This window comes from Ranitomeya variabilis, chromosome 2, assembly GCF_051348905.1.
Source record: "Ranitomeya variabilis isolate aRanVar5 chromosome 2, aRanVar5.hap1, whole genome shotgun sequence".
NCBI lineage: Eukaryota > Metazoa > Chordata > Amphibia > Anura > Dendrobatidae > Ranitomeya > Ranitomeya variabilis.
The window spans coordinates 278,156,221-278,228,309 of NC_135233.1; the positions used below are offsets into that span (position 1 = coordinate 278,156,221).

General features: G+C 45.6%; 1 protein-coding gene across 2 annotated transcripts; it reads left to right on the plus strand.

Moving 5' to 3' along the window:
- The first annotated feature begins 317 nt into the window (after positions 1 to 317).
- On the plus strand, positions 318 to 24,538 carry LOC143809348 (microtubule-associated serine/threonine-protein kinase 4-like). Of its 2 annotated transcripts, XM_077292437.1 has the most exons (22): positions 318 to 566; positions 785 to 886; positions 2,862 to 2,964; positions 3,480 to 3,547; positions 5,748 to 5,833; positions 6,923 to 7,131; positions 9,285 to 9,423; positions 9,509 to 9,641; positions 9,832 to 9,997; positions 10,114 to 10,212; positions 10,431 to 10,553; positions 10,705 to 10,805; positions 10,891 to 10,979; positions 11,378 to 11,451; positions 12,860 to 12,928; positions 13,197 to 13,289; positions 14,118 to 14,210; positions 15,041 to 15,133; positions 15,964 to 16,056; positions 22,552 to 22,644; positions 23,739 to 23,831; positions 24,060 to 24,538. In XM_077292437.1, the coding sequence occupies exons 1-22, from the start codon at positions 342 to 344 to the stop codon at positions 24,155 to 24,157; spliced, it is 2,442 nt and encodes an 813-aa protein (XP_077148552.1). In that variant the 5' UTR covers positions 318 to 341; the 3' UTR covers positions 24,158 to 24,538. The 2 variants fall into 2 exon arrangements, with proteins under 2 accessions (XP_077148552.1, XP_077148553.1); XM_077292438.1 differs by lacking the exons at positions 12,860 to 12,928; positions 13,197 to 13,289.
- The last annotated feature ends 47,551 nt before the right edge of the window (positions 24,539 to 72,089 follow it).

A 72,089-nucleotide genomic window follows, 5' to 3' on the forward strand; every position in this document is an offset into this window, starting at 1 on the left:
AAATGCTGCAAAAATGCATCGTGTGAACATACCCTTATCCTGGTTGTGTTCAAGCTGGAAATAAAATAGAACATCCATAATAACATGGTGACATAATTCATTCTATGGTTTTCCACTTTCAGAATTACTAGGCAGCATCTATTTGTACAGAGCCGTCCATGAAGATTCTATCGCAAGATTCCACGATGACATCACTCATGATGCTATTATGACATCACTCATGATGCCAGCTATTATGACATCACGGAACACAGACTCTACTTATAGAACTCACACGGTGTCACGGGTGTCATTCTTTGACTCTATAGCTGGTGGACTGTGCGCACTTGCACTTACTCGCTATGGCTGACTATCTTCTTGATAAACTTCAGGTAGAAGCACTATGGGAGATTGTTCTCAACAATTTCCCTGACTTTGAGCTTCTACCACCTGATGGCGTCCTCAGCTTCACTCACCGGCTGGTGGTGCGGCTAGTAAAGGACTTCCTGACCAAATACCACCGAGGTCAACTCACCTCAGAATATCTGAGCGATTTACCTCAGAACATCAGGACATTACTACAGCAGGTAAGTGGCGGACGCTCCGCACAAATCTTCTCCATAATAATAGATAATAATGGCGGGATACAAGTTTCTTCTTTCCTCCAATATAAAACACTACTAATCTCCAGATATGGCGTCATTGTATCTGCAGACAGAGGAGCAAATGTCACATAAAATGGCCGCCTTCATTGTGACCTTTCTCACCTCAGGATTTTAATTTTTATTTCTTTTCTTTTTTATAGGCTGAAACAAAATTTCAAAATGGCGATTTGTCTTCTATTAAGGAACTCGCCCAAAAAGTCCTGTCTGTACTGGAAGGTCCGGCCCACTCATCGGAACGCCTGGTAAGGAGCCGTCTTCTTCTCTATCACACGTCCTTGTTTTCTGATCTTCTCCAGATCACCAGTCAGATATAGATGGGGCCATCCTGGTATATATGTGTCCACCGTACTGCTGCTGCTTTGTAATGTACAAAGGAAAATAAACCATTATACTCATTAGGGACTTACATAGAAATCATGGGGATCCATATAAAAAGTATAATGCACCCCCATAGCCCTCTATATAATGTACTGCACAGTTCATAGTCATCCATTTAGTATAATACACTCCCCATAGTCCTCCATATAGTATAATACACTCCCCATAGTCCTTCATATAGTATTATACACTCCTAAGTCCTCCACATAGTATATTACACTCCTCATAGTCCTCCATATATTAAAATACACTCCTCATAGTGCTCCATATAGTATAATACACTGCTCAGTCCTCCATATAATATAATACACTCCTCAGTCCTCCATATAGTATAATACACTGCTCAGTCCTCTATATAGTATAATACACTGCTCAGTCCTCCATATATTAAAATACACTGCTCAGTTCTCCATATAGTATAATATACTCCTCATAGTGCTCCATATAGTATAATGCACCCCTCTTAGGCCTCCATATAGTATAATACACTCCTCAGTCCTCCATATAGTATTATACACTCCTCATAGTGCTCCATATAGTATAATGCACACCATCATCCATGTCATACAAATCACTTCCTATAGTATAATGCACCCCATAGTTCTTCATATAGTATAATGTATTCCGCATAGTACTCAATACAGTATAATGCAGCCACCCCAGAGTATAATGCAGCCACCCCTCAGAGTATAATGTAACCCCCCATAGAATATAATGCAGCCCCCTCATATAGTATAATGTAGCCCACTCAGAGTATGATGCAATCATCCCGCATAGAATATAAATAAAATACAGCCCCCCCATAGAATATAATGTAGCCCCGAATAGAATGTAATACAGCCTACCTCCCCATAGAATATACCTTAGCCCCATCATAGAGTATGATGCAATCCTCCCTCATAAAATCTAATATAGCCCCCCATAAAATATAATGTAGCCCCCTATAGAATATAATAGAGCCCACCTCCCCATAGTATTTAATGTAGCCCCCATAGAATATAATATAGCCCACCTCCCCATAGTATATAACATAGCCCCCAATAGTATATAACAGCCTCTCCCATAGAATATAATGCACACCATAGTATATAACACAGCTTCCCCCATAGAATTTAATGCATAATGTACCTCCATATTATATAACACAGCCACAGAGGATATAACACAGCCTCCCCCATAGAATATAATAAACCCCCCATAGTATATAACAGTCTCTCCCATACAGTATAATATACCCCCCGCAGTATATAGCACAGCCCACATAGTATATAGCACTGCCTGCGTAGTATATAGCCCAGCCCGCACAGTATATAGCCCACCAGTGGCGTAGTATATAGCCCATCCTGCGTAGTATATAGCACACCCCGCGTAGTAGATAGCCCACCCCGCGTAGTAAATAGCCCACCCCGCGTAGTATATAGCCCACCCCGGGTAGTATATAGCCCACCCCACATAGTATATAGCACAGCCCGCATAGCATATAGCACAGCCCGAGTAGTATATATCACAGCCCGCACAGTATAAAGCACAGCCCGCGTAGTATATAGCACAGCCCGCACAGTATATAGCACAGCCCACGTAGTATATAGCAGCAGGATATAACGAGCACAGGTAACACGGCTCTGGGGTCACGGTGCAGAGAAGTTTACACTGAACATTTGATTTTTCAATCTTAATTTCTCTTAATCCACCTAAATGAGAGAATGAGAAAACATGGCGCATTATCTGCACAGTTACAACTGCTGCATCTGTAGATGCAGGTTTAGTGCTCCCTGATTTATGGATTTGGTGATTTAGTGAAATCTTCCACATATTAAATCTATATATTCTAACTATTAGGAAACAGCAGAAGGCGACACCGAAGATGGGCAAAATCTACACCCGGAAATGATCCCTGACCCGAATACGAGTCAGCGGGATCTGAGCAGCGATCTGATCACAGGTAAGCCGATCATCCGACCTTCTAGAAGGGATCTCCAGATATTCTAGAGCACAGGGGACAATGGAGGATTTACTCTACTCTGTGTACAGGGAACCTGCCAGCACATGGTACATGGGAAGTGCTGCTCTGACTGGACAGCCCATTACCCTCTAATGACAGGAGCCATTTTGTTTGTAGAAATCCAATATCTCAGTCAGGAGAATCTAACGTAGAAGCCAAACACCAACCTGGATGGAAGTGCACTGGGGGCGTGGTAGAAACCGTCTGAGTGCAGTGACCCGCCCTTGTGCACTTCCAGGCTAATCTGCATATTGCTTCTCAGCTTGAGCTCTCTCTTCCCATCACTCAAATGTACAGTGAGGGCGATGTGCTCCTCATATTTACACCCCCCATATAATTAGCGATATCCCCATTTACAGACGGCCATTATTTCTCCTGTAGATTGCTGTATTGTGTGTGTAGGATTGATGTTGTCTAATACATTTTATTTCTTCATCATTTTATCGCTGTTTTAGATCCAACTGTGCTGGCGATTCCTGACAGTGGAATCTATGAGATCCCGGAGATCCAAGAACCTGCCGCTGTGAGTATCCTAGAGGGGATGTCTGTATATCACCAGATCATGGGGTGTGAATGACGCGTCCAGTATTAGCCCCATATAACCAGGGGACATGTCTATTCTAAATGTAGATGATCCCAGCGTGTTAGATAATAGCACTTATACTAAACCGAATCTGGCACCAGGTTACTGCTACCCATCTGAGAGCAGCATGATGTAGGGGCAGGGACCCTGATTCCAGCGATGTCACCTACTTTACTGGGTGGAGTAGTTGTGATAAAATCACACTTTTCTGCTGCAGATCTAGCAGAGCTCTAAATGCTGAGCCCTGTATAAGCTCGCCCACACCATTGACTGGCAGCTTTCTGTGAATAAGCAGAAATCCGCTAATCTGTGGTGGGGCAGGGTCACACAGAGCAATAGGATGACGTGGCACAAGATTAGACCTATAGTGATAATCTCTTACTGATTAAACACTAATTGTAATAAAACGACACACAGCCTAGCAAGTAACACATCGCTGGAATCAGGATTTCAGCCCTTACATCATGCTGCTCTTAGATTACATATAAAAAAAACCTGCTGACAGAATTCCCTTTAAGTTTTCATAAGTGATCTACCATATTATTCAGCACTGTGCGATGATTCCGGTGTATGGAGGCTCCCCTTATCCCCTTAAAGGGAACCTGTCACCTGAATTTGGCGGGACCAGTTTTGGGTGAGGTTTTCGGGTGTTTGATTCACCCTTTCCTTACCCGCTGGCAGCATGCTGGCCGCAATATTGCCTTGCGCTGGCGTGTACTCAGGAGGACAGAGAATGAACTTCAATCCAATATTGCAGCCAGCATGCAGCCAGCGGGTAAGGAAAGGGTGAATCAAACACCCGAAAACCCCGCCCATATGACCCAAAACTGGTCCCGCCAAATTCATGTGGCAGGTTCCCTTTAATGACCTATGCAGTGCTATGTCCATGACCTCCCCCATCTTATCCGGCATATGACAGCTGATCCAGTTATATGCCCCTAACAGCCGCGGGTGGAATCGCGATCCACCTGCAGCTTTTAATACGTTAAATGCGGCTGTCAAACTCCAACAGTGGCATGTAACATGGCTGCGCAGGAAGTGCGTCTTAGCTCTTGGCAGGAGACCCCTGGGGTTGTCATTGTCACACTGCTGTGAGCGCCCCCCGGTGGTCGGTGCACATAGCAGATGAGCATGTTTGCTGCACATAGCAGAGCTGAACCCCTGTTATGTGTAACACCAGTGATCGGATGATTGCAGCTTCTAGTCTCCCATGGAAACTATTGAAGCAAGTAAAAAGTAGAAAATAAATAAATAAATAAATAAATATATATATAATAAAAATATAAGTCCAAATTATCCCCCTTTTGCCCCATTCAAAATAAAACAATTAGACAAAAAAATAGACATATTTGATATCGCCGCATTCGGAAACGCCTGATATATCTAAATGTAAGAAGAATTAATATGATCAATAAATGGTGTAACAAGCAAAAAATCATAACGCCAGAATTACGCTTTTGGTCGCTGCAGCATTGAAATAAAATGCAATAACGGGCGATCAAAACATCGTATCTACCAAAAAATGGTATCAAACGTCAGATCAGCATGCAAAAAATAAGCCCTCACCCAGATAAGGAAAAATGGAGACGCTACGAGTCTCAGAAAATGGCGCCATTTTTTTCTATTGTTTTGACAAGCTTTGGATTTTTTTCACCACTTAAATAAAAAAGAACCTAGACATGTTTGGTGTCTGTGAACTTGTAATGACTTGGAGAATCATAATGGCAGGTCAGTTTTAGCATTTAGTGAATGTGATAAAAAAGAAGAAAAACAAATGTGGAATTGCACTTTTTTGCAATTTTACCACACTTAGAATTTTTATCCGGCTTTTCAGTGAAGGATATAGTAAAAGCAATGGTGTAATTCCAACATAAAACTCGTCCCACAAATAAACAAGCGCTCACTAGGCCAAATTGACCAAAAACTAAAGTTATGGCTCTGGGAAGAAGGGGAGGAGAAAACAGAAATAGCCCTGTTCCTTAAGGGGTTAAATGACATCGGTGCCTGCGGAGCGTTCTGCTTGTACATGCAATCACTGTGAATCAGCTGGGACACAATATTGGAGGAAGACGGTTTTGTGTCTGGAGCTTTTTTCTTGCAGCTTTCTTATCTGAATAATATCATTTCTTATTTTTTATAGGGAGCGATTGAATCATTGATCCCAGCGAGAATGCCGCATATAAGCGACTTTGAAATATCCAAAAAGATCGGCGCTGGAGCTTTTGGGTGAGATTTCTGTTGGTATAATCCACATTGCTCAGGGTTCCCTATGACAACACTTCTGCCTCTGTGCTCGGCCATTCAGCGTTATCATAGGGAAATGATCGGAGTCCACATCACTGTCCACATCCAATTCTCACTATTCAGCTCATTTCTATACAGTGGAGCGTATGGACCTAGAACAGGTCACACTGTAAGGACCTGTGCACACATCGCAGACTTCTCACATTTTTTGTGTTTTTTTATGCTCAGATTTGTTACAAAACCTGAGAGATTTCATGATGCCAGAAAAGTGAATGAAATTCCTGAAGTCTCGTGCACACGATGCTCATCTTTCCATTTAACTCTGCAGCAGGTCAATTCTTTCAGCGTTTTTTTCTGCAGATTTCACATAATGAGTGGGGGAAAATCTGCAACAAAAACGCAGGTAAAAAAATGTATCAAAAACGCAACAAAAATGCGACTATTTCACGCATCGTTTTTCCTGCTTAGAAATGCAGATATGGTATAAAAGGTTCTGCTGCAAATACTTAATGTGGGCACAAACCCTTAAGGGAAGGGATGAATATAATATATTGCAGTCACGTGTCCTAGACCCCATCGGTTCTTCTGCTGCCGCCTCCACCAGAGCTTCCTCCTCAGCAGACTTTGGTTTTTGGGTTCCATTATGGAGCTGATAAGAGTAATCGGCTACACACGGTCACGGGAGGACTGACACGATATTGACGTCAATGACATCTGCACCCTCCACCATGACCCCGTGAGTCCAATCACTGCCTCAGCACCAGAAGGGGGCGCCAGAGCAACCAAAGACTGGCCTGGAGGATGGAGAACTGCAGGGATGGACAGGTGGGAGCCTCGGACAGGTGGGTAGAATGGGCTCCATTATTATTTAACCACTTCCATCCCCTCCATTTATTATGCCTTAGGCCGGGGTCACACTTGTGACTGCAGTGCTATATTATTAATTTCTAGAAATGTATCTCCAGTGACGGACAAACTCCAAGAAATTAGTACAGAAGATCATATAATGACTTCTATAGATGGACTGTTAATAAGAATTGATTATTTACCATGGATTTTGCTTTTCTCCAGCTCCGTCTACTTAGTGCGCCATAAAGACTTACATCACACCTTTGCAATGAAGAAAATGACCATGGAGATCCTGGCAGCTATAGACGAGGTGGATGGCGCTTATCTGGAAAGGGACATCTTAACATTCTGTGATTGTCCCTTTGTGGCCTCCATGCTCTGCTCCTTTCCAACTACATCTCACCTCTGTATGGTCATGGAGTATGTGGAAGGTAGGACATGTGTATTTTATTATAGTCAGCCCACATCTGCTGACATCTTATCATATCATTAGGACTTGTCCAGGTGGTTGGTTACATCACCACAGAGCATTTACTATAGGTTATATATGACCTCCATGCCCGGAAATTAATTGTTCTGTGAGCAGCGGTACTATGAGGCCCATGAGTTCTAGGGGGCCCAGCATCACTTGGCATTGGGCCACATCACTCCTCCTGTCATCACAATTTCAGCATGGCCGTATCCTCAAAATGTGAATACAGCTGAACAGAATGGCGCATCAGGAAGCCGAAAGCTCCCAGTCCACCATTCAGCCCGTGGTCGTGAGACTGTGGTCTGAGACGCCGTACACCGCAGGGGCCAAGTAGTCACAGCACCGCGCCTGTAGTGTGGACTCTCAGCACTCACAACGGACTGACCAGAGCAGCATGCCGTGGCAATGGGGGCAGGGGAATAGTGCTTTATTGTCAGCATCTGTAGGGGCCATAATACTGATTGGGTGGTTGTGGGGGACATAGTACTGTGTGCGAAGCAATGGGAGCCTGCTAATACCCCCAGATTGACTTGTCGACTGTGAATACCCCTGCACAGAGTGGAGTCTTCATAATGAGTGGTGTGCTGTGGGGTCCTTATTCACTGTGGGGGTCCTTATTCACTGTGGGGGTCCTTATTCTGTGTGGGGGTCCTCATTCTGTGTTAGGGTCCGAATTATGTGTGAGGAGCTGTGGGGGCCATTATACTAAGTGAAGACATGTGGGGGCCATTATATTGCATGAGAGTCTGTTTGTGACATTAGGGCTCATACTCACTTGCAAGCAAAACGGACGAGTGCAATCCGATAAACCAATGCAAGTCAATCGGTGCGAGAAAAAAAACGGACGGAATACGGACCATCTGTTTTCCATCCATTTTTTACAGATATCTTACCATTCTGTGGCATAGAACACTGTAAATGGTCCTGTAAATGATTGTATAAAAATTGTTGCAGAGAAAAATATTGCATTGCATACGGATGTTATGCATATAAAATGGATGGTGCGATTAAAAATCGCATTGAACTCGCATGACAATCGCATAGTTTGCATCCAATTTTTTCGGGCCAGATTACGGACCGTTTTTTTTTCTAACAAGTGAGTATAAGGGTACGTCTCCACGGTCCGTTTCGCCGGCGGGATCGCCGCAGCGGCGAAGCCGCTCGGCGCTAAGCCCCGCCCCCTTAATGGGACGCGATGGTGCCGGATGTGTACAGTACACATCCGGGATCATCGCACCCCTCGCCATAGGGCCCTGTGATATGCCTTGCGGGGACGCTGCGTCCCCGCAAGGTGTACGGACATGCTGCGTTCTGAAAAGACGCGCAGCATGTCCGGAGTCGCAGGGCCTCCGCGTGCGGGTTTCCACGCATAGTGGAGACGGGATTTCATAAAATCCCCTCCACTATGCTGGAACATCTGGACGATGCTTGTTTGACGCTGCAGCGTCAAACAAGCAGCGTTTACGTACCGTGGAAACATACCCTTAGCCCTTATACTGAGTATAGGGACTGTGGGCGCCATCATACTGAGTAGGGGTATCATACTGACACCGTATATGTGGGGTGATACTGTAGGAAGGAGGATTCACTGGGGGGAACCAAACTCACTGTGTTTGGGTGGGGGCACGCTTGACGGCATCAAACTTTGAAATGGACATAAAAAGTATATTGCTGGTGAGAACACTAAAGAGCTTCGATGGATGGATAGATAGATAGACAATAGATAGATAGATGCATGGATGGATGGATAGATAAATAGATAGATAGATGCATGGATGGATGAATGGATGGATAGATAGGTAGATAGATAAATAGATAGATAGATAGACTATAGATAGATAGATGCATGGATGGATGGATAAATAGATGCAAGGATGGATGGATGGATAGATGGATCGATAGTATCTTCAGCTGTAGACAAAATGTGATATCACTTTATGTTATTAGTTCCATGGACCCAATTTCACCACTACTTTAGTCTAATATTATGTGCACTATTCATTATATCTGTATATATTCTCTCCTGCCAAATATCTCGGCTCACTTCCCATTATACATCATGGTGATCTGCTTTATAAACCCCTCACACGTCATATTTCTTTTTTTCTACAGGTGGAGACTGTCAGACCCTATTAGACACCAGGGGTCCTTTATCTGTCCCCTTGGCCCGCTTGTATTTTGCAGAAGCGGTTGTTGCTGTAGAATACTTGCACAGCTATGGTGTGGTCCACAGAGACCTGAAGCCAGGGAAGTAAGTGCCCCCTCTAGTTTGATAAAGGAAGCTATCATTTATTTCCATATAGTGTGCAAGGCTAAAATCATCTTTTCTTCCACAGCCTCCTGATAACATCTACTGGACACATTAAAGTTACTGATTTTGGTGCTTCAAAACTTGGTGTCATGATACCAAAAAAGAACAACTACAAGCAAGTAGCAGAGGAGATCAGCAGAGAGTTCCGGGACCATGAGGTGGGCATCACTTACAGAAACGCAGCTTGTTCTTTACTAATCTCATCACACTGTTGTTTCTTCTCTGCATTCTTCATTTCTAGAGATCTTTTCTGCTGATATTTTATCTTCTATCATTGGGTTTTTATGGTGAGAACTTGTCATAATAATGGAATGATCAATCTCATCTCTTTCTTCTGTTGGTTTCCAGGTCCGCGGTACCCTACATTTTACAGCCCCAGAGGTCATCCTGAGGAAAGGCTATGGAAGACCTGTTGACTGGTGGGCAATGGGGATCATACTACATCAATTCCTTGTGGGATCTGTACCATTTAATGGGAATAAACGAACTGAGATTGAAGAAAATATTGTCGGTGGTAAGTGGATTAATCCAATCATTGCTTTGGTTGGTTACATTTGTTCACCTATTTCTTTAACTTTATCTTACAGTCCAATAAAGATGTTTCATTTTCTGTAATTTTCTATATAACAGGACACCTATGTTGGGATTGTGAACCCATTCCTCCCTTTGATGCTCAGTGCCTCATCACTGACCTGCTGATAAAAAATCCTGAACAAAGACTTGGGACAGGTAACAATTTGCTTATTACACATAGGGCATATTGCTCATGTCTAGGAGAATGAGCACTTCTCTATCAGCTCATCCATTTCTAATTCTTCATAATATGACTTTCAGAAAATTTCTTTCATGTTTGCTTAGAAACGTCATTAGTTCAGATTAAGTTAAACAGTTCAGATATGGAACAGTCTCTGACAATATCTGCAACACTTTTGTTTTGTATTTTCCAGCAGGAACATTTGAGATCAAGAGTCATCCATTCCTGACTGGCTTAGACTTTGACAACCTTCTAAGTCAGAAGCCGGAGTATGTTCCTCAGGTTGCATCAAACGTGGACACAAGCTTCTCTATCAGTAAGTAGAAGAAGACGTCATCATCTAGATTAAGCAGCTGCTTGTCTCGTCTACCATAGTTTGAGACAATCGGTTCCCATTAATATTACGGATAAATGGTGACTGTTATATTGACAACGTCTAATAATACTTCATTACCTATGTCTTGTAGATCACTCTGATATAAACAAACATCTGGAATCAGATGATGAAGAGGACAATGGGAGCTGTATCTATGAAAATTTTACGTCTTCTTCTGAATGGCTTTCTAAAGTAAGTCTGAGAACAACAAATACAACAATAGTAAAAAAAATACATCTAAAAGAAAGTATTTCATATCTTCTTGTTGTCTATTTAGCTCTATACCACCGCTACCAGGATCAATAATGAGGATCCCAAGTCACCTGCAGAATTTACACAAGCATCCTGCACAAACATCTTAGAAATGTGAGTAGACTATATGGTCATTATTTGCAGCTCCAGGCTGATATATGTGTACAACTCCAAATATAGGACATAAATAGCATAATATCAATTACAGCATCCATCGCCCCTTGATTAGCAGTCATTAGGCTTCAGAAACTTCTGATGGTAACATCCTATAACTGTAGCCAGTCATGCTCGTTTAGTGCTGCCCACACTGTAGGAGATGTAGTAATACATGCCAGCCATTCTTTGTAGTAGTCTTTCGCTCTGCTCTATAAAAGGTAGATTTAATCAAGAAACCTTCCCCACTATAACTCTCATATGTCTTAATAGGCCTTATAGTTGGTGTTAAACTACTGAGGCAACCCCTTTTATACTGCATTTACTTTTGATTTATACGTTTTTCTTCTTCCAAACAGGCAGAAAGAATCTGTTCCTGCATCTATTAGAGATGATGATATTACCAGTTTGCCATGCTCGTCCCCATTGTCAGGTATGTACATGTCTACAGCACTACAAATGAGAATGTTGACTTCATCTCAAATATTTCCACATGATTTTTCTGTCATTGGTCTCCTATGCTGTCCATGTTTCATGGAGCCCAATTATGTTGTCCATAGACTCATACATTTCGCTAATTTTGTACGGTTTTCACAGATTACCAGATCATTCATCTGGAGCAGATGTTATCTGTCAGTGATGGGATTGTCGCATGTATGATGGCTGACAATGATAGCTGACTTCTGTATGATAACATTCCTCTGCCGTTCGTGCACAATAGTATCATGTAATAAGGTGTCCCTTTACTTACATTACGCTGGTAAACAGAGAGTTTGGTGCCAACAATGTCTTAATGGTTTTATATTAAGTTTATCATGCTGATTAAAAATATTGCTTTGGATTTGCCAGAATGGCTCTAGTTTTTTAAAATATTTAATAGTTAATTAAAATTCTGGCCTAGAAAAGTCGCTTTTATAGCATTGTAAGTCTACAAATTGAAATAGAAAATAATTGCATAGGATATTTCATTACCTAGGAAATCATTATTGTTATGGATGAACTATTGTCACGCTGTGATGGTTTTCGGTAATGAAAGGGGCCTCAAACTGTCCATGGAACTGGGACCTCAACTATTCGTGTCCCGGGGGTACTCTTGAAGGTAGAGAGGCCTGAGTCTAAAGCAGCCTAGAAATGGTCGTTAACTTCTTCAGCACCAAAGGAAATTAAATTAATTAAATATGGGACACAAACACATGGAAGATCTGCGATTTACAATAAGTAGTGATCTTCTAACCCCAGATCTCTTAGGAGGACGAGACACACTTAACAATTATCTCATATACTAGAACCATTTTAGCAAAAGTAATGGTGATCCCTGAACCTTCAAGAAAAAATACACATGGCATTACCCTATTTGTTGTATTTCCCCCTCCTGAAGGGGTTAAATGGTGGGAAAATATCTTTCTCTCTGTTTTTGCCATTGTACGTACTCACAAGTGCTTTGCAGGTAGTTGGCTAGCAAACCTGGCCAGTCAGGGGACCATAGCAGGGGACGGATAGGTTTCCTTCCCTGTGAACAGTCTGTGATTGGTGTATGTATTAGTAAATAAAGAGGGAGAGGGGGATAAAAGAGGGGACTCAGGGGAGCACCAGAGATCCGTGCCCGACCTTCAGTGTTTTCCTAGCAGAAGTGCTGCCCCACCCTTCATTGTGTCATGGCCTTAGGGTTAGTCATTCAGGGATCTGAATGAACAGAAAGTTGGGTTTAATTTGAGTGAGCCTATTAGCCAAGCTAAAACCCGAAATCCATAAGAAAAACCTTGACACCTGAAATTTTATTTATGTAGCAGATCCTAAAAGAGTATTCTGTTACTAAGAGTTTGTTTTTACTTTCTGATCAGAAAATGAAGCTCACGAGGAAATAGAGCAACAAAACTCCGACAATGAAGAAATGGGGGAAAAGAGAGAAGGTAAGTGTGAGAATCAGCTGTATGTTGTGTGATGTCAGTCAGTGAGAAGAATTCATGTGCAGCAGATGACATCTGTCAGTGATGGGATATGTATGATGGCTGACAGTGACCCCTGACCTCTGTATAAGATTTCTCTGCCGTTCGGCCACAGTGACCGCACAATAGTATCATGTAATAAGTCGTCGCTTTACTTACGTTATACAGTAGATACAAAGCAGATTCTATAAGAATACATTGTTACTAAGAGATTTGTTTACTTTCTGATCAGAAACTCCAGCTCCTGAGGAAAGAAAATCTTCAATTTATTTGAGGAAAGAGCAACAAAGCTCAGAAAATGAAGAAAAGGAGGAAACGAGACAAGGTAAGTGTGAGAATCAACTCAATGTTGTGTGATATCAGTGAGAATAATTAATGTGGAGCAGATGTTAGTAGAGATGGGTGGACGCGAGGATGTTCGGGTCCCTGGGTTTCAGCCAAACTTTGTAAAAAAAAGTTTGGATTAGTACCAGAATAGTACCCGAATGTGATCCTGAACCTGGATGGCTCGAAACCCATTCACGTGAATGGGAGGCCCAAACATCCCGCGGTTCCCATGCTGTCCTCTGTGTGACAGTATGGGAAACACTGGCTCTGACTGGCGGCAATTATACTGAAGTCACCGCCAGTCACAGCCCAGGGCATTGCTGACCGCTGTGGGTTCGATTTACAGTGGATCCCATTGGATTATTTTTTTTTAAAAGGTAAAAAATGGGTAAAAGAGGGTTGGCGAGTGCTTTTTACAATTAAAAGACTTTTCATCTAATGGATGCACCTTTTTTGGGGGGCGGCTGCAGGATGCTTTTTATAATCAGGGGAGGGCCAAATATCCATCGACTTTCCCAGCCTAAGACAAGACTACTAGCCCTCAGCTGTCTGCTTTACATTGGCTGGCTATCAAAAATAGGGGTGACCCCACGCCGTTTTTTTAAAGAAATTATTTATTTAAATAATTTAAAAAAAACTTCGGGGGGGAGGGGCGATGATCATAAATGATCCCTGATCTCTTTATGAATTAGATTTCTCTGCCGTTTGGCCACAGTGACTGCACAATAGTGACATGTAATAAGTCATCGCTTTACTTACGTTTAGATATAAAGCAGATACTATATGAATACATTGTTACTGATGTTTTTTTTTACATTCTGATCAGATATTCCAGTTCACGAGGACAGAATATCTTCAATGCCTTTGAGTAGAGCACAACAAAACTCAGAAAATGAAGAAAAGGAGGAAACGATACAAGGTAAATGTGAGAGTCAGCTCTATGTTGTGTGATGTCAATCAATGAAAAAAATTCATATAGATTAGATGTTAGTAGAGATGGGCGGATGCGTGGATGTTTGGGTCCCTGGGTTTCAGCCACACTTTATAAAAAAGTTTGGTTTAGTACCAGAATAGTACCCGAGCGTGATTCTGAACCCGGATGGTTCAAAACCCATTCATGTGAATGGGAGGCCCAAACATCCTGCGGTTCCCATGCCGTCCTCTGTGTGACAGTATGGGAAACACCGGCTCTGACTGGCGGCAATTATACTGAAGTCACCGCCAGTCACAGCCCAGGGCATTGCTGACCGCTGTGGGTTCGATTTACAGTGGATCCCATTGGATTATTTTTTTTTAAAAGGTAAAAAATGGGTAAAAGAGGGTTGGCGAGTGCTTTTTACAATTAAAAGACTTTTCATCTAATGGATGCACCTTTTTTGGGGGGCGGCTGCAGGATGCTTTTTATAATCAGGGGAGGGCCAAATATCCATCGACTTTCCCAGCCTAAGACAAGACTACTAGCCCTCAGCTGTCTGCTTTACATTGGCTGGCTATCAAAAATAGGGGTGACCCCACGCCGTTTTTTTAAAGAAATTATTTATTTAAATAATTTAAAAAAAACTTCGGGGGGGAGGGGCGATGATCATAAATGATCCCTGATCTCTTTATGAATTAGATTTCTCTGCCGTTTGGCCACAGTGACTGCACAATAGTGACATGTAATAAGTCATCGCTTTACTTACGTTTAGATATAAAGCAGATACTATATGAATACATTGTTACTGATGTTTTTTTTTACATTCTGATCAGATATTCCAGTTCACGAGGACAGAATATCTTCAATGCCTTTGAGTAGAGCACAACAAAACTCAGAAAATGAAGAAAAGGAGGAAACGATACAAGGTAAATGTGAGAGTCAGCTCTATGTTGTGTGATGTCAATCAATGAAAAAAATTCATATAGATTAGATGTTAGTAGAGATGGGCGGATGCGTGGATGTTTGGGTCCCTGGGTTTCAGCCACACTTTATAAAAAAGTTTGGTTTAGTACCAGAATAGTACCCGAGCGTGATTCTGAACCCGGATGGTTCAAAACCCATTCATGTGAATGGGAGGCCCAAACATCCTGCGGTTCCCATGCCGTCCTCTGTGTGACAGTATGGGAAACACCGGCTCTGACTGGCGGCAATTATACTGAAGTCACCGCCAGTCACAGCGCAGGGCATTGCTGACCGCTGTGGGTTCGATTTACAGTGGATCCCATTGGATTATTTTTTTTTGAAAGGTAAAAAATGGGTAAAAGAGGGTTGGCGAGTGCTTTTTACAATTAAAAGACTTTTCATCTAATGGATGCACCTTTTTTGGGGGGCGGCTGCAGGATGCTTTTTATAATCAGGGGAGGGCCAAATATCCATCGACTTTCCCAGCCTAAGACAAGACTACTAGCCCTCAGCTGTCTGCTTTACATTGGCTGGCTATCAAAAATAGGGGTGACCCCACGCCGTTTTTTTAAAGAAATTATTTATTTAAATAATTTAAAAAAAACTTCGGGGGGGAGGGGCGATGATCATAAATGATCCCTGATCTCTTTATGAATTAGATTTCTCTGCCGTTTGGCCACAGTGACTGCACAATAGTGACATGTAATAAGTCATCGCTTTACTTACGTTTAGATATAAAGCAGATACTATATGAATACATTGTTACTGATGTTTTTTTTTACATTCTGATCAGATATTCCAGTTCACGAGGACAGAATATCTTCAATGCCTTTGAGTAGAGCACAACAAAACTCAGAAAATGAAGAAAAGGAGGAAACGATACAAGGTAAATGTGAGAGTCAGCTCTATGTTGTGTGATGTCAATCAATGAAAAAAATTCATATAGATTAGATGTTAGTAGAGATGGGCGGATGCGTGGATGTTTGGGTCCCTGGGTTTCAGCCACACTTTATAAAAAAGTTTGGTTTAGTACCAGAATAGTACCCGAGCGTGATTCTGAACCCGGATGGTTCAAAACCCATTCATGTGAATGGGAGGCCTGTCATGATCTCTGCAGGCAGAGATCATAGCAAGCCTATAGAGGGACAAGCTCTCGGAAGATGGAACTATACTGACCATGAACTAAGCCTGCCGCGCAACTAGAAATAGCCAGGTAGCATTTCCTATTTATCGCTAGATGCCCAGCTCTGGCCTAAGACCTAAATAGCTAGCAGAGGGAAATATAAGACCTGGCTCACCTCTAGAGAAATATTCCAAAGAAGACAGTAGCCCCCCACATATAATGACGGTGAGTTCAGATGAAACAACAAACGCAGCAGGAAAATAGTCTTAGCAAATTTGAGGTCCGCTTACTAGATAGCAGAAGACAGATAGTAAACTTTCATGGTCAGCAGAAAAACACTAACAAAACACCATCCAGAGATTACCTTAAACTCTGGCATTAACTCATAACGCCAGAGTAGCAATCCCTGATCAACGAGAGCTTTCCAGACACAGTAACAAAACTTCAGCTGTGAACTGGAACAAATAGGCAAAACAAAACATGGACAAAAGTCCAACTTATCTAGTAGTTGTCTAGAAGCAGGAACAAGCACTGAGAGGCATCAGATAACATTGTTGACCGGCAAGAAACCACCAGAGAAATGAGCTTAAATAGCGACACCCACTACTGATGGAATCAGGTGAAACAGGAAAGAGGATGACAAGTCCAATTCCACAAGCGGCCACCGGGGGAGCCCAGAATCCAAATTCACAACAGTACCCCCCCCTCAAGGAGGGGGCACCGAACCCTCACCAGATCCACCAGGGCGACCAGGATGAGCCCTATGGAAGGCACGAACAAGATCAGAAGCATGAACATCAGATGCATTGACCCAAGAATTATCCTCCTGGCCGTAACCCTTCCAGTTGACCAGATACTGGAGTTTCCGTCTGGAAACACGAGAGTCCAAAATTTTCTCCACAACGTACTCCAACTCACCCTCAACCAACACCGGAGCAGGAGGCTCAACTGAAGGTACAACAGGTACCTCATACCTGCGCAATAACGACCGATGAAAAACGTTATGAATGGAAAAGGACGCAGGGAGGTCCAAACGGAAAGAAACAGGATTAAGAATCTCCAATATTCTATAAGGGCCGATGAACCGAGGTTTAAACTTAGGAGAAGAGACCCTCATAGGGACAAAACGAGAAGACAACCACACTAAATCTCCAACACAAAGCCGAGAACCAACACGACGATGACGGTTGGCAAAACGCTGAGTCTTCTCCTGGGACAACTTCAAATTGTCCATAACCTGCCCCCAGATGTGATGCAATCTCTCCACCACCGCATCCACTCCAGGACAATCCGAGGATTCCACCTGACCGGAGGAAAATCGAGGGTGAAACCCCGAATTACAGAAAAACGGGGACACCAAGGTGGAAGAACTGGCCCGATTATTGAGGGCGAACTCTGCCAATGGCAAAAAAGCAACCCAATCATCCTGGTCAGCAGAGACAAAACACCTCAGATATGTCTCAAGGGTCTGATTAGTCCGCTCGGTCTGGCCATTAGTCTGAGGGTGAAAAGCAGATGAAAAAGACAAATCTATGCCCATCCTAGCACAGAATGCCCGCCAAAATCTAGACACAAATTGGGTACCTCTGTCAGAAACAATATTCTCAGGAATACCGTGCAATCGGACAACATTCTGAAAAAACAGAGGAACCAACTCAGAAGAAGAAGGCAACTTGGGCAGAGGAACCAAATGGACCATTTTAGAGAAACGGTCACAGACCACCCAGATGACAGACATCTTCTGGGAAACAGGCAGATCTGAAATAAAATCCATCGAGATGTGTGTCCAAGGCCTCTTAGGAATAGGCAAGGGCAACAGCAGTCCGCTAGCCCGAGAACTACAAGACTTGGCCCGAGCACAAACGTCACATGACTGCACAAAGACTCGCACATCTCGTGACAGGGAAGGCCACCAGAAGGATCTTGCCACCAAATCCCTGGTACCAAAAATTCCGGGATGACCTGCCAATGCAGAAGAATGTACCTCAGAGATGACTCTGCTGGTCCAATCATCCGGAACAAACAGTCTATCAGGCGGACAACGATCCGGTCTATCCGCCTGAAACTCTTGCAAGGACCGCCGCAGATCAGGAGAAACGGCCGACAAAATTACTCCCTCCCTAAGGATACCTGTGGGTTCAGAATTACCAGGAGAGTCCGGGTCAAAACTCCTAGAAAGGGCATCTGCCTTAACATTCTTAGAACCCGGTAGGTATGACACCACAAAATTAAAGCGAGAAAAAAATAAAGACCAGCGCGCCTGTCTAGGATTCAGGCGTCTGGCAGTCTCAAGATAAATCAAATTTTTGTGGTCAGTCAATACCACCACCTGATGCCTAGCCCCCTCGAGCCAATGGCGCCACTCCTCAAACGCCCACTTCATGGCCAAAAGCTCCCGATTCCCAACATCATAATTCCGCTCTGCGGGCGAAAATTTGCGAGAAAAGAAGGCACAAGGCCTAATGACGGAGCAGTCGGAACCTTTCTGCGACAACACTGCCCCAGCTCCGATCTCCGAAGCGTCAACCTCAACCTGAAAAGGCAGATTCACATCAGGCTGACGCAACACAGGGGCAGAGGCAAAACGGCGCTTAAGCTCCTGAAAGGCCTCTACAGCATGAGGGGACCAATTAGCAACATCAGCGCCTTGTCTGGTCAAATCAGTCAGTGGTTTAACGATATCCGAAAAACCAGCAATAAATCGGCGGTAAAAGTTGGCAAAGCCCAAAAATCTCTGAAGACCCTTAAGAGAGGAGGGCTGAGTCCAGTCACAAATAGCTTGCACCTTGACGGGATCCATCTCAATGGAAGAGGGAGAAAAAATATACCCCAAAAAGGAAATTTTCTGGACCCCAAAAACGCACTTAGACCCCTTCCCACATAAAGAATTAGACCGCAGAACCTGAAAAACTCTCCTGACCTGCTGGACATGAGAGTCCCAGTCATCAGAAAAAATCAGAATATCATCCAGATATATTATCATAAATTTATCCAGAAAATCGCGGAAAATATCATGCATAAAAGACTGGAAAACTGAAGGGGCATTAGAAAGACCAAAAGGCATGACCAAATACTCAAAGTGGCCCTCGGGCGTATTAAATGCGGTCTTCCACTCATCCCCCTGCCTGATCCGCACCAAATTATACGCCCCACGAAGATCAATTTTAGAGAACCACTTAGCACCCTCTATACGAGCAAACAAATCAGTAAGCAATGGCAATGGGTATTGATACTTAACAGTGATCTTATTCAGAAGCCGATAATCAATACATGGTCTCAAAGAGCCGTCTTTTTTTGAGACAAAGAAAAACCCAGCTCCCAAGGGAGAAGAAGATGGACGAATATGTCCCTTTTCCAAAGACTCCTTTATATATTCCCGCATAGCAGCATGTTCCGGCACAGACAAATTAAACAAACGACCCTTTGGATATTTACAACCCGGTATCAAATCTATGGCACAATCGCACTCACGGTGCGGAGGTAACGACCCAAGCTTGGGTTCGTCAAAGACGTCTTGATAATCAGAGAGGAACTCAGGGACTTCAGAGGGAATGGACGACGAAATAGAAACCAAAGGTACGTCCCCATGAATACCCTTACATCCCCAGCTCAACACAGACATTGCTCTCCAGTCCAAGACTGGGTTGTGAGACTGCAACCATGGCAATCCCAGTACCAAATCGTCATGTAAATTATACAGCACCAGGAAACGAATAATCTCCTGGTGATCCGGATTGATACGCATGGTTACTTGTGTCCAGTATTGTGGTTTATTATTAGCCAATGGGGTGGAGTCAATCCCCTTCAGAGGAATAAGAGTCTCCAAAGGCTCTAAATCAAAACCACAACGATTGGCAAAGGACCAATCCATAAGACTCAGAGCGGCGCCAGAGTCAACATAGGCGTCCGTGGCAATGGATGACAAAGAGCAAATCAGGGTTACAGACAAAATAAACTTAGACTGAATGGTGCCAATGGAAACAGACTTATCAAGCTTCTTTGTACGCCTAGAGCATGCCGATATAACATGAGTAGAATCCCCACAATAGAAACACAATCCATTCTTCCGTCTAAAATTCTGTCGCTCGCTCCTGGACAGAATTCTATCACACTGCATACTTTCTGGCGTCTTTTCCATAGACACCGCCAGATGGTGCACCGGTTTGCGCTCCCGCAGACGCCTATCAATCTGAATAGCCATTGTCATGGACTCATTCAGACCTGCAGGCAAAGGGAACCCCACCATAACATCCTTAACGGCATCAGAGAGACCTTCTCTGAAAGTTGCCGCCAAGGCGCACTCATTCCACTGAGTAAGCACAGACCATTTACGGAATTTTTGGCAGAAAACTTCAGCTTCGTCTTGCCCCTGAGATAGTGCCATCAAAGTTTTTTCTGCCTGAAGTTCCAAATGAGGTTCCTCATAAAGCAAGCCCAAGGCCAGAAAAAACGCATCCACATCGCGTAACGCAGGATCCCCTGCTGGCAATGAGAAGGCCCAATCTTGAGGGTCACCCCTGAGCAAGGAAATCACAATCCTAACCTGCTGAGCAGGGTCTCCAGCTGAACGAGACTTCAGGGACAAATAAAGCTTACAATTATTTCGGAAATTCTGGAAGCTAGCTCTATTCCCTGTGAAGAACTCCGGCAAAGGAATTCTCGGCTCAGATACCGGAGCATGTACCACAAAATCTTGTAAATTTTGTACTTTCGTGATGAGATTATTCAAACCCGCAGTTACACTCTGGAGATCCATTAATGTCAGGTGCACACCGAGCATACAGAGATTAGGAGGAAAGAGAGAAAAAAGACTGCAGCAAGGCAGACTGGAGGAAAAAAAAAAAAAAAAATTCCAGCAGACTTCTTATAACTCTCCTTTCTCAACCTGGGTCTTTAACACTTTATTGGCCGGTCAAACTGTCATGATCTCTGCAGGCAGAGATCATAGCAAGCCTATAGAGGGACAAGCTCTCGGAAGATGGAACTATACTGACCATGAACTAAGCCTGCCGCGCAACTAGAAATAGCCAGGTAGCATTTCCTATTTATCGCTAGATGCCCAGCTCTGGCCTAAGACCTAAATAGCTAGCAGAGGGAAATATAAGACCTGGCTCACCTCTAGAGAAATATTCCAAAGAAGACAGTAGCCCCCCACATATAATGACGGTGAGTTCAGATGAAACAACAAACGCAGCAGGAAAATAGTCTTAGCAAATTTGAGGTCCGCTTACTAGATAGCAGAAGACAGATAGTAAACTTTCATGGTCAGCAGAAAAACACTAACAAAACACCATCCAGAGATTACCTTAAACTCTGGCATTAACTCATAACGCCAGAGTAGCAATCCCTGATCAACGAGAGCTTTCCAGACACAGTAACAAAACTTCAGCTGTGAACTGGAACAAATAGGCAAAACAAAACATGGACAAAAGTCCAACTTATCTAGTAGTTGTCTAGAAGCAGGAACAAGCACTGAGAGGCATCAGATAACATTGTTGACCGGCAAGAAACCACCAGAGAAATGAGCTTAAATAGCGACACCCACTACTGATGGAATCAGGTGAAACAGGAAAGAGGATGACAAGTCCAATTCCACAAGCGGCCACCGGGGGAGCCCAGAATCCAAATTCACAACAGAGGCCCAAACATCCTGCGGTTCCCATGCCGTCCTCTGTGTGACAGTATGGGAAACACCGGCTCTGACTGGCGGCAATTATACTGAAGTCACCGCCAGTCACAGCCCAGGGCATTGCTGACCGCTGTGGGTTCGATTTACAGTGGATCCCATTGGATTATTTTTTTTTAAAAGGTAAAAAATGGGTAAAAGAGGGTTGGCGAGTGCTTTTTACAATTAAAAGACTTTTCATCTAATGGATGCACCTTTTTTGGGGGGCGGCTGCAGGATGCTTTTTATAATCAGGGGAGGGCCAAATATCCATCGACTTTCCCAGCCTAAGACAAGACTACTAGCCCTCAGCTGTCTGCTTTACATTGGCTGGCTATCAAAAATAGGGGTGACCCCACGCCATTTTTTTAAAGAAATTATTTATTTAAATAATTTAAAAAAAACTTCGGGGGGGAGGGGCGATGATCATAAATGATCCCTGATCTCTTTATGAATTAGATTTCTCTGCCGTTTGGCCACAGTGACTGCACAATAGTGACATGTAATAAGTCATCGCTTTACTTACGTTTAGATATAAAGCAGATACTATATGAATACATTGTTACTGATGTTTTTTTTTACATTCTGATCAGATATTCCAGTTCACGAGGACAGAATATCTTCAATGCCTTTGAGTAGAGCACAACAAAACTCAGAAAATGAAGAAAAGGAGGAAACGATACAAGGTAAATGTGAGAGTCAGCTCTATGTTGTGTGATGTCAATCAATGAAAAAAATTCATATAGATTAGATGTTAGTAGAGATGGGCGGATGCGTGGATGTTTGGGTCCCTGGGTTTCAGCCACACTTTATAAAAAAGTTTGGTTTAGTACCAGAATAGTACCCGAGCGTGATTCTGAACCCGGATGGTTCAAAACCCATTCATGTGAATGGGAGGCCCAAACATCCTGCGGTTCCCATGCCGTCCTCTGTGTGACAGTATGGGAAACACCGGCTCTGACTGGCAGCAATCATACTGAAGTCACCGCCAGTCAGAGCCCAGGCCATTGCTGATCGATGTGGGTTCCCACGCTGTCACACAGGACAATATGTGAGTGTGCGTCTGTTACTGGCGGTGAAAAGATTACCGTCGGTCAGGTGTCAGTTGATAATTACTACTGTCATCAACGTTGCCTGATCTCGTTGATAGCAGCAATAGCAGGTATTGCTGATGGTAGTATTCACCAGCTGGTGCCTGTACCAGCCTGAACACAATGACAGTAGCGTGTGAATCCAGCTGCTGAGACGAGCGCTGACATTAGTAACCTTATCCCGGATCATTGTGGGACACGGGATCGATTTACGGTGGATCACTTTGGATTATTTTTTTTTAAAAGGTAAAGATGGGTAAAAGAGGGTTGGCGAGTACTTTTTACAATTAAAAGACTCTTCATCTAATGGATGCACCTTTTTGGGGGCGGCTGTGGGATGCTTTTTTTTAGGCTGGGAAGGGCCATATATCCATGGACTTTCCCAGCCTGAGAATACTAGCCCTCCGCTGTCTGCTTTACATTGGCTGGCTATCAAAAATAGGGGTGACCCCACACTGTTTTTTTTTTTTTTTTTTTTTTAGATTTATTTAATCTAAATAAATGTCGGGAGGGAGGGGCGACGATCATAAATGATCCCTGATCTCTTTATGAATAAGATTTCTCTGCTGTTTGGCCACAGTGACTGCACAATAGTGACATGTAATAAGTCGTCCCTTTACTTACGTTATAGATACAAAGCAGATACTATAAGAATACATTGTTACTGAGGTTTTTGTTTTTCTGATCAGATATTCCAGTTCACGAGGACAGAAAATCTTCGATACCTTTGAGTAAAGCGCAACAAAACTCAGAAAATGAAGAAAAGAAGGAAAAGAAACAACGTAAGTTTGAGAATCAGCTCATTGTTGTGTGATGTCAATCAATGAGAAAAACTCATGTGGAGAAGATATTATCTGTCAGTGATGGGATTGTCCCATGTATGATGGCTGACAGTGACCCCTGACCTCTATATAGTAAGGTTCCGCCGCCGTTCGGCGCAGTGACCGCACAGTAGTATCATGTAATATGGAGTCCCTTCACTTACATTATATTTACTTCTCTTCTCACAGGTTCCCGCCTCCGCCGGTTCTTATCATCCTGCCGGCGTAGATTATCCAGGGCTGCTCGCGCATTTACATGTTGTTGCTGTTGTCCCAGCACCATCTAAAAGACTGGAAACCTCCATATGTAGCGCCCTGAAGTCCAGCAGATCCACCATCACTGCTGGACCTGTATAGAAGGATCTTCACCATCTACCTGTGGCCTTCTGACGTTACATCTTTACCCGGACATTATTATTATTGTTATTATTATTTATTTCTATAGCAGCATTGATTCCATGGTGCTGTACATTTGTTGGACATGTTCTGCCTCTGTCACCAGGCGCCGCTTGTATTCATACTGCTCGCCAGAATTGGCTTTTACTGATCACCTGGTATCTGACCCCGGCTTTGTTCCTGACTATGATTTTGTCTACTGATAATGTTCATGGATTTGTTAATCCCTTAACCTTTTATTCTATTATTAATAAAAAAATAAAAATAACTAAAAGCCGTTACTGTTGCTCTGATTCCTTTTCATCTTGAATTCACAACTAATTGTAAGTCACTAATTGCTCTTCTTGTCATTAGACGCATTTGTCATTATCCTGAATGCAGCAGTCAGGCTCATATTTCTGTCCAGCAGCTACACCGATGCCGCCACCCAGTACCAGTCATTGCACTCTCCCACAAAGCTCTCCACAGTGCTGCACTGTCCTACAACTCCTCCCATTTATCACTCTACTACCATATCTACCCTCCAATGAGCTAAGACTAGCATCCTCAATAATCAGGTTCTCCCACTCCCACGTCCAAGACTTTTTCTGTGCTGCATCAGTTCTCAGGAAGGCTCTACTTCAGACAGTCAGGTTCATTCCCACGGTCTATGGATTTAAGTGTGCACTAAATACAGATAATTTTTGGCAGGACTATTAAGTGTTCTCAGTAATCTAAGTTTTGCCCACAGCACTCAGTAGCACTCAATATCTGCGCATATAAAGGGTGGGCAATTTATATGGATACACCTAACTAAAATGGGAATGGTTGGTGATATCAACTTCCTGTTTGTGGCACATTAGTATATGGGAGGGGGGAAACTTTTCAAGATTGGTGGTGACCATGGCGGCCATTTCGAAGTCAGCCATTTTGGATCCAACTTTATTTTTTCCATAGGAAGAGGGTCATGTGACACATCAGACTTATTGAGAATTTCACAAGAAAAACAATGATGTGCCTGGTTTTAACATAACTTTATGCTTTCATGAGTTATTTACAAGTTTATGACCACTTATAAAATGTGTTCAAAGTGCTGCCCATTGTGTTGGATTGTCAATGCATCCCTCTTCTCCCACTCTTGACACACTGATAGCAACACTGCAAAAGAAATGCTAGCACAGGCTTCCAGTATCCATTGTTTCAGATGCTGCACATCTGGTATCTTCACAGCATAGACAATTGCCTTCAGATGACCCCAAAGATAAAAGTCTAAAGGTACCTTCACACTCAACGAGAACGACAACGATCCAAGATGTTGCAGTGACGTTGCAGCGTCCTGGATAGCGATCTCGTTGAGTTTGACACGCAGCAGCGATCTGGATCCTGCTGTGATATCGGTGGTTGGAGCTAGAAGTCCAGACCTTTATTTCGTCGCTGATCACCCGCTGTCATCGCTGGATCGGCGTGTGTGACGCCGATCCAGCGACGATGTGTTCACTTGTAACCAGGGTAAATATCGGGTTACTAAGCGCAGGGCCGCGCTTAGTAACCCGATATTTACCCTGGTTACCATTGTAAAAGTAAAAAAAAAAAAGTACATACTCACCTTCTGATGTCTGTCATGTCCCCCGGAGCCCACACGCTGCTGCCGTCAGCTTCCCTGCACTGACTGTGTGAGCGCCGGCCGTAAAGCAGAGCACAGCGCTGACGTCACAGCGCTTACTCAGTGGAATGAGTGTGCCCTGGCTGCAAATTTCAGAGAAGGTCTTTCTGAAGCCATTAAGAATGTCATGGTGGGGTTCCCTACGCCTGCAGGTCTGAATGAGTCAATGACTCTGGCCATTCAGATTGATCGGCGGTTGCGGGAGCGCAAACCTGTGCAGACACCTGAATCTATGCAATGTGACAGAATTCTGACCAGAAGTGAACGGCAAAATTATAGACGGCAAAATGGGTTGTGCTTTTACTGTGGTGACTCAGCTCATGTTATCTCAGCATGCTCTAAGCACAAAAAAAAGGTTGATAAATCTGTCACCATTGGTACTTTACAGCCTAAGTTCATTTTGTCTGTTACCCTGATTTGTTCCCTGTCATCTTACCCGGTTAATGCCTTTGTAGATTCAGGTGCTGCCCTGAGTCTTATGGATTGGTCATTTGCCAGGCGCTGTGGTTTTGATTTGGAGCCTTTAAAATTCCCTATTCCACTAAGGGGAATTGACTCTACGCCATTGGCTACGAATAGACCTCAGTACTGGACACAAGTGACCATGTGCATGACTCCTGTTCATCAGGAGGTGATTCGCTTTCTTGTATTGCATAATTTGCATGATATTGTCGTGTTGGGTCTACCATGGTTGCAGACTCATAATCCAGTCCTGGATTGGAAAGCTATGTCTGTGTCAAGTTGGGGTTGTCAGGGAATTCATGGTGACGCTCCTGTGGTGTCAATTGCTTCGTCCACTCCTTCTGAAGTCCCTACATTTTTGTCATACTACCAGGATGTATTTGAGGAGCCCAAACTCAATTCTCTACCTCCTCATAGGGACTGTGATTGTGCTATAAATTTGATTCCTGGTAGTAAGTTTCCTAAGGGACGACTTTTCAATTTATCTGTGCCGGAGCATGCTGCCATGCGGAGTTATATAAAGGAGTCTTTGGAGAAGGGACATATTCGCCCGTCCTCTTCCCCTCTTGGTGCGGGATTCTTTTTTGTGGCTAAGAAGGATGGTTCCCTGAGACCTTGTATTGATTATCGCCTTTTGAATAAAATCACGGTCAAATTTCAGTATCCTTTGCCATTGTTAACTGATTTGTTTGCTCGCATTAGGGGGTCTAGTTGGTTTACCAAGATAGATCTTCGTGGTGCGTATAACCTTGTGCGTATAAAACAGGGTGATGAATGGAAAACTGCATTTAATACGCCTGAAGGCCATTTTGAGTACCTGGTGATGCCTTTTGGACTTTCTAATGCTCCTTCAGTCTTTCAGTCCTTTATGCACGACATCTTCCGTGAATATCTGGATAAGTTTATGATTGTGTATCTGGATGATATTCTGTTTTTTTTCGGATGATTGGGAGTCTCATGTTAAGCAGGTCAGGATGGTCTTTCAGGTCCTGCGTGACAATGCTTTATTTGTGAAGGGCTCAAAATGTCTTTTTGGAGTCCAGAAGATTTCTTTCTTGGGTTTCATTTTTTCTCCTTCTACTATTGAGATGGACCCAGTCAAGGTTGAGGCTATTCATGACTGGACGCAGCCTACATCGGTTAAGAGTCTTCAGAAGTTCTTGGGTTTTGCTAATTTTTACCGTCGCTTCATAGCTAATTTTTCTGGTGTTGTTAAGCCTTTGACGGATTTGACCAAGAAAGGTTCTGATGTGACTAATTGGTCCTCTGCGGCTGTGGAGGCCTTTCGGGAGCTGAAGCGCCGGTTTTCTTCGGCTCCGGTCTTATGTCAGCCAGATGTCTCACTTCCCTTCCAGGTGGAGGTTGATGCTTCCGAGATTGGAGCGGGGGCTGTTTTGTCGCAGAGAAGCTCCGATGACTCTGTGATGAAGCCATGTGCTTTCTTTTCAAGAAAGTTTTCGCCTGCCGAGCGGAATTATGATGTCGGTAATCAGGAGTTGTTGGCTATGAAGTGGGCATTTGAGGAGTGGCGACATTGGCTCGAGGGAGCTAAGCATCGTGTGGTGGTCTTGACTGATCACAAGAATTTGATTTATCTCGAGTCGGCCAAGCGGCTGAATCCCAGACAGGCTCGTTGGTCGTTGTTTTTCTCTCGTTTTGATTTCGTGGTTTCGTACCTGCCTGGTTCGAAGAATGTGAAGGCTGATGCTCTTTCTAGGAGTTTTGTGCCTGACTCTCCTGGAGATTCAGAGCCGGCTGGTATTCTTAGAGAAGGGGTGATTTTGTCTGCCATCTCCCCAGATTTGCGACGTGTGCTGCAAGAGTTTCAGGCGGATAGACCTGATCGCTGTCCACCGGAGAGACTGTTTGTCCCGGATAGATGGACCAACAGAGTCATCTCCGAGGTTCATTCTTCGGTGTTGGCGGGCCATCCTGGAATATTTGGTACCAGAGACTTGGTGGCCAGGTCTTTTTGGTGGCCTTCCTTGTCGCGGGATGTGCGTTCCTTTGTGCAGTCTTGTGGAATTTGTGCTCGGGCTAAGCCTTGCTGTTCTCAAGCCAGTGGTTTGCTGTTACCTTTGCCTGTCCCGAAGAGGCCTTGGACGCACATTTCCATGGATTTTATTTCAGATCTCCCTGTCTCTCAGAGAATGTCTGTCATCTGGGTGGTGTGTGATCGTTTGTCTAAGATGGTCCATTTGGTGCCCTTGCCTAAGTTGCCTTCCTCCTCCGAGTTGGTTCCACTGTTTTTTCAAAATGTGGTTCGTTTGCACGGGATTCCTGAGAACATTGTTTCTGACAGAGGATCCCAGTTTGTGTCTAGATTTTGGCGGACCTTTTGTGCTAAATTGGGCATTGATTTGTCTTTTTCGTCGGCCTTCCATCCTCAGACGAATGGCCAAACCGAGCGAACTAATCAGACCTTGGAGACTTATTTAAGATGTTTTGTTTCTGCTGATCAGGACGACTGGGTTACTTTTTTGCCGTTGGCCGAGTTTGCCCTTAATAATCGGGCTAGTTCTGCTACTTTGGTTTCTCCTTTCTTTTGTAATTCGGGGTTTCATCCTCGTTTTTCCTCGGGTCAGGTGGAGCCTTCTGACTGTCCTGGAGTGGATGTTGTGGTTGATAGGTTGTATCAGATTTGGAATCATGTGGTGGACAATTTGAAGCTGTCTCAAGAGAAGGCTCAGCTCTTTGCCAACCGCCGTCGCTGTGTGGGTCCCCGACTTTGCGTTGGGGACTTGGTGTGGTTGTCTTCTCGCTTCGTTCCTATGAAGGTCTCCTCTCCTAAGTTCAAGCCTTGGTTTATCGGTCCTTATAAGATTCTGGAAGTCCTTGGCCCTGTGTCATTTCGTCTGGACCTCCCAGCATCATTTGCTATTCATAATGTGTTCCATCGCTCGTTGTTGCGGAGGTATGTGGTGCCTGTGGTTCCTCCGGTTGAGCCTCCTGCCCCGGTGCTGGTTGAGGGAGAATTGGAATACGTGGTGAAGATCTTGGATTCTCGTATTTCTAGACGGAGGCTCCAGTATTTGGTTGAATGGAAGGGCTATGGTCAGGAGGATAATTCTTGGGTTGTCGCCTCTGATGTTCATGCAGCCGATTTGGTTCGTGCCTTCCATGTGGCTCATCCTGATCACCCTGGTGGTTTTCATGAGGGTTCGGTGACCCCTCCTCAAGGGGGGGTACTGTTGTGAACTCTGTGTTCAGGCTCCCTCTTGTGGTCACTGGTGGTATGGTGTGACTTTTGCTTTGGGCTCCCCCTGGTGGCTTTGCCTGTTTTACTGCTGGTCTCTGGCTATCAGCTGGTTCGTTATCCTCTGGGAGGTTCCTATATAGCTCTGTTTTACTTCCACTTGTTGCCGGCTGTCGATGTAATCAGTGCTACTCAGATTCCTTCTGACTACCTTGCTCCCAGTCCATCCAGGATAAGCTAAGTTTTGTTTGCTCATTTTTTGATCAGCAGTGTTTATCATGTTTTCTGTTCCAGCTTGCTAAAATGTAATTCCCTCGCTTGCTGGTTGCTCTAGTGGGTTGAGTTTCTCCCCACACACCGTTAGTTGGTGTGTGGGTTCTTGAAATCTCAGGATGGATATTTTCTAAGGGTTTTTTATTGATCGCATAGACCCCTGCTCTATTTTCTGCTTTCTAGTACTAGTGGGCCTCTTTTGCTAAATCTGATTTCATCCCTATGTATGTGCCTTCTTCTTACTTCACCGTTAATATTTGTTGGGGGTTTCTATATCTTTGGGGATTATTTCTCTGGAGGCAAGCGAGGTCTTTCTCTCTCTTTAGGGGTAGCTAGTTCCTCAGGCTGGCTCGAGACGTCTAGGAATTATTTAGGCACGTTCACCGGCTACCTCTAGTTGTTTTGGGTAGGTTCAGATTTGCGATCAGTCCAGTTACCATCTCCCTAGAGCTCGTCCTTAGTTTAATCACTTGCTGATCTATTTGTGATCCTCAGCCACTAGGGATCATAACAGCGGCCCTGCGCTTAGTAACCCGATGTTTACCCTGGTTACCCGGGTGCTGCAGGGAACTTCGGCATCGTTGAAGAAGGTTCAACGATGCTGAAGTCTTTCCCCTGATCGTTGGTCGCTGGAGAGAGCTGTCTGTGTGACAGCTCCCCAGCGACCACACAACGACTTACCAACGATCACGATCGCTGGTCGTGATCATTGGTAAGTCGTTTAGTGTAACGGTACCTTAAGGGCGTCAGATCGGGAGACCTTGGTGGCCATTCAACTGGCTCATGAAGACCAATCCACGTTCCAGGAAACTGTTCATGTAGGAATGCTCGGACCTGGCACCCATAATTGATGGTATGGTGTGGTATATAGGGTTCAAAGATAGTGGGGCCATTTTTCATCAAAGGAAACCTCTATGCCACTGGATATCTGAAATTGCTACATGATGATGTGTTACCCTCTTTATGCACTGAAGATGGCACGTTCCCTGAGTTTTTCCAGCAAGATGGTGCACCACCACATTATGGGTGTCAGGTCCGAGCATTCCTACAAGGAATCCGACCCCCTTAGACTAGCATTTCTTCTGTGGTGTTGATATCAGTGTGTCAAGAGTGGTAGAAGAGGGTTGTGCAGCGCCCCAGAGTCCTGGTCGTTGCAGTATTGGCGCTCCGCCGCTAAGGGGAGTGCTGGTACGTCCGATGGCATCTAAGGAGTTCACCTGACCAGGTATCACAGACACCAATACACTTCATAGTCTGGCCTCCAGGGGGAGCTAAGGGCACTATGCAGTAGGCCACTCCTCACAATCTGGTAAAACTGGGGGTTGGACCGAAAGTTAGTCAGAAGCTGACTGGGGATCGAACAGGCAACATACTGTGGCAGAGGGTGTTGCGGGGAGAGACTCAGGGGGGTCCCTGTCAGGGGAGGGATCCTGGCAGAGACCTAGCGAACTAGGAAGAACGTTACGGGACCGCGCCTGCACTTCATCGCGGCGGTATCCAAAGAAAGGAAAAGAAGCGAGGTTCATTGTGAAGAGTGAGAAACGAGATCAAAGCAACAAGGAGATAAAGCCAGTAGGAGTCGTGCTGTAAGACCGAAGCAACATCCTACTTAGGCGCGAAACCGGTGGCCGGAACGCCGAGGAAGTATTGGGCTCCAAGCATTACTTCAAACAGCGGCAGGACAGTCAGTTATAGGCGGGCTGTCTCACCTAAATCACCTAAGCAGACATAGTGGGCAACAGTGGGAGAGGGGCGACTCTAGGGTCCCGGAAGAACTCCAGGCCTACCCGTCATACGGGTGCGTCCTAGCCATATCATCTGGGGGACGGAGAAGAACATCAGAATCAGTTGTGAGGGAACATCAGAAACAGACACAACAGTTGTGAGGACTGTTGTGAATTTGCTTTTTGCTCCCTCTAGTGGTTACTAGTTTTTTGACTCTGGTTTTTCTGTCATTCCTTTTATCCGCACCTGGGTCGTTAGTTAGGGGTGTTGCTATATAAGCTCCCTGGACCTTCAGTTCTATGCCTGGCAACGTAGTTATCAGAGCTAGTCTGCTGTGCTCTTGTCTACTGATCCTGGTTCCAGTTTTATCAGCTAAGTCTGCCTTTTGCTTTTTGCTATTTGTTTTGGTTTTGTATTTTTGTCCAGCTTGTTCCAAATCTATATCCTGACCTTTGCTGGAAGCTCTAGGGGGGCTGGTGTTCTCCCCCCGGACCGTTAGACGGTTCGGGGGTTCTTGAATTTCCAGTGTGGATTTTGATAGGGTTTTTGTTGACCATATAAGTTACCTTTCTTTATTCTGCTATCAGTAAGCGGGCCTCTCTGTGCTAAACCTGATTCATTTCTGTGTTTGTCATTTCCTCTTACCTCACCGTCATTATTTGTGGGGGGCTTCTATCCAGCTTTGGGGTCCCCTTCTCTGGAGGCAAGAAAGGTCTTTGTTTTCCTCTACTAGGGGTAGCTAGATTCTCCGGCTGGCGCGTGTCATCTAGAATCAACGTAGGAATGATCCCCGGCTACTTCTAGTGTTGGCGTTAGGAGTAGATATATGGTCAACCCAGTTACCACTGCCCTATGAGCTGGATTTTTGTATTCTGCAGACTTCCACGTTCCTCTGAGACCCTCGCCATTGGGGTCATAACAGTTTGCCAGGCCAGTATTAAATGTTTAATGCATTGCAGAAGAGGGATTATAAGAAAGAAGATTCTGAGTTTTTTTTTTTTTTTTTTCTTCTTCCCCTTTACCTCAGAGTGGCTATGCTTGCTGCAGACATGAATGTCCAGACCTTGATTACAAGTGTGGACCAGCTGGCTACTCGTGTGCAGGGCATACAAGACTATGTTATCAGAAATCCTAGGTCAGAACCTAAAATACCGATTCCTGAACTGTTTTCCGGAGACAGGTTTAAGTTTAGGAATTTCGTGAATAATTGTAAATTGTTTTTGTCCCTGAGACCCTGTTCATCTGGAGATTCTGCTCAGCAAGTAAAAATTGTTATTTCGTTCTTACGGGGCGACCCTCAGGATTGGGCTTTTTCGCTGGCGCCAGGAGATCCGGCATTGGCTGATCTTGATGCGTTTTTTCTGGCGCTCGGTTTACTTTATGAGGAACCCAATCTTGAGATTCAGGCAGAAAAGGCCTTGCTGGCTATGTCTCAGGGGCAGGACGAGGCTGAAGTGTATTGCCAAAAATTTCGGAAATGGTCCGTGCTGACACATTGGAACGAGTGTGCACTGGCCGCTAATTTTAGAAATGGCCTTTCTGAAGCCATTAAGAATGTTATGGTGGGTTTTCCCATTCCCACAGGTCTGAATGATACTATGGCACTGGCTATTCAAATTGACCGGCGGTTGCGGGAGCGCAAAACCGCAAATTCCCTCATGGTGTTGTCTGAACAGACACCTAATTCGGTGCAATGTGATAGAAAAACCGCAAATTCCCTCATGGTGTTGTCTGAACAGACACCTGATTTAATGCAATGTGATAGAATCCTGACTAGAAATGAGCGGAAAATTCATAGACGCCGGAATGGCTTGTGCTACTACTGTGGTGATTCTACACATGTTATCTCAGCATGCTCTAAACGTATAGCTAAGGTTGTTAGTCCTGTCACCGTTGGTAATTTGCAACCTAAATTTATTCTTATTAAGTCTGTAACTTTGATTTGCTCACTGTCATCTTATCCTGTCATGGCGTTTGTAGATTCAGGTGCTGCCCTGAGTCTCATGGATCTCTCATTTGCTAAGCGCTGTGGTTTTACTCTTGAACCATTAGAAAATCCTATTCCTCTTAGGGGTATTGATGCTACACCATTGGCAGCAAATAAACCGCAGTATTGGACACAGGTTACCATGTGCATGACTCCTGAACACCGCGAGGTGATACGTTTCCTGGTTTTACATAAAATGCATGATTTGGTTGTTTTAGGGCTGCCATGGTTACAGACCCATAATCCAGTCCTGGACTGGAAGGCTATGTCAGTCTCAAGTTGGGGCTGTCGTGGTATTCATGGGGATTCCCTGCCTGTGTCTATTGCTTCTTCTACGCCTTCGGAAGTTCCGGAGTATTTGTCTGATTATCAGGATGTCTTCAGTGAGTCTGAGTCCAGTGCACTGCCTCCTCATAGGGACTGTGACTGTGCTATAGATTTGATCCCAGGCAGTAAGTTTCCTAAGGGAAGACTGTTTAATCTGTCGGTACCTGAACATACCGCTATGCGTTCATATATCAAGGAGTCTCTGGAGAAAGGACATATTCGTCCGTCTTCTTCCCCTCTTGGTGCGGGATTCTTTTTTTGTGGCAAAAAAGGACGGATCTTTGAGACCTTGTATTGATTATCGGCTTTTAAATAAGATCACTGTCAAATTTCAGTATCCTTTACCGCTGTTGTCTGACTTGTTTGCCCGGATTAAGGGTGCCAAGTGGTTCACCAAGATAGACCTTCGTGGTGCGTACAACCTTGTGCGCATTAAGCAAGGTGATGAATGGAAAACCGCATTCAATACACCCGAAGGTCATTTTGAGTACTTGGTGATGCCTTTTGGGCTCTCCAATGCGCCTTCAGTTTTTCAGTCCTTTATGCATGACATTTTCCGGAAGTATCTGGATAAATTTTTGATTGTTTATCTGGATGATATTTTGGTTTTTTCTGATAATTGGGATTCGCATGTGGAGCAGGTCAGGTTGGTCTTTAAAATTTTGCGTGAAAATTCTTTGTTTGTCAAGGGCTCAAAGTGTCTCTTTGGTGTACAGAAGGTTCCCTTTTTGGGGTTCATTTTTTCTCCTTCTGCTGTGGAGATGGACCCAGTCAAGGTCCGAGCTATTCTTGATTGGACTCAGCCCTCGTCAGTTAAGAGTCTTCAGAAGTTCTTGGGCTTCGCTAACTTCTACCGTCGTTTTATCGCTAATTTTTCTAGCATTGTGAAACCTTTGACGGATATGACCAAGAAGGGCTCCGATGTAGCTAACTGGGCTCCTGCTGCCGTGGAGGCTTTCCAGGAGTTGAAACGCCGGTTTACTTCGGCGCCTGTTTTGTGCCAGCCTGACGTCTCACTTCCCTTTCAGGTTGAGGTGGATGCTTCGGAGATTGGGGCAGGGGCCGTTTTGTCGCAGAGAGGCCCTGGTTGCTCTGTTATGAAACCTTGTGCCTTTTTCTCTAGGAAGTTTTCGCCTGCCGAGCGAAATTATGATGTGGGCAATCGGGAGTTGTTGGCCATGAAATGGGCATTTGAGGAGTGGCGTCATTGGCTCGAGGGTGCTAAGCATCGTGTGGTGGTCTTGACTGATCACAAAAATCTGATGTATCTCGAGTCTGCTAAACGCCTTAATCCGAGACAGGCCCGCTGGTCATTGTTTTTCTCCCGCTTTGATTTTGTTGTCTCGTATTTACCAGGTTCAAAGAATGTGAAGGCCGATGCTCTTTCTAGGAGCTTTGTGCCTGATGCTCCTGGAGTCGCTGATCCTGTTGGTATTCTTAAAGATGGAGTTATCTTGTCAGCTATTTCTCCGGATCTGCGACGTGTGTTGCAGAGATTTCAGGCTGATAGGCCTGAGTCTTGTCCACCTGACAGACTGTTTGTCCCGGATAAGTGGACCAGCAGAGTCATTTCCGAGGTTCATTCCTCGGTGTTGGCAGGTCACCCGGGAATTTTTGGCACCAGAGATCTGGTGGCCAGGTCCTTTTGGTGGCCTTCCTTGTCAAGAGATGTGCGGTCATTTGTGCAGTCCTGTGGGACTTGTGCTCGAGCTAAGCCTTGCTGTTCTCGTGCCAGCGGTTTGCTCTTGCCCTTGCCTGTCCCGAAGAGACCTTGGACACATATCTCCATGGATTTCATTTCTGATCTTCCGCTATCTCAGGGCATGTCCGTTATCTGGGTGATATGTGATCGCTTCTCCAAGATGGTCCATTTGGTTCCTTTGCCTAAGCTGCCTTCCTCTTCCGATCTGGTTCCTGTGTTTTTCCAGAACGTGGTTCGTTTGCACGGCATCCCTGAGAATATTGTGTCAGACAGAGGATCCCAGTTCGTTTCCAGGTTCTGGCGATCCTTTTGTAGTAGGATGGGCATTGATTTGTCGTTTTCGTCTGCTTTCCATCCTCAGACTAATGGACAGACGGAGCGAACCAATCAGACTTTGGAGGCTTATTTGAGGTGTTTTGTCTCTGCTGATCAGGACGATTGGGTGACATTCTTGCCGTTGGCTGAGTTTGCCCTTAATAATCGGGCTAGTTCCGCCACCTTGGTTTCGCCTTTTTTCTGCAACTCTGGTTTCCATCCTCGCTTTTCTTCGGGTCATGTGGAGCCTTCTGACTGTCCTGGGGTGGATTCTGTGGTGGATAGGTTGCAGCAGATCTGGAATCATGTGGTGGACAACTTGAAGTTGTCACAGGAGAAGGCTCAGCGCTTTGCCAACCGCCGCCGCGGTGTGGGTCCCCGACTACGCGTTGGGGATTTGGTATGGCTTTCTTCCCGCTTTGTTCCTATGAAGGTCTCCTCTCCCAAATTTAAACCTCGTTTTATTGGGCCTTACAAGATATTGGAAATCCTTAATCCTGTATCTTTTCGTCTGGATCTTCCTGTGTCGTTTGCTATTCACAATGTATTTCATAGGTCCTTGTTGCGGCGGTACATTGTGCCTGTAGTTCCTTCTGCTGAGCCTCCTGCTCCGGTGTTGGTTGAGGGCGAGTTGGAGTACGTGGTGGAGAAGATCTTGGATTCTCGCCTCTCCAGGCGGAGGCTTCAGTACCTGGTCAAGTGGAAGGGCTATGGTCAGGAGGATAATTCCTGGGTGGTCGCCTCTGATGTTCATGCGGCCGATTTAGTTCGTGCCTTTCATGCCGCTCATCCTGATCGCCCTGGTGGTCGTGGTGAGGGTTCGGTGACCCCTCACTAAGGGGGGGGTACTGTTGTGAATTTGCATTTTGCTCCCTCTAGTGGTTACTAGTTTTTTGACTCTGGTTTTTCTGTCATTCCTTTTATCCGCACCTGGGTCGTTAGTTAGGGGTGTTGCTATATAAGCTCCCTGGACCTTCAGTTCTATGCCTGGCAACGTAGTTATCAGAGCTAGTCTGCTGTGCTCTTGTCTACTGATCCTGGTTCCAGTTTTATCAGCTAAGTCTGCCTTTTGCTTTTTGCTATTTGTTTTGGTTTTGTATTTTTGTCCAGCTTGTTCCAAATCTATATCCTGACCTTTGCTGGAAGCTCTAGGGGGGCTGGTGTTCTCCCCCCGGACCGTTAGACGGTTCGGGGGTTCTTGAATTTCCAGTGTGGATTTTGATAGGGTTTTTGTTGACCATATAAGTTACCTTTCTTTATTCTGCTATCAGTAAGCGGGCCTCTCTGTGCTAAACCTGATTCATTTCTGTGTTTGTCATTTCCTCTTACCTCACCGTCATTATTTGTGGGGGGCTTCTATCCAGCTTTGGGGTCCCCTTCTCTGGAGGCAAGAAAGGTCTTTGTTTTCCTCTACTAGGGGTAGCTAGATTCTCCGGCTGGCGCGTGTCATCTAGAATCAACGTAGGAATGATCCCCGGCTACTTCTAGTGTTGGCGTTAGGAGTAGATATATGGTCAACCCAGTTACCACTGCCCTATGAGCTGGATTTTTGTATTCTGCAGACTTCCACGTTCCTCTGAGACCCTCGCCATTGGGGTCATAACAGAGGACTATCCCGTGGTGCTCAGCAGGGAAGGACTACAACACACAGCGCTAGTTGGTAGGCACCGATTTCCACCTGCAAAGGGAACTCTGGATGTGCCATTGGACCAGCCGGTCTCAGCCAGCTCGGTTAGCAGTGCTCTGGATTGAGGACCCTGAAGCCTTCAGTAAAGAGACTGCAACCCTGTGTCCTCGTTATTCATCGTCACCTGCACCACGCACCACTACCTACACCTTTCATTGGACGCCCCTTAGCAGGGTCACGGGCCGGCGCATTGGGACCTTTGGGTCTCAACGAAAGGATAGACATGTCAGTTTTCCTTTAAAAAATGTTGGTAATACTACAGAGTTTTGCTGTTCTGTAAAATGTCTTATGGTCTGGTATTTTAATCTTGTTTTTATGTTTTGATTTCCACTGTTCACATTTTGGTAAATAGGTGATTGTTTCACTTTCCTGATGAAGGCAGAGGGAGGAGCAGTGATTTCTGCAGGTGTTTATATGGATCCTCCTTACTCCTTCTCAGTGTTAGGACCCGTTGAAGTGCCGAGGCACGAAACGGCCGTTGTCAGTGTTTTTTTCACATCCCTCCCTGCATTATTTTTGTAATATGTCCGAATAAAATTGTGACTACTGTACACGGGTATGGACTACAGTATGTTTTTTTAAAAGCTGCACCCCGGTTGAATGTACAAAGGAAGGTTTTGTCGGCTTTCTTTTTCATTAGGGGTTTTCGCATAACAGAGTCTAACTGTACATAAAAACAGCGGTGCGGAGGACTCTTTTTCTGTTTCTTTGAGAATATACACTCACCGGCCACTTTATTAGGTACACCTGTCCAACTTCTTGTTAACACTTAATTTCTAATCAGCCAATCACATGGCGGCAACACAGTGCATTTAGGCATGTAGACATGGTCAAGACAATCTCCTACAGTTCAAACCGAGCATCAGTATGGGGAAGAAAGGTGATTTGAGTGCCTTTGAACGTGGCATGGTTGTTGGTGCCAGAAGGGCTGGTCTGAGTATTTCAGAAACTGCTGATCTACTGGGATTTTCACGCACAACCATCTCTAGGGTTTACAGAAAATGGTCCGAAGAAGAAAAAAAATCCAGTGAGCGGCAGTTCTGTGGGCGGAAATGCCTTGTTGATGCCAGAGGTCAGAGGAGAATGGGCAGACTGGTTCGAGCTGATAGAAAGGCAACAGTGACTCAAATCGCCACCCGTTACAACCAAGGTAGGCCTAAGAGCATCTCTGAACGCACAGTGCGTCGAACTTTGAGGCAGATGGGCTACAGCAGCAGAAGACCACACCGGGTACCACTCCTTTCAGCTAAGAACAGGAAACTGAGGCTACAATTTGTACAAGCTCATCGAAATTGGACAGTAGAAGATTGGAAAAACGTTGCTTGGTCTGATGAGTCTCGATTTCTGCTGCGACATTCGGATGGTAGGGTCAGAATTTGGCGTAAACAACATGAAAGCATGGATCCATCCTGCCTTGTATGGAGCATCTTTGGGATGTGCAGCCGACAAATCTGCGGCAACTTTGTGATGCCATCATGTCAATATGGACCAAAATCTCTGAGGAATGCTTCCAGCACCTTGTTGAATCTATGCCACAAAGAATTGAGGCAGTTCTGAAGGCAAAAGGGGGTCCAACCCGTTACTAGCATGGTGTACCTAATAAAGTGGCCGGTGAGTGTATATATTTATATATATACACACACACACATATATATATATATATATATATATATATATATATATATATATATATATATATATTGCACATAAATATAGATAGATGAAAAGCCTGTAATTCATTTGTCGGCTTCTGTAAAATCACTGCAGGACCGACAGGATAGAAGACCTGGTTTACATACAGTAAAAAGATAATAATAATCTTTATTTTTATATAGCGCTAACATATTCCGCAGCGCTTTACAGTTTGCACACAATATCATCGCTGTCCCCGATAGGGATCGCAATCTAAATTCCCTAACAGTATGTCTTTGGAATGTGGGAGGAAACCAGAGAACCCGGAGGAAACTCACACAAACTCCTTGTAGATTTTGTCCTTTGTGGGATTTGAACTCCAGCGCTAACCACTGAGCCACCATGTTGCCTCATCTCCCTCTTTCAATCGTGCCCTCTGTGTCACGGATCCTTCTCCGTGCTGCCACTAATTCGTCATGTATCTGCTCTCAGCACGTGACTTGGGGGTTGCGCCTGAAAGGGTTAATCTATCTCCCCTCTCTCAGTTCAGCTTTCAACCTCTGTCCTATGCTGTATGGGAGCATAAATCACACACCGACCCAGACCACACACCCGCTCATTCATGCTGCCACCACTCACCGAATACATGGGAGATGAGACTCGGAAATATTACTAATACTGTCTACCACTCATAAGGCTCACACACCTTAGGCTACGTATTCTTTAGAATATACAAGGCTCAACTGTTAAAGTTTTATGCTTTAATACAAAAAGGTTCAGTGCTTACAGTAAAGAAAAAGGTATAAAAATATGGTAATAAGACATATAACTATGCAAAACAGTATAAAATAAATAGGAAAAAACTTACAGAAATTACTTGTAGTCTGCTTCTGCTCCCTGAGGGGGGGGGGGGGGTGAATATGGACTGGATCACATCAGCTTCCCAGGCTGCCCTCACATGCGAACAATTTTGAATGTATACAAGTCAAATTTATAGAGTCACCTTGGAGGTCAGATTTCTAGACCAGCCCCTCAAGTTGATATTTGCTTGTTTTTGGTTAGACCACGGCCTCGCCCCCAATGAATATATTATTTTCTCTGAGATTCTTTGTGTAAAGCTTCCCACAGATAGATAATGTCAGGCTGTAATTGACATCTCTCTTCAAAGAGCTAGGAGGTGTCAAATGTTCCCCTTCTTCTTGGTTCCCAGCACGACCCCCTGGTGAGATTGTAGACAGAAGTCTGCTGTCTCAGGAAAATACATATTAACACCTGGGTGAGACCTGCAGCCTTCAGGACAGATGTTAAATTATTACTAGTCACACAATAAACCTATACATAGTTCACTGCACACATATACACTCACCGGCCACTTTATTAGGTACACCATGCTAGTAACGGGTTGGACCCCCTTTTGCCTTCAGAACTGCCTCAATTCTTCGTGGCATAGATTCAACAAGGTGCTGGAAGCATTCCTCAGAGATTTTGGTCCATATTGACATGATGGCATCACACAGTTGCCGCAGATTTGTCGGCTGCACATCCCAAAGATGCTCCATACAAGGCAGGATGGATCCATGCTTTCATGTTGTTTACGCCAAATTCTGACCCTACCATCCGAATGTCGCAGCAGAAATCGAGACTCATCAGACCAAGCAACGTTTTTCCAATCTTCTACTGTCCAATTTCGATGAGCTTGTACAAATTGTAGCCTCAGTTTCCTGTTCTTAGCTGAAAGGAGTGGTACCCGGTGTGGTCTTCTGCTGCTGTAGCCCATCTGCCTCAAAGTTCGACGCACTGTGCGTTCAGAGATGCTCTTAGGCCTACCTTGGTTGTAACGGGTGGCGATTTGAGTCACTGTTGCCTTTCTATCAGCTCGAACCAGTCTGCCCATTCTCCTCTGACCTCTGGCATCAACAAGGCATTTCCGCCCACAGAACTGCCGCTCACTGGATTTTTTTTCTTTTTCGGACCATTCTCTGTAAACCCTAGAGATGGTTGTGCGTGAAAATCCCAGTAGATCAGCAGTTTCTGAAATACTCAGACCAGCCCTTCTGGCACCAACACCCATGCCACGTTCAAAGGCACTCAAATCACCTTTCTTCCCCATACTGATGCTCGGTTTGAACTGCAGGAGATTGTCTTGACCATGTCTACATGCCTAAATGCACTGAGTTGCCGCCATGTGATTGGCTGATTAGAAATTAAGTGTTAACAAGAAGTTGGACAGGTGTACCTAATAAAGTGGCCAGTGAGTGTATATTTATACATATTTCACTACACTCTGGATCCACGGTCTCTATGTAACAAGCTTCCTTTCCTGCACAATTACTTTTTGAACAACTCTCTGAATCTGTTGGCCCTCACTGAAAACTGGATTCAGGATTCTGACACTGTCTCTCCTGCTGTCATTTCCCATGGTGGCGTACAATTCTCCCATTCCCCGACACCCACAAACAGACATGGTGGTGGAGTCGGCATACTCCTGTCCCCACAATAAACTTTCCAGGTCATCCCCCACAGTTCTATCACTCTCATTCCCTTCTTTTTAGGTTCACACCATCAGGCTCTTTCGTCCCCTCTCCCTCAGAGTAGCAGTCATATCTGTACCCAGGGTCACCCATCCACTTCCTGGACCACTTCTTAGCCTGGCTGCCACACTTCATGTCCTCAGTACTCCCAACCCTTATCCTGGGAGACTTCACCATCCCCATTAACAGCCCCACTTCCACATCTGCATCCCAGCTTCTATAACTAACCACTTCTCTCGGCCGCTCACAACTCTCAACCTCTGAGACACACAAAGAGGGTAACACCCTTGACCTGGTCTCTGTCTGGCTCTTTTCAATCTCCTACCCAAATAACTCACCGCTTCCCCTCTCTGACCACAACATTCTCTCCTTTACGCTCACAATCCCTCGCTCACCCCAGCACCGTCCTACCTACCACACATTCAGAAATCTACAAGCCATTAACCCTCATACACTTTTAGACTCCTTACACTCATCATTGTCCCCAATCTCCTCTATTTCCAGTCCTGATCTGGCTGTACATCACTACAACGACACTCTCAGAAGCACCCTAGACCAAGTAGCTCCCCTCACCCTCAGAACCTCCAAACACAGAGTAAAACAGCCCTGGCTCACATCACAAACCCGATTTCTCCAGCGGTGCTCTAGGAGTGCTGAACGCTTATGGAGGAAAACTCGCAAACCAGAAGACTTCATCCACTTCAAATTTATGTTAAGAACCTATAATTCTTCCCTTCGCCTTGCCAAATAGACATACTTCACCACCCTGATCTCCTCACTATCCAACAACCCCAAGAAACTTTTTGACACCTTTCACTCCCTCCTCAGGCCAAAAGCACAAGCCCCTTTCACAGACATTTGCGCTGATGACCTGGCCTCCCACTTTATAGAGAAAATAGATAATATCCATCAGGAAATCCGTTCCCAGCCACTAAGTGCTGTGACTCCCATTCCTCCCTGCATTTCCCCTGGCTCACTCTCCACATTCGATCCCATCACAGAAGAAGTCTCCAGGCTCCGCTCTTCTTCTCGTCTGACTACATGCACAACCAACACAATTCCCTCACATCTTCTCCAGTCTCTCCAGTTGTCACAACTCACCCAGCTACAATCTTTAATCTCTCCCTCTCCTCTGGCATTTTACCCTCCTCCTTCAAACACTCTATCATTACTACATTACTAAAGAAACCTGCCCTCAACCCATCCTGCACAAACATCTACAGACCGGTCTCCAATCTCCCCTTCATCTCTAAACTCTTGGAGCGCATGATCTACTCCTGCCTTACCCGTTACCGTTATCTTTCTAACCGCTCCTTCAGTGTATCGTTCGTTGGCTCCACTTCATCTCTTCATCCTCACTGTTGGGGTACCTCAGGGCTCAGTACTTGGCCCCCCTTCTCTCTCTACACGGCCCCAGTTGGACAGACCATCAGCAGATTTGGCTGTCAGTACCATCCTTACACTGATGACACACAACTATACACATCAACCCCTGACCTTACCCCCACTGTACTACAGAACGCCAGTGACTGTCTGTCCGCAGTCTCCAACATCATGTCACTCTCTATCTGAAACTCAACCTCTCCAAAACTGAACTTCTTCTCCTCCCGCCATCTACCAACCTCCCTAAATCTTGACATTTCCCTCTCCGTGGGTGGCACCATAACACCCCGGCAGCAGGCGCGCTGTCTGGGTGTTACATTTGACTTCAATCTCTCCTTCACCTCCCATATTAAATCTCTTGCCTGCTCGTGCCGCTTACACCTAAAGACCATCTCTAGAATCTGACCTTTCTCACCATGGAAAGAACAAAACCCCTCACTGTTGCCTTGATCCACTCCCGTCTGGACTACTGTAACACTCTATTAATTGGCCTCCCCGTTACTCAACTGTCCCCTCTCCAGTCCAGGCTTGTCCATCTGGCTAATCGGTATTCAGACGTGTCCGCTCTTCGACAGTCATTACACTGGCTGCCCACTCATTATAGAATCCAATTCAAAGTACTTGTTCTCACCCACAAAGCTCTCCAGTGCGGCACCCCCATACATCTCCTCCCTTATTTCTGTCTATCTACCTAGCCAACCGCTGCGCTCTGCAAATGACTTCCAACTAACCTTGGCACTAATTTGTGCCTCCCACTCCCGACTCCAAGACTTCTCCTGCACTGCGCCAATCCTCTGGAATGCTCTACCTCAAGAAATTAGGACCATCCACAATTTGCATAGTTTTAGGAGCTCCCTCAAAACACATTTGTTCAGAGCGGCCTATCACGTTCACTAATCAAAGTCATTTTATGTGGAAGTGTGCATGTGTACCCCATTCACTATCTCCACCTATCCCCCACCCCCTCAAGATGGCTGGACCATCTTGTAAATACATCATTGTAAATACACACCTGTACTTTGTGTTATAGCAGGATCCATTTTATCTTGCTTGCCTCCATTTTGTATAAGTGTTACTAAAAGGTCAGGAAAACAAGACATAATTCACTATTCTTCATTGTGCTGTTATTGCTGATTCCTAAGAACTAATTGTAGCAGGGAATGTCCTTGGTAAGATAACGAATAATGTTCTGTGTAAAAATATGTTTTCGAAACCATAGGGAGACTAGGGAGTAAAACACTCCGATGCTTAGCACATATATGGAGAATCCGCCTCCGACATAAGAATGCTTAAAAAGTGTGTGTAAGCTTAATAAACTAGAGATACTTCAGATACAGCCCTGGTGTACTGTGTCTTATCTCTCCGGTGCCGTGATGTCATCTCTACAGTGGACTCATCAGAGAGTAGGTCGAGACCTGCGACAACAATTCTGGTGCCCGAACAGGGACCTGAGTGCTTCATCTGAGACCCGGCCGACTCCAGTAATGGACCAGGGGACATCCCGGGACTAGTGGCATCACACAGCGCTGGGGTAAGAATACTGATTATATTCTGCCTTCGTCATTCCACTTGTGGACAGGTTTTCCCCTGCTTCTAGTCGACCGGGACCAGGTAAGATCACGGGCTTGCCCGGCTCAGGTACCCTTGAACCCAGATGTTAACCCTCATTGTGTGGTTACTGATGACTCCACTGTTAGACTAAAATGATTGACTCTTTGTATGTTGTGCTTGTGGAGTGTTTGTTGTTTGTCTGTTCACATACCTGTGTTATCAATCTTGGAAGCAAGCTAACACAGTAACCTGTGAGCACAGTAAACCTATAGTTTAGGTTTAGGACTAAGGCAGGAGGACATAGCCTACTCTAGGTGAGGAGGAAAGGTCCATCTGATAAGTTTTCAGCCTGCATGTATAGGGCTAACGCAGGATGACATAGCCTACTCTAGGTGAGGAGGAAAGGTCCATCTGATAAGTTTTCAGCCTGCAAGTATACTAGCAATAGAATTGGGAACTAAGTACAGGGTTCCATAGTGCTAGAGAATTAGTCCAGAGTCCAGTATACTAGCAATAGAATTGGGAACTAAGTACAGGGTTCCATAGTGCTAGAGTATTAGTCCAGAGAATAGTCCAGAATCCCAGAAGCAGGTTAGTGTGCTCTTGAAGGCAGGAGGCTTCCACCCCTCAGGGGAATTAGATTCAGGTAGATGGCATGACTTCATGAAAACCCACACAGTGCAAATGACAGTGGACCTCCGACTTACCATGTTGCTAGTAGGTATCAGCTATGGTCTCCCACAGAACAGATGTCTTTGACTGCCCAGCTGCCAGACATTAACCAACGACCTATGACTTTTGCCAGACAGTGTGGGGTGATACAGCACACTTACCAGGCAACCAGACAGGACGAGCAACAGTAAGGGTACTGTCACACAGTACCATTTCGATCGCTACGACGGTACGATTCGTGACGTTCTAGCGATATCGTTACGATATCGCAGTGTCTGACACGCAGCAGCGATCAGGGATCCTGCTGAGAATCGTACGTCGTAGCAGATCGTTTGGAACTTTCTTTCGTCGCTTGATCACCCGCTGACATCGCTGGATCGTTGTGTGTGACAGCGATCCAGCGATGTGTTCGCTTGTAACCAGGGTAAACATCGGGTAACTAAGCGCAGGGCCGCGCTTAGTAACCCGATGTTTACCCTGGTTACCAGCGTAAACGTAAAAAAAACAAACAGTACATACTTACATTCTGGTGTCTGTCCTCCGGCGTCTCAGCTTCTCTGCAGTGTGAGCGCCTGCCGGCCCGGAAAGCGAGCACAGCGGTGACGTCTGACGTCACCGCTCTGCTTTCCGGCTATGGCGCTTACACAGTGGAGAGAAGCAGAACGCCGGGGGACAGACACCGGAATGTAAGTATGTACTGTTTTTTTTACGTTTACGCTGGTAACCAGGGTAAACATCGGGTTACTAAGCGCGGCCCTGCGCTTAGTAACCCGATGTTTACCCTGGTTACCCGGGGACTTCGGCATCGCTCCAGCGCCGTGATTGCAACGTGTGACCGCAGTCTACGACGCTGGAGCGATAATCATACGATCGCTGCGACATCACGGATCGTGCCGTCGTAGCGATTAAAATGGTACTGTGTGACAGTACCCTTAGTGCGTTCAGCCCTGGGGGAAGCACCTTCCACCCGACTGACAGCTGAGACATTTAAAATGTACCCAGGGGGAAATGGTCCCCCAGGCGGAGAACCTAACAATACCAGGTCAGGGTCTGACTTAGTTGAAGCACTAGAAAAAGCCTGTAAGATTAGACAGGAGGAAGTATCGGTGCATTTAGAAGACTGTGTACAGGACCCGAAGGAGCTCCCCATTGATTATTTTAATAACGATGGTCTGATATGGGTTATGGTGAAGATGATAGAACTGCAACACGTTTGTTAAGTCATGCATATATGCAAGGGATTGATAAGTATGTGAGAGAGAAGGTGATGGCAAGTAGACCAGATTGGAGATCCAGCCCCCCAGGCGATCTTGCTAAGATTGCACATGGAGTCAGTTTGAACTCGCAGAAGCAGAAGACTAAGGTTCACTTCCAGAGGAGTGGACCCTCACAGAGAGGTGGAGGATGTGGACGACCCACTACGGGTCCTAGATTGTGTTACGGATGTAAGAAACCAGGACATTTTAGGAAAGATTGTTGCAGAAACCCATACCCAGATAAAGTTCCCTCCCCCAGACCGACGAATAGGTAACTGGCAGCCTGCAACTGTGTCCTCTAGTCACTCTACCCCCCACCCCCGACTGTACAGTACAGGAGAGCCTGCCAGGAGGAACTACAGCAGACTTTCAGGTTGACATGAGAGCTGACAACTCAGTTATCACGCTTTCAGACTGTCCATTACCCTTCCGTGACACCACCGACTTTGTCATGTCCACACCTTTCAATGCGCCGACCCAGACCTTGGGACTGACAGAACCCATTACCTCTCCATTTGTGGGAAGACCATTCTGACTCAGTAAATGGTAGACCCCAGGGGACAATGTAATTTGCTAGGTGCTGACGTTTTACAGAAACTATAGGCGGTTATTACTTACCATTATGACGGAACAGTGACTATGACCCCTCAACTTAAACCCAGTACACTCTGCAAGAATATGGCCCTGGATGCAGCTTCAAGTACTGCAGAAAGTGATCCGCCCACTGCACCTGGCCTGGATCAACTCCCCACTGATCTGTAGGCAAAAGGCAAATCTGATGTGGGAAGACTTAAAGTTCCCCCATAATAGTCAAATTGAAACCAGGGGCAGCACCACCCCTATTGCGTCAGTACCCTTTGAGTGCTGCTCAGGAGGCTGCAATAGATGCACAGTTACAAAAATTGCTGGAATCAGGGGTTGTTGTGCCTACACAGTCCGTTTGCAACACTCCTCTGTATCCAGTAAAGAAGAAGGTTAGGCCTGGGGAGCTGGTGAATTATAGAATGGTCCATGACCTCAGAGCAGTCAATGCCGCAACAGAACTGCTTGCTCCCTTGGTTCCTAACCCACACACCTTGTTGGCACACATACCTGTTAACAGTATTTGTTTTTCAGTGATTGACTTAGCAAATGCCTTTTTCAGTGTTCCAATGCACCCAGATTGTCAGTATCTTTTTGCTTTTACCTTCCGCAACAAGCAGTATATTTGGACTGTCCTACCACAAGGAGCCCAGAATTCCCCTACTATCTTCTCACAGTGCATGGCACAAGTCCTACAAGGCTGGCATGTTAAAGGAGTAGTGCTCATTCAGTATGTTGATGACCTATTGCTGTGTGCTCCTTCTCGTTCTCTGTGTAAAATGGCCACGATCTCTTTACTCTTTTTTCTCCATGAACAGGGGTGCAAGGTATCCAAACAAAAATTACAGTTTTGCTTAAGTACTGTTGTGTTTCTAGGACATTGTCTCTCTCCAGGGAAAAAGCAGCTCACCCCTGAGTAAAAACAGGCTATCATGGACATGCAGCCCCCACGGAATTTGCAGGGCCTCCTTGTGTTTCTAGGACTAACTTCCTACTGTCGTCCATGGATTCGTTCTGCCTCCATCTTAATGCAACCTCTATATGACTGTATGCAACCTGTCCCCTTCTGTCTTACACCAGAGGCACTTGACTGTTTTTACTCTATTATGCATTGTTTCCTCTCCAGTTTTGGGCATCCCTAATAATGCCCTTCCTTTTAACCTCTTTCTTCATGAAAATGCAGGACATGCTACAGGTGTGCTGACTCAGCTTCATGGAGACAAACAGAGACCTGTTGCTTATTACAGCGGCCGCCTGGATACAGTGGCAAGTGGAAGTCCCTCCTGTGTTCGGGCTGTGTTGTCTGTCCAGCTGTTGCTACACAAGTCTTCAGAGATTGTTTTGGATCACCCACTGATGGTCCATACCCCACATGATGTACATAGTATCCTTAACCAAGTACAACCTAGCCACCTGTCCATGGCCAGACAGCTGCATCTTCAGTGTGCTATTCTCATGCCTACTACTGTGACTTTGAAAAGGTGCACTGTCCTAAACCCGCTACTCTTCTCCCAGTTCCTATGGATCCAAATGGGGGAGGGGTAGGTGACATGGGAAAGGACACTCTTTTTCTTTCTAGAATGGATCCAGAGGAACAAGATCAGGTTTCCAAACCACGATTGTCTAGAATTGATGTCTCAGGAAACGGCTGGTCTCCCTACTGTCTCTAGTATGCCCATACCTAATGCTGATTTTGAGCTTTTTGTAGATGGATCCCGTCACCAAGATGACCAAGGACGCTTCTGTACCGGATATGCTGTGGTCTCAGAACATGAGGTAATCAAGGCAGAGTCAATGCCAGCTCAAGTGTCTGCACAAGAAGCAGAGCTCAAGGCGCTCACAGAAGCGTGCAAACTAGCAGAAGGTAAGACTGTAAATATCTACACTGATTCCAGGTATGCATTTGGCATTGCACACGATTATGGGCCTATCTGGAGAGCCAGGGCTTTCCTGACAGCAAATGGCCACCCTATTAAACATGCTGAGGCAGTGCAGCAACTTATGAATGCACTACAGCTTCCCACCCAAGCAGGCATCATAAAGGTAAAGGCACATACCAAAGGCACTGATGGACAGACAAAGGGTAACGCACTGGCAGACCAGGCTGCCAAGAAAGCAGCAAGCACTCCTGTAGCCTCTAAAGTACATCACCTGGACACCCCACCATCTCCATTTGTGTCAAAAGACATCTTAGCCCGGTTACAAGAACAGGCAAGTAAGGAGGAGAAAAATAGGTGGCAAAAGATAGGGGCTTGCTCTGATACCGTCACTGGGTTATGGGGGAGGGGTGAAAAGGTCTGCCTGCCACAGGTACTGTACCCAATGATGGCACAGGTTCTGCACGGGACTGTGCACCACTCGAAGACGGCCATGTGTGACACCCTACAGAAACAATGGATTGCCCCCGGGTTTTCCACCTGCGCAGAAATGCAGGTACAGAGCTGCATGATATGTGCCACACATAATCAGGGTAGGACAGTGAAAACTCCATTCAAACACACTCCCCGGCCCCTTTACCCATTCCAGAGACTGCAGATTGATTATATTCAATTGCCTAGGGTAGGGACTAGGGTTGAGCGAAACGGGTCGTTCATTTTCAAAAGTCGCCGACTTTTGGCTAAGTCGGCGTCTCATGAAACCCGATCCGACCCCTGTGCTTGTCGGCCATGCGGTACGCGACTTTCGCGCCAAAGTCGCGTTTCAATGACGCAAAAAGCGCCATTTCTCAGCCAATGAAGGTGAACGCAGAGTGTGGGCAGCGTGATGACATAGGTCCTGGTCCCCACCATCTTAGAGAAGGGCATTGCAGTGATTGGCTTGCTGTCTGCGGCGTCACAGGGGCTATAAAGGGGCGTTCCCGCCGACCGCCATCTCACTGCTGCTGATCTGAGCTTAGGGAGAGGTTGCTGCCGCTTCGTCAGAAGCAGGGAGAGCATTAGGCAGGGTCCACTAACCACCAAACCGCTTGTGCTGTAGCGATTTCCACTGTCCAACACCACCTTCGGTGTGCAGGGACAGTGGAAGCTATATATTTTTTTTTTTTCCCTCAGCGCTGTAGCTCATTGGGCTGCCCTAGAAGGCTCCGTGATAGCTGTATTGCTGTGTGTACGCCACTGTGGAAACCAACTGCTTTTTTCAAAGCACATATCCTCTTGTTCCTTCCTTTCTGCACAGCTATCTTTTTTGTTTGTCCACACTTTTTATTTAATTTGTGCATCAGTCCACTCCTATTGCTGCCTGCCATACCTGGCTGAGATTACTGCAGGGGAGATAGTAATTGTAGGACAGTTTTTTTTTTTTTTTGTTTTTTTTTGTGGGAGATTAAGATTGGCATTTCTGCTACAGTGCCATCCCTGTGTGTGCCATCTCTCATTCAGTGGGCCATAGAAAGCCTATTTATTTTTTTGTTTTTTTTAATATTATTGGGTTTCTAAAGTCTCCCTGAAAAAAAAAAAAAACATAAAAAAACAGTGGGAGAGTAATATTGCCCTTTCAGCTTGTGTGCCAGTCTTGACTCCTGGGTGTGCCACCTCTCTCTCTCTCATTCAGTGGGCCATAGAAAGCATATTTATTATTATTATTATTATTATTTTTTTTTTAATATTATTGGGTTTCTAAAGTCTCCCTGAAAAAAAAAAATACATAAAACAACAGTGGGAGAGTAATATTGCCCTTTCAGCTTGTGTGCCAGTCTTGACTCCTGGGTGTGCCACCTCTCTCTCTCTCATTCAGTGGGCCATAGAAAGCCTATTTATTTATTTATTTTTTTTAATATTATTGGGTTTCTAAAGTCTCCCTGAAAAAATAAAATAAACATAAAAAAACAGTGGGAGAGTAATATTGCCCTTTCAGCTTGTGTGCCAGTCTTGACTCCTGGGTGTGCCACCTCTCTCTCTCAAATTGTGGGCCATAGAAAGCCTATTTATTTTTTTGCTTGATTTGGGTTCTAAAATCTACCTTTAAAAAAATCACTACATCAATCAGTGGGAGAAAAATATTGGCCTCGGTCAGTGCTTGTGTGCCACTCCTGACTCCTGTGTGTGCCATCTCTCACTCAGTGGGCCATAGAAAGCCTATTTATTTTTTTGCTTGATTTGGGTTCTAAAATCTACCTTTAAAAAAATCACTACATCAATCAGTGGGAGAAAAATATTGGCCTCGGTCAGTGCTTGTGTGCCACTCCTGACTCCTGTGTGTGCCATCTCTCACTCAGTGGGCCATAGAAAGCCTATTTATTTTTTTGCTTGATTTGGGTTCTAAAATCTACCTTTAAAAAAATCACTACATCAATCAGTGGGAGAAAAATATTGGCCTCAGTCAGGGCTTGTGTGCCACTCCTGACTCCTGTGTGTGCCATCTCTCACTCAGTGGGCCATAGAAAGCCTATTTATTTTTTTGCTTGATTTGGGTTCTAAAATCTACCTTTAAAAAAATCACTACATCAATCAGTGGCAGAAAAATATTGGCCTCAGGGCTTGTGTGCCACTCCTGACTCCTGTGTGTGCCATCTCTCACTCAGTGGGCCATAGAAAGCCTATTTATTTTTTTGCTTGATTTGGGTTCTAAAATGTACCAGAAAAAAAAATAAAACATCAATCAGTGGGAGATTAATATTGGCCTCAGGGCTTGTGTGCCACTCCTGACTCCTGTGTGTGCTATCTCTCACTCAGTGGGCCATAGAAAGCCTATTTATTTTTTTGCTTGATTTGGGTTCTAAAATCTACCAGAAAAAAAAATAAAACATCAATCAGTGGGAGATTAATATTGGCCTCAGGGCTTGTGTGCCACTCCTGACTCCTGTGTGTGCTATCTCTCACTCAGTGGGCCATAGAAAGCCTATTTATTTTTTTGCTTGATTTGGGTTCTAAAATCTACCAGAAAAAAAAAATAAAACATCAATCAGTGGGAGATTAATATTGGCCTCAGGGCTTGTGTGCCACTCCTGACTCCTGTGTGTGCTATCTCTCACTCAGTGGGCCATAGAAAGCCTATTTATTTTTTTGCTTGATTTGGGTTCTAAAATCTACCAGAAAAAAAAATAAAACATCAATCAGTGGGAGATTAATATTGGCCTCAGGGCTTGTGTGCCACTCCTGACTCCTGTGTGTGCTATCTCTCACTCAGTGGGCCATAGAAAGCCTATTTATTTTTTTGCTTGATTTGGGTTCTAAAATCTACCAGAAAAAAAAATAAAACATCAATCAGTGGGAGATTAATATTGGCCTCAGGGCTTGTGTGCCACTCCTGACTCCTGTGTGTGCTATCTCTCACTCAGTGGGCCATAGAAAGCCTATTTATTTTTTTGCTTGATTTGGGTTCTAAAATCTACCAGAAAAAAAAAATAAAACATCAATCAGTGGGAGATTAATATTGGCCTCAGGGCTTGTGTGCCACTCCTGACTCCTGTGTGTGCTATCTCTCACTCAGTGGGCCATAGAAAGCCTATTTATTTTTTTGCTTGATTTGGGTTCTAAAATCTACCAGAAAAAAAAATAAAACATCAATCAGTGGGAGATTAATATTGGCCTCAGGGCTTGTGTGCCACTCCTGACTCCTGTGTGTGCCATCTCTCACTCAGTGGGCCCTAGAAAGTCTTTTTATTTTTTTAGTATTTGGTTTCTAAATTGTCCCTGAAAGAAATCATTTGATCTTATTTGGTTTCTAAAGTCTCCCTGAGAAAAAAAAAAAAAGGTGTGAGATTAATATTGACATTTGTGCTTGAGTGACAGTCCTGCGTGTGTGGCATCTCTCATTCAGTGGGCCATAGAAAGCCTATTTATTTTTTTGTTTTTTTTAATATTATTGGGTTTCTAAAGTCTCCCTGAAAAAAAAAACAAAACATAAAAAAACAGTGGGAGAGTAATATTGCCCTTTCAGCTTGTGTGCCAGTCTTGACTCCTGGGTGTGCCACCTCTCTCTCTCTCATTCAGTGGGCCATAGAAAGCCTATTTATTTTTTTTTATTTTATTTTTTTTTTTATTAGTATTTGGTTTCTAAATTGTCCCTGAAAAAAACATTTTATCTTATTTGGTTTCTAAAGTCTCCCTGAGAAAAAAAAAAAAAAATTAGGTGGGAGAATAATATTGACATTAGTGCTTGAGTGACAGTCCTGCGTGTGTGTCATCTCTGTGATTTTGTGCCACAGAAAACAGAGTGTGTAACATTGTGCCTGATTTTCCTTGTGGTCTCACCAACCTGTTAAGGGATATAGAAATCATACTGAAGTTATAGCTCACCGTGTAAGTTGTTTGACAGCAACAAATAAAGTTACTTTGGTTAAGTTTTTAAAACAATGAGGAAGTCTGGTGCAAGAGGTCGTGGCCGTGGGCGTTCATTGTCAGCTGGTAATGATGGTAGTGGTAGTGGAGCATCAGGTGGTCGTGGGGATAAAAATATTCCACCTAAGTCTGGAGCTGTGGAGCCAGTTTCGTCGTCTGGCTACACAAGGCCTCGAATGCTCTCTTTTCTGGGAGTAGGAAAAATGCTTTTAAAGCCGGAGCAGCAACAGCAAGTTTTGGCTTACATTGCAGACTCAGCCTCTAGCTCTTTTGCCTCCTCTTCTGAAACTGGTAAATGTAAAAGCAGCGCGTCGCTTGTGGATGTTCACGGTCAGGGACAAGTCGCTTCCTTGTCCTCCTCAGCAAAAACTACAACAAGAGAGAAGGATGCAGCAGGCGACACAACGGGTCACTCCATGGAGCTCTTTACACATACCGTCCCTGGCTTAGAAAGTGAAACACTTAACAGGCCATGCCCATTACAAGTAGAATCTGACATGGAGTGCACTGATGCACAGCCACAGCCAGAGTACTATGCTGCTCCTTTGACTCAGACCACCACATTGCCCTCTCAGGGTACAGATCCACAATCAGACCCTGATGAGACTATGTTGCCCCGCCACGAACGCTATACCACAGACCGACACAGTGACACAGACGAAGTTGCACACGAGCTCGAAGAGGAGGTAATAGATGACCCGGTTGTTGACCCCGATTGGCAGCCATTGGGGGAACAGGGTGCAGGCAGCAGTAGTTCAGAAGCGGAGGTGGAGGAAGGGCCGCAGCAGGCATCAACATCGCAACAGGTTCCATCTGCCGGGCCCCTATCTGGCCCAAAACGCGTGTCAAAGCCAAAACCTGTTGGAGCACAGCGTTGCCATCCGGTTAAAGCTCAGTCTGCAATCCCTAAAAAGGGATCCGATGCTAGGAAGAGTGCAGTCTGGCATTTTTTTAAACAACATCCAATTGATCAGCGCAAAGTCATCTGTCAAAAATGTTCAACTAGCTTAAGCAGAGGTCAGAATCTGAAAAGTCTCAATACTAGTTGCATGCATAGACACTTAACCACCATGCATTTTCAAGCCTGGACTAACTACCAAACGTCCCTTAAGGTTGTAGTACCCTCGGCCAATGAAGCTAGTCATCAACGCAACATCCCTTCCGTCACTGTAAGGCCACCATTTTCCGCACCACCGGCAGTATCTGTGCAGGTTTCTTTGACAGCCAAAAGCAGTCAGGGTCAGGGAATCACCAGTTTTGTAGGAGGAAATATTGCATCTAGGGCACCGGCGGAAACAATACCGTCTCCAACCGTCTCTCAGTCTGCCATGTCCACCGGCACACCCGCAAGTTCCACGATCTCCATCTCTCCAGTTCAGCTCACACTACATGAGACTCTGGTTAGAAAAAGGAAGTACTTATCCTCGCATCCGCGTACACATGCTTTTAACGCCCACATAGCTAGACTAATCTCGTTAGAGATGATGCCCTACCGGTTAGTTGAAAGCGAAGCTTTCAAAGCCCTGATGGAGTACGCTGAACCACGATACGAGCTACCCAGTCGACACTTTTTTTCCAGAAAAGCCATCCCAGCCCTGCACCAGCATGTTAAACAGCGCATCGTCCATGCACTCAGGCAATCTGTGAGTACAAAGGTGCATCTGACTACAGATGCATGGACCAGTAGGCATGGCCAGGGACGTTATGTGTCCATCACGGCACACTGGGTGAATGTGGTGGATGCAGGGTCCACAGGGGACATCAATTTCGGGACAGTTGTGCCTAGCCCACGGTCTAGGAAACAGTTGACTGGAGGCGTTCGCACCCCCTCCTCCTCCTCCTCCTCGTCCTCCTGCAGAAGCTACAGCTCTTCCACAGACCGCAGTCGGCCAACCACTCCATCGGCAGATGACACTGTTGCACACCAGTTGTCCCATTATGGGCCAGCTACTGGCAAGCGTCAGCAGGCTGTATTGGCTATGAAGTGTTTGGGCGACAACAGACACACCGAGGAAGTTCTGTCCGAGTTCTTGCAACAAGAAACGCAGTCGTGGCTGGGCACAGTAGATCTTGAGGCAGGCAAGGTAGTTAGTGATAACGGAAGGAATTTCATGGCTGCCATCTCCCTTTCCCAACTGAAACACATTCCTTGCCTGGCTCACACCTTAAACCTGGTGGTGCAGTGCTTATTGAAAACTTATCCTGGGTTCTCCGACCTGCTCCTCAAAGTGCGTGGACTTTGCTCACATATCCGACGTTCGCCTGTACACGCCAGCCGTATGCAGAACTATCAGCGGTCTTTGAACCTTCCCCAGCATCGCCTAATCATAGACGTTGCAACAAGGTGGAACTCAACACTGCACATGCTTCAGAGACTGTGCCAACAGAGGCGGGCTGTTATGTTTTTGTGGGAGGATACACATACACTGGCAGGCAGTAGGATGGCAGACATGGAGTTGTCAGGTGTGCAGTGGTCGAAGATACAAGACATGTGTCAAGTCCTTCAGTGTTTTCAGGAATGCACACGGCTGGTTAGTGCAGACAACGCCGTAATAAGCATGAGCATCCCCCTAATGCGTCTGCTGATGCAAAGTTTGACGCACATAAAGGAGCAGGCGTCTGCACCAGAGGAAGAGGAAAGCCTTGATGACAGTCAGCCATTGTCTGGTCAGGGCAGTGTACAGGACGAGGTAGCGGGCGAAGAGGAGGTGGAGGACGAGGAGGATGATGGGGATGAGTATATTTTTAATGCGGAACCTTTCCCGGGGGCACTGGAAATTGGTTGCGTGTCAAGGCCGCGTTCTGGTTTTTTGAGGGACACAAGTGACGTAGATTTGCCTGCAACTGCCCCTCACCCAATCACAACCGGAGATTTGACAACTGGAACTTTGGCCCACATGGCGGATTATGCCTTACGTATCCTAAAAAGGGACACACGCATTACGAAAATGATGAACGATGACGATTACTGGTTGGCCTGCCTCCTTGATCCACGCTATAAAGGCAAATTGCAAAATATTATGCCACATGAGAACTTGGAACTAATATTAGCAACCAAACAATCAACTCTTGTTGACCGTTTGCTTCAGGCATTCCCAGCACACAGCGCACGTGATCGTTCTCACACGAGCTCAAGGGGGCAGCAGACTAGGAGTGTTAGGGGTGCACACATCAGAAGTGGCGTTGGACAGAGGGGTTTTCTGACCAGGTTGTGGAGTGATTTTGCTATGATCGCAGACAGGACAGGTACTGCTGCATCAATTGAAAGTGACAGGAGACAACATTTGTCCAGTATGGTTACTAACTATTTTTCATCCCTTATCGATGTTCTCCCTCAACCGTCATTCCCATTTGATTACTGGGCATCAAAATTAGACACCTGGCCAGAATTGGCAGAATATGCATTGCAGGAGCTTGCTTGCCCGGCAGCAAGTGTCCTATCAGAAAGAGTATTCAGTGCTGCAGGTTCAATATTAACCGAAAAAAGGACTCGTCTGGCTACCCAAAATGTTGACGATCTAACATTCATTAAAATGAACCACAACTGGATTTCGAAATCTTTTGCCCCACCTTGCCCGGCCGACACCTAGCTTTCCAATGAAAAGCTCTTGCCTGTGGACTACTGTGAATTACTTTTCTAATGTCTAATTTGCTGCAGCTGATTGTCCAGCATACGACATGTTTACACCTCCCTAAATGGCCAAACTCCCCACACGGGGCCGTGGTATCGCGACTTGGCGCAAGCACCCGTGAGACTGCTGTTTGTCTGAAGAGGTGGGTGTGCCCGCTTTTGGTCGACGGCATTGCTACTGGGTTCCTCATAGTACAATAAAGTGTCTCTGGCGGTGGTGGTGCGCACCCAACGTCAGACACACTGTTGTAACATGAGGGGCCTTGGGCCTGTACCGCCGGCCACAAGAGAGTTCACCCACCCCCAGGTCAAACATTGCTCTACCACTTCCACAGTTATCTCTCACACTTCCACCAATGTTAAGTCTATGCGCTGACATCCTTCCATACCTGCCACTGACAATACCATTGTGTTGACATGTATGATGGTACTTAACATAGTCAGGGGCAGTGTCCTCTATTTACCACAGTAAATACTTTGCGCAAAATTAGTAGGTCTGAAACAACGCAGACAGGGGCGGGCTGGGCCAGGTGGCACAGGGGCAAGCGCCCCCCAGGCCTGTCTCCTCAGCAGCAGATGCGGGCCGCCGGGCTTTCTGCTGCCTAGAAGATGGCTTTTGGCACTGTTGTATTTTATCCTGTAAGTAGTGGCCGGCCATCCCTGAATTGTAGACACACCCACTCTGCACACAGTGTGGCCGACCGTGCACTGTCTTCTGATCTCACCTCAGCAGCGCGCTGGCCGGGTTGCTTCCTCGTGGAGGACTGGAGAGCAGTTTGAGAGAAGAGGTCTGCAGGGGTCAGGAGATCAAGGACCCGGCCGGATCCTGCTTCTTGTGTCTGCAGTCGCTCTTAGGCACAGTGAGTGTGATGATTTATTGCACCCATTTGAACTTTCATGCAGCTCAGGTCACTATCAGTGGAGTTTTCGGCTCCTGCATCACCCGTTCAAGCTGATGCAATAACTCCCAGTCAGGGTCAGACACAAGTATACAGTCATCCTGACTGCTCCTGAGCCTGGCTCCAGGACACCATATATCATATATAATTCCATCCATTATAATGTGAGGTCCAGGTATAATCCGTGCATGTAACACTGCAGGCATGTGCACATAGTATAGTACATCAGTGCACAGATTAGTGTATGCCTTGGATGTAATAGTGTAATACAGACACCAGACGTCTCATGACTGTAGTCACAGTATATCATACACTAGACTTGGGCAAAGTGCAGTCTAAGGCTATATGCACACGTTCGGAATTGCCGCAGAACTTTCTGTGGCAATTCCGCAACTCCCTGCTGCGAGAAATAAGCATGCGGAATTCGCATGCATTTTCCCGCTAAACACTAGCATTTTGCAAGCGTAATTAGCTTGCAGAATGCTAACATTTTCCAAGCGATCTGTAGCATCGCTTGGAAAACTGACTGACAGGTTGGTCACACTTGTCAAACATAGTGTTTGACAAGTGTGACCAACTTTTTACTATTGATGCTGCCTATGCAGGATCAATAGTAAAAAGATATAATGTTAAAATAAAAAATTGTTCTATTCTCACCTTCCGGCAGCCGCTGCAGCCTTCTTGCTCCTTGCGATGCTCCCGTCAGCTCCTGTTCCCAGCGATGCCTCGTGGCAATGACCCCAGATGACGTAGCATCACACAGGACCGCTACGTCATCACAGGTCATTGTGCAAGGCATCACTGGGAACGGGAGCTGCCAGGAGCATCGCTAAGGCCTGGGCTGGATCCGGGGGCCGCCAGAAGGTGAGTATATAACTATTTTTTATTCCCATGGCCTGGAGGAGAGTCCCCTCTCCTCCACCCCGGGTACCATCCGCACATGATTCGCTTACTTTGCGTATGGTGGGCATAGCCCCATGCGGGAAGTAAGCAGATCAATGCACTCGTATGTGTATGGAATCGCCGTGATTCCTCACAAAGAATGAGCATGCTGCATATTTTTCCGGAATGCGATTCCGCCGCAGAAAAATATGCAGCATTAGCACAGCATTGCGGAATCCCATTGAATTCAATGGGTTGTGTTGTGTATGTGTTTATGCCGCGAAAAAAACTTGGCAAAAACGCATACAATCCGCAACGTATGCACAGCCCAAGGCCGGGTTCACATTTGCAAGCTCGCGCTTCACCCCCCGGTGCTGCTGGCGCAACTGGGGACCGGAGTGTGCGACTGCATAGAAATACATACACCCGCACGCTCCGGTCCTGAGTGCCGGGTATTGATGCAAGAGACTCGCGCAAGTTTCTCGCATCACACTCGCAAATGTGACCCCGGCCTTAGGCCTGAAAACTGTGGTCCACGGGCTGCACTATGCCCTCCCAGGCCTGCATCCCTCAGGATGCAGACAGCGGTGAATACATTGGTGGAGCATGCAATAGAAATACTTGGCACTCAGGAAGTTGTAGTGAAAGAAAGCTATTTATATTTGGCAATCCTATTATTCTTTTGGTCCTACATATGGGCTTTCATCAGAACTGACTGCATCTTGAGACAAGGATATTTAGACTGCATATATCAGCGCATTGTAATGCAACCCTGGTCACTAGCTAATGGCGCAATGCCACATGCTGCTGCACACGGTATAAACATTCTTATCTCAAGAGGCAGTCAGTTCTGATGAAAGCCCATATGTAGAACCAAAACATCAACAATAATAAGGATTGCCAAATGAAATTTGCTTTCTTTCACTGCAACTTCCTCAGTGCCAAGTTTTTCTATTGCATTATCTATGGGTTGAAACTCTACTTTGGCAGCTCATCTCACAGCAAGGAGTGCCGTATATCGTTTCTACACAATACATTGGTGGAGCACAGAGCCGCCAACACCTTCTTCCACCAATCAATGTGTGCGACTGAGCGCGCAGACGTGATGATGTCACTTCAAAGTGTCTGCTGTGCAAAGACTCCAGGGGAACGGGAGCAAGATGAGTGTGTTTATTTATGTGTATAGGATGTACGCCTATATATAGGAGGCTATGTGAGGACCCATACTGAATATAGGAGACTATGTGAGGGCTCATATTGTATATAGGGACTCATACTGTACATAGAGAGGCTACCGTATGTGAGGGCTCATGCTGAATATAGGGGAACATGTGGGGAATCACAGTGTATATAAAGGGCTATGTGGCTGTTTGTACTGTACATAGAGAGGTTATGTGAAGGCTCATACTGTGTCTAGGAGGCTATGTCAGGACTCATACTGTATATAGGGGCTATATGGGGCTCATACTGTATAAAGAGGCTATGTGAGGGCTCATGCTGAATATAGGTGGGTCTTGTGGGGCTCACACTGCATATAAGAGGCTGTGTTACAAATCATACTGTAGATAGAGAGGTTATGTGGAGGCCCATATTGCATATGGGGGGGCTGTGTGTGGACTCATACTGTATATAGGGAAGATGTCAGGATACTTAAAGAGATCCTGTCACCAGGTCTTTCCCATATAACTTATGACCACCACCTTTCAACCCCATGTGACAGTGTTATGGAATGCTGTATATGATGCCCTGTAAGGTAAAAAAAATAGGTTTTATTATACTCACATACGGTGCGGTCCAGACCGATGGATGTCGCTGCTCTTGATCCAGTGCCTCTTCTCTTCTTGCGATGACGTTCTCCTTCCCTGCTTCGTTTGGATGACATGTCCTGCGTCATCCATTCAGTTCTCACCATCGCACTTCTGCACAGGCAGCAGGCACACGTCTATGTGCCTTATCAAGGGCAGAGCACAGTACTGCAATGCGCATGCGCCGATGCTCTTTGGCCTTTCCCGCACATGTGCAGAACAGCACTTTGCTCTTCCCTCAGCAGGGTAGATAGAAGGGCCCCTGCCGCCTGCACAGGAGCGTGATGGGGAACACTGTTTGGATGATGTAGGATGTGTCATCCACATGAAGCAGAGCCCCCACATGACCTTTAATATTATATGATATAATTATTAGATTTTAATATAAATTGTAATTAATATGTTAATAATAATATTGAGCAGAATTCATTTCAGTCTTTTGGTTTGGCCTCCATGACAGTTGTGGTGTCATGTGGCCCCTCTGAAAAATGATTTGCCCATACTGCGTACAGAGACATAAGATGGTTAGAACAGGATAATACGTGACTAATGTAATGTCTGATGTCTGTATATCGCATACCAGTCATATATTGTCCTGTACAGTATACTTTATGTAATTTACTGTGTGCATAAACATCTGATGTTATATCCAGGATAAAGTGGGAATAGTATAATATATGATGTCTGTACTCATAGCACAATATATAAGTAACATATTATCCCGTACATACCATTTGTCGCCTGTAATCCTCCCATTAACGGTTTTTCCCCTAGTTTCCTTGTAGATGTTAGAGAAGTGTCAGTGTGTTAATATACTCACCTAGCGCCGTGTTCTCCAGTATCCATCACCGCTCTGCTTCTCCTCTGAGTGACGTCTACTCTTCACTCTTCAGACTCCGGCTCCCGCTATGCTTTATGTGACCTGGACATGTCTTTACAATGTAATCCTATGGATCCTCATTGTGAGCCTCATTCTCACGCTCCATAGACTTATATTGTAAAAGCCACTTATGTGTCATATAGAGCCCAGCGTGACCTGGAGAGTTTGAATAGCCGTCAGGTGACTTAGAAGAGGAGTGGAGCAACGCTAGACACAGGAGAAGACGGTGATATGAGTATACTACCACACTTACACGCTGCAATCAGTGAGTATCTTAACACACTGAAACGACACTAAACTAAAATTTACACAGGTTTGGAGAAAACAAGTTAATGGCGGCTTCTTAATGTGGACTGTTTTGTCTGTTTCACAATGGAGGTGAGTGTATATGAATCAATGCTATGAGGACAACATGCAATTTCCAAGCCTCACACTTTTTTTTCTAACACTGATTTCTGGGCTCTAGACAAATTTCTGCAGTCAGTCTGTGTGTGGCAGGTTATTGAATTGTGATAGAGTGCTGTGCACACACTGTCACGTGTTTGTGTTCCCAGCGTAGTGATTGCAAGTATGAGTTTGCATAGTTATAGTCAGGTGTAGTGTTGAGCATTCCGATACCGCAAGTATCGGCCGATACTTGCGGTATTGGAATTCCGATACCGAGATCCGATATTTTTGTGATATCGGAAGTTCCCAGTGTATGGTTCCCAGGGTCTGGAGGAGAGGAAACTCTCCTTCAGGCCCTGGGATCCATATTCATGTGTAAAATAAAGAATAAAAATAAAAAATAGGGATATACTCACCCTCTGACGCGCCCTGGTTGTAAACGCTGCAACCGGCAGCCTCCGTTCCTAAGAATGAATGAGTGAAGGACCTTCGATGACGTCGCAGCTTGTGATTGGTCGCGTGAGCGGTCACGTGACCGCTCACGCGACCAATCACAAGCCGCGACGTCATCGTAGGTCTTTCACTCCCTGCATTCTTATGAACGGAGGCAGACGCTTGGACCGGTGAGAGCCGGGGCCGCCGGAGGGGTGAGTATATCAATATTTTTTATTTTTATTCTTTACTTTACACATGAATATCGATCCCAGGGCCTGAAGGAGAGTTTCCTCTCCTTCACACCCTGGGAACCATCCAGGATACCTTCCGATACTTGTGTCCCATTGATTTGTATTGGTATCGGGTATCGGCGATATCCGATACTTTCAAGTATCGGAAGGTATCGCTCAACACTAGTCACGTGCCAACCAGGGCCGGTTTTAGACAAAGCAGGGCCCTGGGCAAAAGTTTAAAGTGGGTCCCTAAATTCTAACATATTGCACCATCGGATAGAAATATTTCAGCTGTATTTACTTGTGCTGAGTTCAGGCTGCTAAACGAGCGTGATCGACAATATTGAAGTCGTTTGACACTTGTTTCCCGGCCTCCTTAGGGTATGTGCACACGTGCACAATAGAGGGCATCTTAGCTTCAGAGGCAGAGGGGGAGTGATGGGAGAGGTAGTGTCACCTGACGCACTCTCATCCATCACTGCTTTCAACTGTATCAGCCAATAAGTGGAATGCACGATGCAGGGGGGCGACACCGTGCCCCTCTTACTCGGGCCACTGGAGGTGCGGGGGCCCTAGGCAGCTAACTGGTCTGCATGCCCCTAACGCTGACCCTGGTGCAAACTAGTCTCAGACACCTCTCTGAGTAGCTGACTGATAGAAGTGGATGAGAATTTAGTCGCCATTTGACCACAAATATACCATCATTTTTCCAGCTTTATCTTTTTATAGCCTTGTTACCTCTACTCCCTTTATGAATCAGCCACAGGTAAGCACAGTAAGGATGGGCCGCCGGTAATGGGCCACTGCTGTGTACTTGCCCCCCAGGCCAAAATTTGCCAGCCAGCCCCTGTCTGTCAGTGATGGGATTGTCCCATGTATGATGGCTGACAGTGACCCCTGACCTCTATATAGTAAGGTTCCGCCGCCGTTCGGCGCAGTGACCGCACAGTAGTATCATGTAATATGGAGTCCCTTCACTTACATTATATTTACTTCTCTTCTCACAGGTTCCCGCCTCCGCCGGTTCTTATCATCCTGCCGGCGTAGATTATCCAGGGCTGCTCGCGCATTTACATGTTGTTGCTGTTGTCCCAGCACCATCTAAAAGACTGGAAACCTCCATATGTAGCGCCCTGAAGTCCAGCAGATCCACCATCACTGCTGGACCTGTATAGAAGGATCTTCACCATCTACCTGTGGCCTTCTGACGTTACATCTTTACCCGGACATTATTATTATTGTTATTATTATTATTATTGTTTATTTCTATAGCAGCATTGATTCCATGGTGCTGTACATTTGTTGGACATGTTCTGCCTCTGTCACCAGGCGCCGCTTGTATTCATACTGCTCGCCAGAATTGGCTTTTACTGATCACCTGGTATCTGACCCCGGCTTTGTTCCTGACTATGATTTTGTCTACTGATAATGTTCATGGATTTGTTAATCCCTTAACCTTTTATTCTATTATTAATAAAAAAAATAAAAATAACTAAAAGCCGTTACTGTTGCTCTGATTCCTTTTCATCTTGAATTCACAACTAATTGTAAGTCACTAATTGCTCTTCTTGTCATTAGACGCATTTGTCATTATCCTGAATGCAGCAGTCAGGCTCATATTTCTGTCCAGCAGCTACACCGATGCCGCCACCCAGTACCAGTCATTGCACTCTCCCACAAAGCTCTCCACAGTGCTGCACTGTCCTACAACTCCTCCCATTTATCACTCTACTACCATATCTACCCTCCAATGAGCTAAGACTAGCATCCTCAATAATCAGGTTCTCCCACTCCCACGTCCAAGACTTTTTCTGTGCTGCATCAGTTCTCAGGAAGGCTCTACTTCAGACAGTCAGGTTCATTCCCACGGTCTATGGATTTAAGTGTGCACTAAATACAGATAATTTTTGGCAGGACTATTAAGTGTTCTCAGTAATCTAAGTTTTGCCCACAGCACTCAGTAGCACTCAATATCTGCGCATATACAGGGTGGGCAATTTATATGGATACACCTAACTAAAATGGGAATGGTTGGTGATATCAACTTCCTGTTTGTGGCACATTAGTATATGGGAGGGGGGAAACTTTTCAAGATTGGTGGTGACCATGGCGGCCATTTCGAAGTCAGCCATTTTGGATCCAACTTTATTTTTTCCATAGGAAGAGGGTCATGTGACACATCAGACTTATTGAGAATTTCACAAGAAAAACAATGATGTGCCTGGTTTTAACATAACTTTATGCTTTCATGAGTTATTTACAAGTTTATGACCACTTATAAAATGTGTTCAAAGTGCTGCCCATTGTGTTGGATTGTCAATGCATCCCTCTTCTCCCACTCTTGACACACTGATAGCAACACCGCAAAAGAAATGCTAGCACAGGCTTCCAGTATCCATTGTTTCAGATGCTGCACATCTGGTATCTTCACAGCATAGACAATTGCCTTCAGATGACCCCAAAGATAAAAGTCTAAAGGTACCTTCACACTCAACGAGAACGACAACGATCCAAGATGTTGCAGTGACGTTGCAGCGTCCTGGATAGCGATCTCGTTGAGTTTGACACGCAGCAGCGATCTGGATCCTGCTGTGATATCGGTGGTTGGAGCTAGAAGTCCAGACCTTTATTTCGTCGCTGATCACCCGCTGTCATCGCTGGATCGGCGTGTGTGACGCCGATCCAGCGACGATGTGTTCACTTGTAACCAGGGTAAATATCGGGTTACTAAGCGCAGGGCCGCGCTTAGTAACCCGATATTTACCCTGGTTACCATTGTAAAAGTAAAAAAAAAAAAGTACATACTCACCTTCTGATGTCTGTCATGTCCCCCGGAGCCCACACGCTGCTGCCGTCAGCTTCCCTGCACTGACTGTGTGAGCGCCGGCCGTAAAGCAGAGCACAGCGCTGACGTCACAGCGCTTACTCAGTGGAATGAGTGTGCCCTGGCTGCAAATTTCAGAGAAGGTCTTTCTGAAGCCATTAAGAATGTCATGGTGGGGTTCCCTACGCCTGCAGGTCTGAATGAGTCAATGACTCTGGCCATTCAGATTGATCGGCGGTTGCGGGAGCGCAAACCTGTGCAGACACCTGAATCTATGCAATGTGACAGAATTCTGACCAGAAGTGAACGGCAAAATTATAGACGGCAAAATGGGTTGTGCTTTTACTGTGGTGACTCAGCTCATGTTATCTCAGCATGCTCTAAGCACAAAAAAAAGGTTGATAAATCTGTCACCATTGGTACTTTACAGCCTAAGTTCATTTTGTCTGTTACCCTGATTTGTTCCCTGTCATCTTACCCGGTTAATGCCTTTGTAGATTCAGGTGCTGCCCTGAGTCTTATGGATTGGTCATTTGCCAGGCGCTGTGGTTTTGATTTGGAGCCTTTAAAATTCCCTATTCCACTAAGGGGAATTGACTCTACGCCATTGGCTACGAATAGACCTCAGTACTGGACACAAGTGACCATGTGCATGACTCCTGTTCATCAGGAGGTGATTCGCTTTCTTGTATTGCATAATTTGCATGATATTGTCGTGTTGGGTCTACCATGGTTGCAGACTCATAATCCAGTCCTGGATTGGAAAGCTATGTCTGTGTCAAGTTGGGGTTGTCAGGGAATTCATGGTGACGCTCCTGTGGTGTCAATTGCTTCGTCCACTCCTTCTGAAGTCCCTACATTTTTGTCATACTACCAGGATGTATTTGAGGAGCCCAAACTCAATTCTCTACCTCCTCATAGGGACTGTGATTGTGCTATAAATTTGATTCCTGGTAGTAAGTTTCCTAAGGGACGACTTTTCAATTTATCTGTGCCGGAGCATGCTGCCATGCGGAGTTATATAAAGGAGTCTTTGGAGAAGGGACATATTCGCCCGTCCTCTTCCCCTCTTGGTGCGGGATTCTTTTTTGTGGCTAAGAAGGATGGTTCCCTGAGACCTTGTATTGATTATCGCCTTTTGAATAAAATCACGGTCAAATTTCAGTATCCTTTGCCATTGTTAACTGATTTGTTTGCTCGCATTAGGGGGTCTAGTTGGTTTACCAAGATAGATCTTCGTGGTGCGTATAACCTTGTGCGTATAAAACAGGGTGATGAATGGAAAACTGCATTTAATACGCCTGAAGGCCATTTTGAGTACCTGGTGATGCCTTTTGGACTTTCTAATGCTCCTTCAGTCTTTCAGTCCTTTATGCACGACATCTTCCGTGAATATCTGGATAAGTTTATGATTGTGTATCTGGATGATATTCTGTTTTTTTTCGGATGATTGGGAGTCTCATGTTAAGCAGGTCAGGATGGTCTTTCAGGTCCTGCGTGACAATGCTTTATTTGTGAAGGGCTCAAAATGTCTTTTTGGAGTCCAGAAGATTTCTTTCTTGGGTTTCATTTTTTCTCCTTCTACTATTGAGATGGACCCAGTCAAGGTTGAGGCTATTCATGACTGGACGCAGCCTACATCGGTTAAGAGTCTTCAGAAGTTCTTGGGTTTTGCTAATTTTTACCGTCGCTTCATAGCTAATTTTTCTGGTGTTGTTAAGCCTTTGACGGATTTGACCAAGAAAGGTTCTGATGTGACTAATTGGTCCTCTGCGGCTGTGGAGGCCTTTCGGGAGCTGAAGCGCCGGTTTTCTTCGGCTCCGGTCTTATGTCAGCCAGATGTCTCACTTCCCTTCCAGGTGGAGGTTGATGCTTCCGAGATTGGAGCGGGGGCTGTTTTGTTGCAGAGAAGCTCCGATGACTCTGTGATGAAGCCATGTGCTTTCTTTTCAAGAAAGTTTTCGCCTGCCGAGCGGAATTATGATGTCGGTAATCAGGAGTTGTTGGCTATGAAGTGGGCATTTGAGGAGTGGCGACATTGGCTCGAGGGAGCTAAGCATCGTGTGGTGGTCTTGACTGATCACAAGAATTTGATTTATCTCGAGTCGGCCAAGCGGCTGAATCCCAGACAGGCTCGTTGGTCGTTGTTTTTCTCTCGTTTTGATTTCGTGGTTTCGTACCTGCCTGGTTCGAAGAATGTGAAGGCTGATGCTCTTTCTAGGAGTTTTGTGCCTGACTCTCCTGGAGATTCAGAGCCGGCTGGTATTCTTAGAGAAGGGGTGATTTTGTCTGCCATCTCCCCAGATTTGCGACGTGTGCTGCAAGAGTTTCAGGCGGATAGACCTGATCGCTGTCCACCGGAGAGACTGTTTGTCCCGGATAGATGGACCAACAGAGTCATCTCCGAGGTTCATTCTTCGGTGTTGGCGGGCCATCCTGGAATATTTGGTACCAGAGACTTGGTGGCCAGGTCTTTTTGGTGGCCTTCCTTGTCGCGGGATGTGCGTTCCTTTGTGCAGTCTTGTGGAATTTGTGCTCGGGCTAAGCCTTGCTGTTCTCAAGCCAGTGGTTTGCTGTTACCTTTGCCTGTCCCGAAGAGGCCTTGGACGCACATTTCCATGGATTTTATTTCAGATCTCCCTGTCTCTCAGAGAATGTCTGTCATCTGGGTGGTGTGTGATCGTTTGTCTAAGATGGTCCATTTGGTGCCCTTGCCTAAGTTGCCTTCCTCCTCCGAGTTGGTTCCACTGTTTTTTCAAAATGTGGTTCGTTTGCACGGGATTCCTGAGAACATTGTTTCTGACAGAGGATCCCAGTTTGTGTCTAGATTTTGGCGGACCTTTTGTGCTAAATTGGGCATTGATTTGTCTTTTTCGTCGGCCTTCCATCCTCAGACGAATGGCCAAACCGAGCGAACTAATCAGACCTTGGAGACTTATTTAAGATGTTTTGTTTCTGCTGATCAGGACGACTGGGTTACTTTTTTGCCGTTGGCCGAGTTTGCCCTTAATAATCGGGCTAGTTCTGCTACTTTGGTTTCTCCTTTCTTTTGTAATTCGGGGTTTCATCCTCGTTTTTCCTCGGGTCAGGTGGAGCCTTCTGACTGTCCTGGAGTGGATGTTGTGGTTGATAGGTTGTATCAGATTTGGAATCATGTGGTGGACAATTTGAAGCTGTCTCAAGAGAAGGCTCAGCTCTTTGCCAACCGCCGTCGCTGTGTGGGTCCCCGACTTTGCGTTGGGGACTTGGTGTGGTTGTCTTCTCGCTTCGTTCCTATGAAGGTCTCCTCTCCTAAGTTCAAGCCTTGGTTTATCGGTCCTTATAAGATTCTGGAAGTCCTTGGCCCTGTGTCATTTCGTCTGGACCTCCCAGCATCATTTGCTATTCATAATGTGTTCCATCGCTCGTTGTTGCGGAGGTATGTGGTGCCTGTGGTTCCTCCGGTTGAGCCTCCTGCCCCGGTGCTGGTTGAGGGAGAATTGGAATACGTGGTGAAGATCTTGGATTCTCGTATTTCTAGACGGAGGCTCCAGTATTTGGTTGAATGGAAGGGCTATGGTCAGGAGGATAATTCTTGGGTTGTCGCCTCTGATGTTCATGCAGCCGATTTGGTTCGTGCCTTCCATGTGGCTCATCCTGATCGCCCTGGTGGTTTTCATGAGGGTTCGGTGACCCCTCCTCAAGGGGGGGTACTGTTGTGAACTCTGTGTTCAGGCTCCCTCTTGTGGTCACTGGTGGTATGGTGTGACTTTTGCTTTGGGCTCCCCCTGGTGGCTTTGCCTGTTTTACTGCTGGTCTCTGGCTATCAGCTGGTTCGTTATCCTCTGGGAGGTTCCTATATAGCTCTGTTTTACTTCCACTTGTTGCCGGCTGTCGATGTAATCAGTGCTACTCAGATTCCTTCTGACTACCTTGCTCCCAGTCCATCCAGGATAAGCTAAGTTTTGTTTGCTCATTTTTTGATCAGCAGTGTTTATCATGTTTTCTGTTCCAGCTTGCTAAAATGTAATTCCCTCGCTTGCTGGTTGCTCTAGTGGGTTGAGTTTCTCCCCACACACCGTTAGTTGGTGTGTGGGTTCTTGAAATCTCAGGATGGATATTTTCTAAGGGTTTTTTATTGATCGCATAGACCCCTGCTCTATTTTCTGCTTTCTAGTACTAGTGGGCCTCTTTTGCTAAATCTGATTTCATCCCTATGTATGTGCCTTCTTCTTACTTCACCGTTAATATTTGTTGGGGGTTTCTATATCTTTGGGGATTACTTCTCTGGAGGCAAGCGAGGTCTTTCTCTCTCTTTAGGGGTAGCTAGTTCCTCAGGCTGGCTCGAGACGTCTAGGAATTATTTAGGCACGTTCACCGGCTACCTCTAGTTGTTTTGGATAGGTTCAGATTTGCGATCAGTCCAGTTACCATCTCCCTAGAGCTCGTCCTTAGTTTAATCACTTGCTGATCTATTTGTGATCCTCAGCCACTAGGGATCATAACAGCGGCCCTGCGCTTAGTAACCCGATGTTTACCCTGGTTACCCGGGTGCTGCAGGGAACTTCGGCATCGTTGAAGAAGGTTCAACGATGCCGAAGTCTTTCCCCTGATCGTTGGTCGCTGGAGAGAGCTGTCTGTGTGACAGCTCCCCAGCGACCACACAACGACTTACCAACGATCACGATCGCTGGTCGTGATCATTGGTAAGTCGTTTAGTGTAACGGTACCTTAAGGGCGTCAGATCGGGAGACCTTGGTGGCCATTCAACTGGCTCATGAAGACCAATCCACATTCCAGGAAACTGTTCATGTAGGAATGCTCGGACCTGGCACCCATAATTGATGGTATGGTGTGGTATATAGGGTTCAAAGATAGTGGGGCCATTTTTCATCAAAGGAAACCTCTATGCCACTGGATATCTGAAATTGCTACATGATGATGTGTTACCCTCTTTATGCACTGAAGATGGCACGTTCCCTGAGTTTTTCCAGCAAGATGGTGCACCACCACATTATGGGTGTCAGGTCCGAGCATTCCTACAAGGAATCCGACCCCATTAGACTAGCATTTCTTCTGTGGTGTTGATATCAGTGTGTCAAGAGTGGTAGAAGAGCGTTGTGCAGCGCCCCAGAGTCCTGGTCGTTGCAGTATTGGCGCTCCGCCGCTAAGGGGAGTGCTGGTACGTCCGATGGCATCTAAGGAGTTCACCTGACCAGGTATCACAGACACCAATACACTTCATAGTCTGGCCTCCAGGGGGAGCTAAGGGCACTATGCAGTAGGCCACTCCTCACAATCTGGTAAAACTGGGGGTTGGACCGAAAGTTAGTCAGAAGCTGACTGGGGATCGAACAGGCAACATACTGTGGCAGAGGGTGTTGCGGGGAGAGACTCAGGGGGGTCCCTGTCAGGGGAGGGATCCTGGCAGAGACCTAGCGAACTAGGAAGAACGTTACGGGACCGCGCCTGCACTTCATCGCGGCGGTATCCAAAGAAAGGAAAAGAAGCGAGGTTCATTGTGAAGAGTGAGAAACGAGATCAAAGCAACAAGGAGATAAAGCCAGTAGGAGTCGTGCTGTAAGACCGAAGCAACATCCTACTTAGGCGCGAAACCGGTGGCCGGAACGCCGAGGAAGTATTGGGCTCCAAGCATTACTTCAAACAGCGGCAGGACAGTCAGTTATAGGCGGGCTGTCTCACCTAAATCACCTAAGCAGACATAGTGGGCAACAGTGGGAGAGGGGCGACTCTAGGGTCCCGGAAGAACTCCAGGCCTACCCGTCATACGGGTGCGTCCTAGCCATATCATCTGGGGGACGGAGAAGAACATCAGAATCAGTTGTGAGGGAACATCAGAAACAGACACAACAGTTGTGAGGACTATCCCGTGGTGCTCAGCAGGGAAGGACTACAACACACAGCGCTAGTTGGTAGGCACCGATTTCCACCTGCAAAGGGAACTCTGGATGTGCCATTGGACCAGCCGGTCTCAGCCAGCTCGGTTAGCAGTGCTCTGGATTGAGGACCCTGAAGCCTTCAGTAAAGAGACTGCAACCCTGTGTCCTCGTTATTCATCGTCACCTGCACCACGCACCACTACCTACACCTTTCATTGGACGCCCCTTAGCAGGGTCACGGGCCGGCGCATTGGGACCTTTGGGTCTCAACGAAAGGATAGACATGTCAGTTTTCCTTTAAAAAATGTTGGTAATACTACAGAGTTTTGCTGTTCTGTAAAATGTCTTATGGTCTGGTATTTTAATCTTGTTTTTATGTTTTGATTTCCACTGTTCACATTTTGGTAAATAGGTGATTGTTTCACTTCCCTGATGAAGGCAGAGGGAGGAGCAGTGATTTCTGCAGGTGTTTATATGGATCCTCCTTACTCCTTCTCAGTGTTAGGACCCGTTGAAGTGCCGAGGCACGAAACGGCCGTTGTCAGTGTTTTTTTCACATCCCTCCCTGCATTATTTTTGTAATATGTCCGAATAAAATTGTGACTACTGTACACGGGTATGGACTACAGTATGTTTTTTTAAAAGCTGCACCCCGGTTGAATGTACAAAGGAAGGTTTTGTCGGCTTTCTTTTTCATTAGGGGTTTTCGCATAACAGAGTCTAACTGTACATAAAAACAGCGGTGCGGAGGACTCTTTTTCTGTTTC

Excerpts from the sequence above, each read along its gene's own strand:
- LOC143809348 (XM_077292437.1), top strand. The coding sequence starts at position 342 with ATGGCTGACTATCTTCTTGATAAACTTCAGGTAGAAGCACTATGGGAG. Across the intron at positions 9,424-9,508 it reads AGAGACCTGAAGCCAGGGAA|CCTCCTGATAACATCTACTG; the intron begins GTAAGTGCCCCC and ends TTTCTTCCACAG. Across the intron at positions 16,057-22,551 it reads AAAGGAGGAAACGATACAAG|ATATTCCAGTTCACGAGGAC; the intron begins GTAAATGTGAGA and ends CATTCTGATCAG.